This window comes from Lolium perenne, chromosome 5, assembly GCF_019359855.2.
Source record: "Lolium perenne isolate Kyuss_39 chromosome 5, Kyuss_2.0, whole genome shotgun sequence".
Classification (NCBI taxonomy): domain Eukaryota; kingdom Viridiplantae; phylum Streptophyta; class Magnoliopsida; order Poales; family Poaceae; genus Lolium; species Lolium perenne.
In genome coordinates this window covers 89,294,563-89,366,651 of record NC_067248.2, presented here as the reverse complement: position 1 = coordinate 89,366,651, position 72,089 = coordinate 89,294,563, and the positions used below count along the sequence as shown (strand labels likewise).

At 43.2% G+C, this 72,089-nt stretch overlaps 1 protein-coding gene across 3 annotated transcripts; it reads right to left on the bottom strand.

Moving 5' to 3' along the window:
• Nucleotides 1-22,764: 22,764 nt before the first annotated feature.
• On the bottom strand, nucleotides 22,765-38,985 carry LOC127319566 (uncharacterized). 3 transcript variants are annotated; one of them, XM_051349533.1, is made up of 9 exons: nucleotides 38,652-38,985; nucleotides 37,910-37,967; nucleotides 37,696-37,775; nucleotides 37,134-37,420; nucleotides 36,871-36,979; nucleotides 32,524-32,644; nucleotides 31,695-32,426; nucleotides 29,115-31,083; nucleotides 22,765-23,528 (listed from the first exon to the last, which is right to left on the bottom strand). In XM_051349533.1, the coding sequence occupies exons 4-9, from the start codon at nucleotides 37,318-37,320 to the stop codon at nucleotides 23,101-23,103; spliced, it is 3,546 nt and encodes a 1,181-aa protein (XP_051205493.1). In that variant the 5' UTR covers nucleotides 37,321-37,420; nucleotides 37,696-37,775; nucleotides 37,910-37,967; nucleotides 38,652-38,985; the 3' UTR covers nucleotides 22,765-23,100. The 3 variants fall into 3 exon arrangements, with proteins under 3 accessions (XP_051205493.1, XP_071676027.1, XP_051205491.1); XM_071819926.1 differs by lacking the exon at nucleotides 37,910-37,967; XM_051349531.1 differs by lacking the exons at nucleotides 37,696-37,775; nucleotides 37,910-37,967.
• Nucleotides 38,986-72,089: the final 33,104 nt, after the last annotated feature.

Below are 72,089 nucleotides of genomic sequence, written 5' to 3'. Positions count from 1 at the left end.
CAGATCGAATTTTGCCTCTACCAAATTTTGTATCATATTTTTTTAACACATTCGGAGCCAATCGGATATTGACTCATGACGCATTCAAATAAAGATATACGGGTCCATGGATCCAAGACGAAAATTGAACGGATTCGGGGCGAAAACAAAATTGATTGGGTATGTTTAGGCCAGAAAACCATATAATCAGAAAATAATTATTAAAACAAGTGTAGTAAATCGTACATAAAATAAATAATGTAGTACCATACTATGGATAAATATAACATAACCACATAAATAAAATAGGTTCATCTGGATTAAATAACGCAAACACAAGAGTAAGGATAACACCGAAAAACACATGCTTTAATAGCAGAGTATCAAAGGGACACAGATCAGGTGACATGCACCTTTTGCATGTCACCGTGTGACATGCGGCCTAAATTCAAATTTAAACATTACGAAAAAATCTGAAAAAAATCATGCATGTTCACAGAACATATTAAGATAACCTCTAAAAATTTCAGATCAAAATTCGTAACATACATCAAGAAACAAAAAAGAGAAACTCAGATGTAAATAGTCTACAGAGAAACTCAAATTTGAATTCGGGAACTATTCATGACAGATTTCACTTACTTATGTAACCACTCATTACATCATAAGTAAGTGAGTTACACGTAGCTCGTCAATGAGTGGGGCAATACAGAGGCCGAGCTACACATAGCTCGGAATCTTGACCATCCGTTCGAACGGACTAGATTCGCGATCTGACAATTCAGCTGGCATTTCTGATTAATTGTACGAGTCAAAAGGCCCAGCAGGATAGTTCGAAGGCCCAGATGTCCAGATACAGCCCAATTGAAATCTTTCTTTTCTTGGATTTTTTTCACACCCTGATTTCTGGCTACTTCATTTTTCTTTCGGTCCTGTGCTGCCTTGGAAGCGTTGAGACCGCTGCTACAAAATGGGACCCGCATGTCATCCTCTATGTACAATAAAGTTTCTTTTCTTGGATTATTTTTGGCTCATGATATTATGTCACTTGCCTTTTTCTTTCAATCTCATGCCGACTTTGAAACGTTGAGGAAGCTGCTGGCTCATGGGTCCCGCATGTCATCCTCTATGAACAATAAAAGTTTCCTTTGTTGGATTTATTTTTTTCCCCTAATTTCTGGCTATTTGCCTTTTTCTTTTGATCCCCTGCCCCCTTTGAAACGATGACGACGCAGCTGGCAAGTCGGTCCCACATGTCATCCTCTATGAACAATAAAAGTTTCCTTTGATGGATTTATTTTTGACCCTAATTAATTTCTGGCTATTTCCTTTTTCATTTTGATCCCCTGCCGCCTTGAAATAGTTGAGGATGCTGCTGCCTCATGGGTCCCGCATGTCATCCTCTCAGAAAGGTAAATGTTTCTTTTCTTGAATTTGTTTACCAACTGATTTTTGGCTTATTTTTTCTTTCGATCTCCTGCCACCTTTAAAACTTTGACGACGTTGCTGGCTCATGGGTCCCCAATGTCAGCCTCCCCATACTGCAAATCCTCTTTCTACAAAGGTTGTATTTCTAGATAGATAAGGTGGATTCGAATCTGCCATGGTTCAGGCAGCTCAGGTAAGCCTTCTTGCACCGATTAATGGAAGTAGTGTATAGCAAGGTCAAGACATGTGGCTCGGTGTAATGAATCTATATGAATCATGTTGTGGGTTCAATCGATAGTTCTCTAACAGTCAGCCAAAATAGAAATTAAGTTTTTTTCTAAAACAGAAATGCAAATTAAGATGAACACAAACATTAGTTATCATAATAGCCGATCATACATACATACTTGCTAAGAGCAAAAGCTTGCCGAGTTTTACCACCCATACAATTAATTAGCAGCTCAGATAAGATAACCTTATATAAGTATAACTACAAATGCATTTGCTAAGGGCTCATGGGACAACAGAACTAGACAACCGCGAACTTTATGACCAAAGCATGTCACAAATGCATCGAAAGATCTTGACCTTCAACTTTGATCCAATGCGAAGTTTGGCACCGTCAATGAACTTTTTCCACCTGGAAGTAACAGCCAAGCGGCCATCTCGTGGGACCGACGGAGTACCGTCCCTCCACGGTGAGACCTTCACTCTCCATGACGAGGGATATCTTGCCCCTTCGGCCAGCATTGAGATCCTTGGAGATACTTTTAGGCAATTTCTGATTCAAAGCAAGAGATACCACCAAAAATTAGTCAATGGCACCAATGCACTGAACCATGTGAGACTTTGAGCAGAGAAGACATCAAGATAAGAGCAGTTATGCTGTCATATACTCACGAACATAGCCTTCAGATGCGTCCCCGGTCACCACACGGTGGCCACAAAGAATGAGCCGAGACCTCGGTGATCCGCTGGGGCAGGTGCATGAGCCTGGCTGGTACACGAGCCGGTGCCGATGCAGAGATCGCCGGGCAGTGCAATAAACGGTGCCTCTAGAGGAACCGGTGTCAAGCATGAGATTGGGCAGGTGCGAAACGGTGCAGCTAGAGGAACCAAAGGCTGGCGATGTGAGCCCGCCGGGCATGTGTAGTATATGGGGCCTCTACAGAACCAATGCCGATGTAGGGGACTGCCGGGTAGATGCAGAACGGAGCTGGCACAGAACCGGTGCCGATGCAGGAGAGTGGGAAGCCGGTGCCGGTGCCGGTGTGGTTGCCCTTTGTGACATCCGCTCCTGTTCCATCGTGGGATCTGCAGCTTTGATCATGTTAAACCCAAGAAGCTAGAACAGAGGGAATGGTTTAGAACAACTGCTCGTAATGCGCTTATCAAAAGATATGAGTAGAAAAAGTTACATATTATATATTTGGAAGTGTCTCCAACTCGTAAAGCGCTACGTATATCTGCCCGTTTGAGTTTCGATCCTCACTCGTCGCCCTTCTTCAGACCGTAGTCAAAAGCAAACTTTCTCCAATCATGTCCATACAAATATGTGATGGCCAGCGTCTTGTAGACATACACCTCATAGACCGTGTAGGTGTTCATCAATTTGCCATTGCCATGCATAGTGAAAGACCCTTCATGCGGACACATCTGGTTAATCATTGGACGAAGTTCACAAGGTACAGTCTGCATGTGAAAATTGATACAAATGTAAGGAGCAGGAAGACTAAAAACAAGACTTTACTATATGCCAATTCATGCTAAACCACTGAGAATACATACCTGTAACTCTGTGAAGGAGCTACTAGAAAGGTAGATAGAGCCATAGGAGGTGTTATATGCGGGGTATGTACATGGGTCCGCCATATTCCCGCAAGCTCCGCATCGGGATGGTGAAGGAAACATGGGAGGTACTACTGGTGCGTAGCGCTGAATGTAAGTGGAAGAATTAGGTTGTGTAAAGTGCATAGTTCAGAGCAATGCAAATGTTGACAAGCGAGTGCATAACACTATGTTACAAACTGAACAGTGAAAAATTAGTGTATGATGAATATAAGCATGCTAATTTGGTGTTTCCGAATTCTAAAAAGCATTAGATAGAGTCGGTGATAATATCAGACATAAATCATGGCATGTATATGTGGCTTAAGAAAATATACCCGAACCCTTGGATGGTTACGGCCCGGCTGGTCCTTGGACTTGAGCTTATATAAGCATCCAGAAGGTGGGCCGATAAGAACTTGGTGGCAGCCTCTGCAGATGCCTCATCAAGCAGTTGCAATCCTTTTGACCAATGAAGGCTTAGCAGTTTCAGTCTGCATATGAAAATTGAAGAGCAACAGACATCAGCAGTGATATATAAAATGAATCTATGAGACACTGATGCATATAGTGCTGGATGTAAGTGGAAGAATAGGTGTGTGTGTTTCTGAACTATTGGTAAGCATTAGACAAAGCCGGCAATAAACAGACAAAAATCACATCATGTATGAGGATTAAGAAAATATACCTGCTTACTGAAAAGGGTACCACCCAGCTGGCCCATGGCCTTGTGCTTGAGGAGGTTTTCAGAAGATGGTGGCGGCACCATCATCTTCACAGCAGCCTCATCAGGATCATTTTTTATCCATTTGAGTAGAGACACAGAAGTTTCATCCTGCATATGAATAGCAACAGAACTCATCATTGATATTTAATAAATCTATGAGATAGACTGATGCAAATAGTGCGGGGTGTAAGTGGAAGAATAGGGTTGTGCATAGAGAACAGTTGACAACAATGCAAATGATTACAAAAGAAGCCAATGGAAATCAACAGTTTATATACTGGATGAGACAGACTGAAAAGTGAAAAATTAGTGTATGATGATTGTAAGCAAACGCAGTGTTTCTAAACTTTTGGTAAGCATTAGACAAAGCCAACAGTAATTAAACATATAATAATGAAATCATGTATGTGGATTAAGAAAATATACCAGATTCATTAAAAGGTCACCACCCAGCTGGCCCATGGCCTCGTGCTTGTAGAGGTTTTCGGAAGATGGTGCCGGCACCATCGTCCTCACAGCAGCCTCATTAGCCTCATTTTGCATCCACTTGAGTAAAGGCGCAGTTTCAGCCTGCATAAGAATGGGAACAGATCTCAAAGTGATATTGAATGACTCGAGACAGCATCGATGCATATAGTGCTGGATGTAAGTGGAAGGGTATGGCCGTGTATGGACAATAGTTCACAACAATGCAAGGGTGTGTTCGGTTCTGAAACAGCGTGGAATGGAATGGAATGGTTCCATTTCAGAGGAATGGAATGGTTACATTTTTGTTCGGTTGGGAAAAATGGAGAGCAGAAGAGATCGAGGTTAAACTAACCATTTGTCTCAAAATTGTAATTAACAATTGCAAATGACATTTTAATCTCAAAGTTGTAATTAACAGCGCCTAATGGTGCTCTTTTAATCTAAAAATCGTAATTAACATCATTTTTTGTTGGGTTAGGGGAACTGGAGTAGATGAACATTACTGTATGATGATTGTAAGCAAACGAATTTGGTGTTTCTAAACTTTTGGCTTCGAGATCTTATGGGTTTCAACTCTAGCCTACCCCAACTTGTTTGGGACTGAAAGGCTTGGTTGTTGTTGTTGTTGTTGTAAACTTTTGGCAAGCATAGAAAAAACCGACAATAAACAGAGAAAAATCAAGGCATGTTTTGTGGATTAAGAAAATATACCATATTCATTCAAAGATCACCACCCAGATGGCGCGTGGCCTTGTGCTTGTAGAGGCATTTAGAAGATGGGGGCGGCATCAACATACTGGCAGCCTGATCAGCCGCAGTTTTGATCTTCCTTTTGAGTAAAGGCCCTAAAGTTTCAATCTGCATATGAATAGCAAAACAAAAGGCAGACCTCAGCAGTGATATTGAATTACTGTATGAGATAGACTGATGCATATAGTGGATGCTCTTAGCCTTTTGCAGCGTGAACACTAGCTATGGACATACAAAAAAACTAGTTAACTCAGCTTTGTCTAGATATGAATGTACTACCACCATCCAAAAGCTTAAGCCTTATTTATTTTTGAGAAATCAAAACAAGCAAAGTTTGACCAAAATTTTAGAACATTCTATCAACAAATATAATACTGTGTACATACCGTAGGAAAATATATTTTATTATCTATTTAATGATATTAATTTTGTATTTTGCATGTTACTGATTTTTGGTAAAAGCTTAGTCAAACATGGTATAGTTTGACTTTCTAAAAATAGTATAAGCCCAAAGCTTTGGGATGGAGGCAGTAGTATCTAGAGCTAAAACACATCTAGATACATCCGTATCTATAGATAGTTGAGTCAATTAATTTGGATCTGAGGGAGTATCAGACTCAGACTACATCATGGTAAGTTGGTTTAAAAAAATTACCCCTGGGCGGTCCCTGCCCAGCTCGGCAGTGGCATTTCGCTTCTTGTGTCGCAGATCGGGCCATGCTCCCGCAGCAGTGGGCGCTATTCTCGTTCCCCATAGCCTCAAAGACGGAACCCGGAGGTACCAACCTCGATACAGAGAATATAGAGCATGGTGTCACAGAGGCTTTACGCACAAACAGCTGAAGACATGTGCTACTTTAAGCATATTCCAGAACAGGAACAGATTGAGGATGCAGAGAGACACTTAAAAGGTAAAGAGTGGATAAGCAAACGGAGTACCTGCTTCACGGGGCTGGGGACGCAGCTCAGGCTCAGCCAACTGCCCACATGTGTGGTGGCCTTACGCTCCATTGCCCCCACCGCCGAGGTCTTTCCTTTCCTGTACAAGCTGACAAAAGATACAGTGAGGATCAGCAGAAACTACAAAGGTTGCAAATGTCGACAAATAAAGGAAGAACACCCCAATCCAAACAAAGGTAGCCCTCGCCCCCCACCCCCATCAATCACTCCCAGCTCGAGGGTGACCAGAAAGACACCCCTTCGCCCAGAATAGGAAAGAGATGCGCAAGATATCGAGGAGAGGAAAAAAGAACCGATCTCGAGAAAGGAAAGAACATTACTAGTCCTACCTAATCCGCTTGGTCTAGATGCAGCTTGCCCCTCCAAGCTGGATGCCTGGACGGTGGAGGCGAAAGGAGGGGATCAAGCTAGCGGCTTGCATCCGTCGGCAATCGGCACTCGATCGGGAGAGAAGGGGTGCTACATAAAGGGGAGGGGTAACATATTTTATTACACAGTGAACTTACTGATGTGACTAGTCATTACATGTCTCACTGAAACTAGGGCCCATAGTGTGGCACCCCAAATTCACTTGAAGCTGCCCGGCGAGACGCATTGGCGCGTCAAGAAACCCCCGAATTGTAGCGGGGAAATGAAACATTTCACAAAAATTCGAAATTCAAGCACACTGCCACGCGCCAAGCACGCGGCTGTTCCTTCCTCTTCCTCGGTTCCTCCTCCCCTATCCGAAAAAACCCCAAATCCCAAGCTCAAACCAAAAAAAAAAATCCCCTGGCCGCCATGCATGTCCTCGTTAACGCGCTGGAGATCGTTCCCGGACGATGCGGACCACCCGCCCTGAGATCTAGAATTCCGTCCACCTCGAGGCACTGCGTGCTGTCTCGCAGCAGCGGCTTGAGGGCGCTGAAGAGGAAGTTCTACCGGAAAGTGCTCATGGCAACCGTGCAAGCTCACCGGCGTGTTGTATCCCGAGAGGAACTGGTCAAAGCTTTGCTATTCGCCACAGAAAAAAATTGCGGGCCAAGATCTGGTCAAAGCTTCGTCGATGGCTTGCCGCGAGAGGCTTGGAGTCCAGAGTCAATAAACTAGCTGCTCGAGGACTTGGGCGGTTTACACGGATTCATATTAACTGACTCAAGTTTGTTAGTCTAGTTAACAAATGCATCTAGATACATCCATATCTAGACAGAATTGAGTCAATTAATATGAATCAGAGGGGAGTACCTGAAAGTGTTTCATGCTACCAACTAATGCGCTGGCAGGAATCGCTGTAGAAGTAATTATGCTACAACTCATACGATGAACTGATTGTGTGGGTGTCGAATTTTGCAACGCGATCATCCACTGAATGCTTAATCTAGCGCCAAAGGCGTACAAATCATAACATACTACAGCACCAGAACATAAGAGTACGAATCATAAAGTAGCTCAACATTTTGCATCAGGGCTGGGTGGTCCTGAGACTACCGGGACGCCCCTGATGATCTCCGGGTGTGCATCCTCTTCAACGCAAAGCTGTGTACTCGGTCCACGGCCTCCTTCGTAGGCTGGATAATCTCAGGTGCAGGACCTTCGTCTATGAGAGGCTCGTCATCAGTACCATCCACAGGTGCATCAGGGCTGGGTGGTCTTGAGACTACCCGGACGACCGTGATGATCTCCGGGCGTGCATCCACTTCAACGCAAAGCTGTGTACTCGGTCCACGGCCTCCTTCTGTAGGCTGGATAATCTAAGGTGCAGGACCTTCGTCTATGAAAGGCTCGTCATCAGTACCATCCACATGTGTATCAAACTGAGATTCATCTTCAAATCTCCCATCAAACTGAGAGACCTCTTCAACTCTATGCTTCTGCAATTAGTACATCAACCGATTAGACAAACATCTAAGGGATGCAACCTGAACAAATGCCGTTTTACATATTTACCTTCTCATCTGGCACAAAGACATGTCCCGCAGCTGAAACCCGTTTCTGAAGCAAGCGCTTTTTCTCTCCTTCCCGTCCATCCATCTCGCAACAAGTTAAATTTGAGTACGTAACCTTGCACAAAGAATGCAAACTATTGATTGAAACAGCGGCAGCATCAATATAAATAATTAACTACATATGCCAGCACACATACAGTGTGAGCAAGATCTGCTTCTCCTGCTAAAGGATCATTATATGGTTCACCATGCTAAACCCGCCTAACATATGTGCGGCCCATCCCAAAAATGTGTAATTGATCTGCCACTACAGGGTGAGGCCTCTTCTCACCATTCATACATGTGCAGCGCGGGCAATACACGTCCAGGTTGTGACCATCATGAGCTCTAATAAACCCCATAAAGGGTTGAACACCATTTATATATGAAGGGGAACATAAGTGTCCATGCAAGATATCAAGTTCTGTCCATCTGTTTAATTATGAGATACAGTGGTTGGTGATTAATTTAAGGCGAAGTAGGAAATGTATATCCATCGAGTACAAAACTATACTACATGATTATGCATTTCAGCAATCATGTCGAGTACAAAACAAAAAATGCCCATCGACATTTTAGCAAACAGATCGTGTACAAAACTCTGCCATGGCATTTTAGCAAATTAACGGATCGAGTGCAGAACTGACTCTATATGCCCACGCAAATGAACAAATTGATCGATGACAAATCGAGCGGAAAACTATAAAGTGCCAATTAGTTCGAGCATACTGACGAATTTTTTTAGCAGCATCAAGAAAATATAAATCGTTAGGCTGTCTTGCCCGATACATGATTGAGCTAGAGATAGCAGCCCTACCGTGGATCAACTTGACCGCCGGTGCGTCTCGAGAAGAACGACGGGGAGGGGAAGCTTCTTCTTCGCACGGACGGGACGGGGAGGGGAAGCTCTTCGCACGGACGGGGATAAGTTGTGTAGGGGTGGGTGGGGGGTCATGCGGCCGGGCCACCGGGGTGATAATTAAGGTCCGTTTAATGGAGTTGCGTGTGTAATTTGTCGTGCACAAGGTTGAGGAATAGGCGGTTCCCTTTGCCGCGCGCACAATTCAAACTATCCCGCCCATGTAGTTTAAATTCACCATATTTTCGTTAAATCGACATAAAGTCATGTGAGTGGGGGAAAATTAGCAAAGTTGCTTGAAAAATAGTAAAACTCTGGAATTATCCTTTAAATATGCTCTACTTCGTGTGAAAATCGGGGTGTGGAAGCATGTTGAGCTGTTTTATTTGTACTTTCTTCATTAAAACTCCCATTTTATGCACTTTGGATGGAAAGAAATCATTTGTACATAAATTTTGACAACGCCATTTGCAAACACTAATTGTGTTACATGCCAAGATGCACCCATCCACCAAATATATATGGGGCAAAAGTTTATCACAATCTAGCAGATATGCATAATTAGTGAGGGACCCCTTTTGATTTTGTGCAATTTCCACTAATTAGGTAGAGATCGAGAAGGGGTTAGTTAATTAGGCCATGTTAGGGGTTATGAGTTTTAGATTAGGTTGTGTGGATTCAAATACAACTTCTTTATTTGTGTGCTATGATTAATCAAAACTAGATCGATCAACTGCGCACACATTATTAGAGGCGCATGCCTTTGCGCACAAAGTGCATGTGTGTGTTGTTGGCCACCAACGAGAGAGAGAGAGACAGTGAAAGAGAGAGGTAGAGAGAGAGCTACATACGAGAGAGCGATTGAAATCCCCAAATTAAACACATATATATGCATGGCACATTTAATTTAATTAGAGGACCACGAGGCACCCCTGGCCTGCTTGATGCACAATTAAGTGTCATTGGCCTATATATGGGGTTTAATTAGGGTTTAGGGTTTAGGGTTAGGAGGTTAGGGTTTAGGGTTTAATGTTTATGGTGTTTAGGGTTTAGGGATTAGGGATTAGGGTTTATTTAGGGTTTAAGGTTTGGGGATCATCGATCGAGTGCGCACACACACATTATTAGAGGCACACGCGCCTTTGCGCATAAAGTGCATGCGTATATGTGTGTGTTTTTTTGGCCACCAACGACATATAGATGATCGAGAGAGAGAGAGATTGAAATCCCCAAGAATATGTTCAAATATATATTAAAATATATGCACGAATGCATGCATGGTAGGCCATGCATGCACACTAATTATATATATTATGAGGAAACTTAATCAAATGTGTTTTCATTCGAGAGAACTTGTCAAAATTCAAGTTAATTAATTTATCATCGATAATTATATAATTAATTAATGAATCTCAGGGAGATGTTATACAACATATGATCGATATAGGCCATGTATATATTAATTGGTGTTAATCTACCGTTTAATTTGCTAGCTAGCTGCTATATATAGAGCATGTTTTTATTAGATCGGGTTATAGCTAGTATAGTTTAGGGTTATGTGTTTTAATTAACTTGGGTTTGATTAGCTAGGGGTTAGTTATATATATATGGTTTAGGGTTAATGCATGGCACATTTAATTTAACTAGAGGACCGCGAGGCACCCCTGGCCTGCTTGATGCACAATTATGTGTCGTTGGCCTATATATAGGGTTTAATTAGGGTTTAGGGTTAGCTAGGGTTTAGGGTTTAGGGTTTAGTGTTTAGGGTGTTTAGCCAGGGTCTAGGGTTTAGGGTTTAGTGTTTACGGTGTTTACGGTCTAGGGTTTAGTGTTTAGGGTGTTTAGGGTCTAGGGTTTAGGGTCTAGTGTTTAGGATGTTTAGGGTCTAGGGTTTAGGGTTTAATTAGTGTTTAGGGTGTTTAGGGTTTAGGGTTTAGTGTTTACGGTGTTTAGGGTCTAGGGTTTAGGGTTTAGTGTTTAGGGTGTTTAGGGTCTAGGGTTTAGTGTTTGGGGTGTTTAGGGTTTAGGGGATTAGGGATTAGGGTTTTAGGGTTGTTTAAGGTTTAGGGATCATCGATCGAGTGCGCACACACATTATTAGAGGCTCCCCGCGCCTTTGCGCATAAAGTGCATGCGTATATATGTGTGTTTTTTTTGCCACCAACAACGATATATAGATGATCGAGAGAGAGAGATTGAAATCCCCAAGAATATGTTCAAATATATATTAAAATATATGCACGAATGCATGGTAGGCCATGCATGCACACTAATTATATATATATTATGAGGCAACTTGATCAAATGTGTTTTCATACGAGAGAACTTGTCAAAATTCAAGTTAATTAATTTATCATCGATAATTATATATATAATTAATTAATGAATCACAGGGAGATCGATAATTAATTTAGGGTTTTAGGGTTGTTTAAGGTTTAGGGATCATCGATCGAGTGCGCACACACATTATTAGAGGCACCCGCGTCTTTACGCATAAAGTGCATGCGTATATATGTGTGTTTTTTTGGCCACCAACGATATATATAGATGATCGAGAGAGAGAGAGATTGAAATCCCCAAGAATATGTTCAAATATACATTAAAATATATGCACGAATGCATGGTAGGCCATGCATGCACACTAAAATTATATATATATTATGAGGCAACTTAATCAAATGTGTTTTCATTCGAGAGAACTTGTCAAAATTAAAGTTAATTAATTTATCAAGATAATTATATAATTAATTAATGAATCTGAGGGATATGTTATACAACATGATCGATATAGGCCATGTATATTTTAATTGGTGTTAATCTACGGTTTGCTAGCTAGCTGTTATATAGAGAGGATGCTTTTATTAGATCGGGTTATATCTAGTATAGTTTAGGGTTATGTGTTTTAATTAAGTAGGGTTGATTAGCTAGAGTTAGTTACATATATATGGTTTAGGGTTAATGCATGGCACATTTAATTTAATTAGAGGACCGCGAGGCACCCCTGGCCTGCTCGATGCACAATTAAGTGTCGTTGGCCTATACATAGGGTTTAATTAGGGTTTAGGGTTAGCTAGGGTTTAGGGTTAGGGTTAGGGTTAGGGTTAGGGTTAGGGTTTAGGGTCTAGGGTTTAGGGTTTAGTGTTTAGGGTGTTTAGGGTTTAGGGATTAGGGATTAGGGATTAGGGATTTAAGGTTTTAGGGGTTGTTTAAGTTTTAGGGATCATCGATCGAGTGCGCACACACATTATTAGAGGCACCCGCGCCTTTACGCATAAATTGCATGCGTATATATATATATATATATGTGTGTGTGTGGTTTTTGGCCACCAACGATATATAGATGATCGTGAGAGAGAAATTGAAATCCCCAAGAATATGTTCAAATATACATTAAAATATATGCACGAATGCATGGTAAGCCATGCATGCACACTAATTAATTATATATATATTATGAGGCAACTTAATCAAATGTGTTTTCATTCGAGAGAACTTGTCAAAATTCAAGTTAATTAATTTATCACGATAATTATATAATTAATTAATGAATCTGAGGGATATGTTATACAACATGATCGATATAGGCCATGTATATTTTAATTGGTGTTAATCTACGGTTTGCTAGCTAGCTGTTATATATAGAGCATGCTTTTATTAGATCGGGTTATATCTAGTATAGTTTAGGGTTATGTGTTTTAATTAAGTAGGGTTGATTAGCTAGGGTTAGTTACATATATATGGTTTAGGGTTAATGCATGTCACATTTAATTTAATTAGAGGACCGCGAGGCACCACTGGCCTGCTCGATGCACAATTAAGTGTCGTTGGCCTATACATAGGGTTTAATTAGGGTTTAGGGTTAGCTAGGGTTTAGGGTTAGGGTTAGGGTTATAGGGTTAGGGTTAGGGTTAGGGCTTAGGGTCTAGGGTTTAGGGTTTAGTGTTTAGGGTGTTTAGGGTTTAGGGATTAGGGATTTAAGGTTTTAGGGGTTGTTTAAGGTTTAGGGATCATCGATCGAGTGCGCACACACATTATTAGAGGCACCCGCGCCTTTACGCATAAATTGCATGCGTATATATATATATGTGTGTTTTTTGGCCGCCAACGATATATTGATGATCGAGAGAGAGAGATTGAAATCCCCAAGAATATGTTCAAATATACATTAAAATATATGCACGAATGCATGGTAGGCCATGCATGCACACTAATTAATTATATATATATTATGAGGCAACTTAATCAAATGTGTTTTCATTCGAGAGAACTTGTCAAAATTCAAGTTAATTAATTTATCACGATAATTATATAATTAATTAATGAATCTGAGGGATATGTTATACAACATGATCGATATAGGCCATGTATATTTTAATTGGTGTTAATCTACGGTTTGCTAGCTAGCTGCTATATATAGAGCATGTTTTTATTAGATCGGGTTATATCTAGTATAGTTTAGGGTTATGTGTTTTAATTAAGTAGGGTTAATTAGCTAGGGTTAGTTACATATATATGGTTTAGGGTTAATGCATGGCACAATTAATTTAATTAGAGGACCGCGAGGCACCCCTGGGCTGCTCGATGCACAATTAAGTGTCGTTGGCCTATACATAGGGTTTAATTAGGGTTTAGGGTTAGCTAGGGTAGAGGGTTAGGGTTAGGGTTAGGGTTTAGGGTTTAGGGTTTAGGGTTTAGTGTTTAGGGTGTTTAGGGTTTAGGGATTAGGGATTTAGGGGTTTTAGGGTTGTTTAAGGTTTAGGGATCATCGATCGAGTGCGCACACACATTATTAGAGGCACCCGCGCCTTTACGCATAAAGTGCATGCGTATATATGTGTGTTTTTTGGGCCAGCAACGATATATAGATGATCGAGAGAGAGAGATATTGAAATCCCCAAGAATATGTTCAAATATACATTAAAATATATGCACAAATGCATTGTAGGCCATGCATGCACACTAATTATATATATATTATGAGGCAACTTAATCAAATGTGTTTTCATTCGAGAGAAATTGTCAAAATTCAAGTTAATTAATTTATCACGATAATTATATAATTAATTAATGAATCTCAGGGATATGTTATACAACATGATCGATATAGGCCATGTATATTTTAATTGGTGTTAATCTACGGTTTGCTAGCTAGCTGCTATATATAGAGCATGTTTTATTAGATCGGGTTATAGCTAGCTAGTATAGTTTATGGTTATGTGTTTTAATTAAGTAGGGTTTATTAGCTAGGGTTAGTTACATATATATGGTTTAGGGTTAATGCATGGCACATTTAATTTAATTAGAGGACCGCGAGGCACCCCTGACCTGCTCGATCGATGCACAATTAAGTGTCGTTGGCCTATACATAGGGTTTAATTGGGGTTTAGGGTTAGCTAGGGTTTAGGGTTAGGGTTAGGGTTAGGGTTAGGGTACGTTTAGGGTCTAGGGTTTAGGGTTTAGTGTTTAGGGTGTTTAGGGTTTAGGGATTAGGGATTTAAGGTTTTAGGGTTGTTTAAGGTTTAGGGATCATCGATCGAGTGCGCACACACATTATTAGAGGCACCCGCGCCTTTACGCATAAATTGCATGCATATATATGTGTGTTTTTTGGCCACCAACGATATATAGATGATCGAGAGAGAGATTGAAATCCCCAAGAATATGTTCAAATATACATTAAAATATATGCACGAATGCATGGTAGGCCATGCATGCACACTAATTATATATATATATTATGAGGCAACTTAATCAAATGTGTTTTCATTCGAGAGAACTTGTCAAAATTAAAGTTAATTAATTTATCACGATAATTATATAATTAATTAATGAATCTCAGGGATATGTTATACAACATGATCGATATAGGCCATGTATATATTAATTGGTGTTAATCTACGGTTTGCTAGCTAGCTGCTATATATAGAGCATGTTTTTATTAGATCGGGTTATAGCTAGTATAGTTTAGGGTTATGTGTTTTCACTAAGTAGGGTTGATTAGCTATGGTTAGTTACATATATATGGTTTAGGGTTAACGCATGGCACATTTAATTTAATTAGAGGACCGCGAGGCACCCCTGGCCTGCTTGATGCACAATTAAGTGTCGTTGGCCTATATATAGGGTTTAATTAGGGTTTAGGGTTAGGGTTAGGGTTTAGGGTCTAGGGTTTAGTGTTTAGGGTGTTTAGGGTTTAGGGATTAGGGATTAGGGTTTCAGGGTTGTATAAGGTTTAGGGATCATCGATCGAGTGCGCACACACATTATTAGAGGCACTGCGCCTTTGCGCATAAAGTGCATGCGTATAGTTTAGGGTTATTTGTTTTAATTAAGTAGGGTTTGATCAGCTAGGGTTAGTTACATATATATGGTTTAGGGTTAATGCATGGCACATTACATATAGTTTAAATCTCAAGAATGTTTATACATGATAGGCCATATGTGCAAAGGAATTTTTTTCCCCGTGAACTTGTCAAAATTCAAGTTTATCAGTGCCAATGGAAACTAGTCCAAAAAATTACATAGAGGACCAAAAGTACTAGACAATAACTAATAGAACCTGCAACTTTACAAAAAGGACCCCAAAACATATAGAAGAAAATCAATCGAGTCCTTCTCGACCGCACATCAGATCTTTGCTCCGCATCCTTTCCAGCAACTCCGTCGCCGGGGACGCACCACTGGGGACGGTGTCGCCGGTAGTCGCCAGGACGAAGGAGAAGAAGGGCCTCAGCAACGGCATATTGGCTCTGAGAAGGGCCGCTGAAAGGCCAAGATGTGCACGGGCAAGACGGATGACGCCATCGTATGCCCCGAGCTTGTGAACTTTAGCAGCTTGACTTCCCCATTGGCCAGATCTGAAGCACTGACCAAAGCAAGCCTCACCGTTAGCGCCATCACATTGATGGCACCAGATCGGGGTTTGGCCGGCAAGATCCGCCAGATTCACCATAGGCCAGATCTGAAGCCGATGACGAGATCCCCGACTCCATTGCGCCATTCTGCTCATGGGAAACACTGGATCTAAGCTTACAACAACACTAACTCCCTTGGATCCAAATTAGCTGACTCAACTTTGCTTACCTAAATATGGATGTATCCACACATGTTTTTACTCTAGATACATACACGTCTAAGGAAAGTTGAATCAATTAATTTAGTTCAGAGGGTGTACAATATACAGAAAGAAGTCGGCCTCGTCTCCGGCCGGCGAGGCCACCGGAGAGAAGGGGGAGAGGAGCCGGGGGAGTGGGAGAGACTCGAGAGAGAAAGAGAAGAGGAAGAAATGAGAGCTCCCTGGGGAAGAACATTATTTTTGTCGTTCTGCTCGTAGCTTGAAACTGAAAATTTCGGCCGCGCGCCAAATCATCCCGCCGCATCCATTCGAAAATCCCGTGACCAGTTTTACCCTTTTAACCCTGGTCCGGAAGCTACAACCCACCGACCATGGAGGGCTCATTCGGTAACAATGAAATATCTTGCCTAGATCCCGAACCCTCCCCACAGGCCCACACCCACCCACCAACCATTCGCCCCATTAGCTCAAAAATACTCTCACACGCCAAAGCTCTGACTCTCTACAGTACTAGATCTGCTTCGCCGCCGGCATACTCCTCCACAGCGTAGCCTTGATCGTGTTGGCTGTCCACCCACCTGATCCGCTCCCCCGCCGCCCTCGTCACCGACGGATCTGCTTCACCACCGACCTCGCCACCGACGGATCTGCTTCACCGCCGACCTCGCCACCGACTACCTCGCCGCAGCGGCTGTATCAACTTCACCGAATACCTTGCCAGCCAACCAGATATGCTTCACTAACGCTCGCTTCTACTGAAACAGGGTCGATTCATCGTCTCCCGCGTTCGCCGCCGCTGGAATGCAAGTTGCCGCCCCCGTCCACCCCGCCGCAGCTTGGTTAGTACGCTGCCCCGTTAGATCGCGGTGTTTCTTTAGCCATGTTTTGTGTAGTTATTTGCAGATCTCATATGCCGTTAACTTTCTTGATGTGTTGCTTCGCATGAAGTTTGTTTAAATATTGTACAGTACAAAAGCATTATCCGGTCGCTACCATCCTGTTCATTCTACTGACACATGTGTGCATCCACATATTTATAGCCTTGTACCCATTCATTTGCTGCCAACTGTTTTTGTACTGCATGCTATTGTCGCACTGCTTTTATAGTCATGCTATGGGCATTTCCAATCTGCTTGTTCTTATACCACGTCATTAGCTCACCGCTAGCCGCTAGCTGTTTTCTCGTGTCTGCTATTCTCACACTGCTTTTATAATCATGCTATGTGCATTTCCAATCTGCTTGCTCTTATACCTCGTCTTTAGCTTATATAGTTATTGCTGCGTGCATGTCTGGTCTTTGTATTATCGTAGACTGACTTGTCAATGTTATTTTTCCTAGGGATTGATCATGCGAACCACTTATTAGAACATCCAACATTAACAGCGGGGACGCTAGGGAAGGTTGGAATCTGAGTTCTTGGTTGGTAATTTTGGCAGTTTACTTCCGTTATTATCTATAACCTATATGCATTGTTCCTTATGCAAGAGATTAACACTTGGAACCCTGCCATAGCAATGCCATTCATGCTTTACTATGTTTCTGCCTATTTGATATGCTTGTCTTGGAGAAACTGCGAAGGTGATTTGAACCTGACATTTGGTCATTCTTAATGCCAGTTTACTTTATGTGGAAAACCTTGGCATTACCCTACTCTAAATCTGAATGTCTGAAATTCGTATCTCATGCAAAGCAACATCTAGTTGGTTTTAATCTGATATCTGGTAAATATTGGCTTATTCATTTGGCAGCTCAAGTTTTTTGTTATTTGAAACCAGCTGACTTGGTCTTAAATGTGATATCTAAACACAGATTAAGGACAATGGAGCAGGAGGATTAGCATTTCACTTGATGGCTGAACCTAAAATGATAGGCATGTTGACCACGACTAGTGCACGCAAGAGAAGGACCTCAGGTGAGCCAAAGATGTGCTTAGTACATGGATCTTTATCTTATCTTGTGCTTATTTCTCGCTACATGTCAGTTATCTGATCTCTACATTGCGTAATACATGTTTGAATAGTTAATTGTTGTAACTATGTTTACAATGTTACTGAATGCAGTTTTAATGAAGCAGTCATCATTAGAAGATAGTCGCCAAAAAAGGATCTGTAGCGACCATGTGCAACATTATGATGTAAGTTTGTGCTTAGTACAAGTTCCATACATGTCTTATTTATGCAACTTGTTATTATCTTATATCTACATTGCATAATAAATGTTTGCATAGTTCATTGTTTAACTCTTTTTGCATTATTATCAGAATGCAGTTGTGATGAAGAAATCTTCATTAGAAGTGAGGCCCACAAAAAGTTCTGATCTTTCTTCTGATGCATCTTCTCATAGCCGTCAACCTAGACCATTTCTTTCATCAAACAGTAAATATCTCAAGGCTGTACTTTATAAAAGACATGGTATTGCTGCTTTAAGATCTGTAGCTGATATGTTGACAAAGAGTACACAAGATTCAATCAAGGCGATTGCCAAATGTCAACGTGTTATTGATGATGCTAATAGAAGTCCTCAATGAATCTATGTAATTTTTTTATTTGGGCACATTAATTGCCTTGTAATTTTCCTATTTGTTTTATTTGTGTATGTAATTGTGTGTATCATTGATATCAGATTTTAGGCTCATGAAATTTAATGCAAGTTGACTAGTCAAACAAGTAGGGCCCTACAACAGATTGGGCCGGCCCACTTACAGTAGTGTGGGACCCACTTTCATTTTGGGCCGGCCCACTTACAGTAGTGTGGGACCCACTTTCATTTTGGGCCGGCCCACTTCTTTAGTAGGCCGGCCCGGTTACACGATAGTGGGCTCCACATGCTTATTGGGCTGGCCCACTATCTTGTTGGGCCAGCCCACTTGCTATATGGTGGTCCCACATGGTAAATGGGCCGGCCCTTTAATAGGAAGGTGGGACCCACCTGTGTTTTTGGCCCGGCCCACTATCTTGTTGGGCCGGCCCACTTGCTATATGGTGGACCCCACATACCAAATGGGCCGGCCCACTAACAGGAATGTGGGACCCACCTGTGTTTTTGGCCCAGCCCACTATCTTGGTGGGCCAGCCCACTTGCTATATGGTGGACCCCACATACTAAATGGGCCGGCCCTTTAACAGGAAAGTGGGATCCACCTGTGTTTTTGGCCCAGCCCACTATCTTGTCGGGCCGGCCCACTTGCTATATGGTGGACCCCACATACTAAATTGGCCGACCCTTTAACTGGAAAGTGGGACCCACCTGTGTTTTTGGCCCGGCCCACTAGCTTGTTGGGCCGGCCCACTTGCTATATGGTGGACCCCACACACTAAATGGGCCGGCCCTTTAACAGGAAAGTGGGACCCACCTATGTTTTTGGCCCGGCCCACTTGCTTCTTGGGCCGGCCCAGTTGCTGTAAGGTGGACCCCACATGTTAAATGGGCCGGCCCATTTAAGTTTTGACCAGTCAACCTTAGAGGTTAGGCCCGGCCCACGTAACTAATGGACCAGCCCAGCTATATAGTTGACCGGTCAAACTATGTCATCTGGCCCGGCCCGCTTAAGACGTGGCAGGCCTCGTGTGGGCCTACCATCTACCACGGGGTTTCAGCCGGTTAACGCCGTTAACTGCTAGTTAACGGCGTCTGCTACGTGTCAGTTTGCATGACGTCAGCAGTCAACGGGCTCCCGAAAACACTTGCGCAACGGTCCGATTTTCCGTGGCGGAAGGGCGCCCAAACGCGACGGACCGAAAAAAATGTCGTAGGACTTTGCCTGACGCAGTTTCGACAACAGAACCCATATCGTCGGGTTAGGCCCATAGGCGACGAAAAATACCCCTTAGTGGACGATTTTGGGACGTTGTCTATCAGAACTTTTCTTGTAGTGTGCAAATGAAGTTATCATTTCATGTCTTCATTTTGAGTAAAACTTATATGATCAATTAATGATAAACTCTAACTTGATAGCATGTCATCAACCCTAATTACCAATATTGAGTATCACATCACTGTGATCAATCCTAGTAGCAACCATGTGTAGCAATCTACCTTACATTCTCATACCCCACCTTAATCATGCAAATACCAGGTGCATACGAAAAACCTTGTTTAGGAACCAACTATTACTCGCTTAGTAAATCAAATGAAAAGGCATAGCAAACCCTAGAAGTCAACATCCCTAGTTGAAATGCTTATTGTTCCTTAAGTAACATGTTCTTAAAAAGTTATTCTTTTAAAGTAAACAACAAGTAATCATTAACCATGTCCTATCATACTAAGAACTCACAAGAGTTCTATACATGTTATGCCAACTACTATTTTCTATGTGCTAATGTGATTGCTATGCTTTATCACACCACTGGTATATGATATCAAGTTAACCACTTCCTAATAAGAACCTTGTTTGCAAAACCACTCTAAAAGTGCAACACACTCTAAAGAAATCATTACAACTCACCAATCCTAAATCATCGGGGTTAGTTTACGCTTAGAGCGATTGCACCTCATACTTATGCATTATAGCATATTTGTCAGTTCTTTAAACATTGTCCTTACTAGAGAATGATGGTATTCAGAATTTGGAGTTATATCATCTCGAAACTCTTGTATGCATAATCTTGCTATCAAGAAAGGCAAGTTCACTCTTGCTCATGCCATTTGATTATTTTTATCAATTATTTGCAAAATACTATACTTATCACTCCTGCATCGAAAAGCAAAAGATTATTTTTACAATTATGAATATAACTATGTGGTGGGCAATGGAAATTGTTTGAGTTGATGGTGGAGGTTCCATTGCAACTGGGAAAGCTATTCACCTAGGATTAACAACAAATGTTGTCCAGTGATTCTAGCGCCGTATATTAAGTGTTAACCATAAGATCTTTAATGGAACGAATAAGTCAGTTGTACCTATTTCGTCTCGCATATCAACGGATGCCTATTTTCCATAGCTGTAGGGTATTGTTGGTCCCATAGTAAGGTTGAGAGGCCATTAAGCTCTCCGGTCCAAGTTGGACGTCTCGTGCAATAGGGTCTACGGTGGATTGTATCATGGTCAAGGGTTGCCGTTGAGTGATCGAAGACCATCTGAATACAAAAGGGTGGGTATGCGGGATCGCGGAGAAGGACAGTGATTGGATTGGATCTTATACTAGGCCTCACACCAAGTGTGGACGGGAAAGATCGCCCGGTTGGCAACACAGATAAGGTTTCTTATTGGTAAAGTAACACATTTGTGCAGAGTGTATTGAATTGTGACCTATCACTCCTTGTTTAGGAAAGGAACTACGAACACGGCAGGAAAGGAACTTCATGAAGTTCTGGTCAACCTATGAAGACTAACGGACATAGTTTTTCAGAGTAAAATGAACCTTTTGAAGAAATGATTACGAAAACTTGCATTTGCCTACGACTTTATGGTATGTGGCTGTAGCTAGTGCATGATACACCTATTTATATTATTGAACTTGCTGAGTACACTAATGTGGAACTCGAAGACAAAGGAGTCCACTGCAACAAGATGGAGAACCCAATCAATGAAGTCAATGAGTCAACTTCTACATCAACTAGGGTGGAAACCTAGACTAGCAATAGAAGCAAACCATTTCCCTAATCCTAGCACCTAAGTAGCTAGAGTTCTACCAGATTTCTTTAGCAAACCAAGTACCTCTAGAGCTAGAGTTAACCAAAAGTTAGTCTACGAGTTGTTCTTTTGGAGGTTTATTTGCAGTTTACCTCACTGTAAAGTAGGAGACTGTGTTGATCTTCTGTAAACAGTTCGTGTGTACTTCTATAGACATGCCTTGGACTCGCATATGTTTCTGTTGTACCACTCTAAGGGGTGTAATACTAGTGAAACGGTATTTCATTGGTGTTATGTTAACGCCTTGCGTACTACAACATGCAGTGGTATGTTGGGTCACCGCAACCCCCTCCCCCCCCCATACACACACACAATTAAACCTCCCTTCATGTCCATCTCCGACCGCACCACCACCCGGAACCCTAAGTCGCCTCACCTGCACACGAAACCCTAAGTCGCCTCACCTGCACATGAAACCCTAAGTTAAACCTCCCTTCATGTCCATCTCCGACCGCACCACCACCCGGAACCCTAAGTCGCCTCACCTGCACACGAGACCCTGAGGTTTTCTTCCTCACCTTCACCGGCAACGCCGTAGCTAGCCGCGTCGTCCCTATCTCCAGTGAGGTCCCGACCTTGCCTCCGCCAGGGACGCCATGCAGGGACGGAGACAAGGGGGGATGAGGGGGGGGGGGGGGGGGGCTTAGCCACCGCCATGGTTGGATTTTATGAAGAACACTACTCACTAGAACTGTAATTTCATGCTGGCTTAGCTTACTCTGTCCCCCTCATGAAGTTTACAGCACCATTTTGCCCCCCTCAAGGTCAAAAGCTGGCTCCGTCCCTAACGCCATGGCCAGCCGCGTCTTCCCAATCTCCGGCGAGTCCTCCGGTCGTCAATCTTCTTCCTCTCCGGTCACGAGGCGAGCATGGTGTACCAGCCGGTTGTGTTGGACGGGGTCTTTGTGCTCCTTCGTCTTCAGCTCGAGCCAGGAGATGGGTCTTGGCCTGGTTCGCTAATACAGTAGTCAAACTGGACGATCGGCAATAGACTCGTCTTCCTTTTACTTGTTAGCAGGCATCAATTTTGACCTTGTGGAATGATTCGGAAGTAACGCCAGGACGCACAGCAGGCAGTCGTGCTCCAGGTAGTGTGACTAAATCATAATGCATAACAAACCACGTGAATTGCATGAAAATATACTTTAAATACAGATATTTGATCTGGAATTTCACACTTCGGACAAACCGCAATGGACCTCATAACAAGCAGAAAATTTCACACAGAGGGCAAAAGGATATACAAAAGAATACGTAGCTCATAGTGCAATTCTGTTGCCTAAAAAACAGAAATGCACTATCCACGGAAAATAATCTAGAGAGACGTGTCTATCCGTCGCTAAGCAGGGCAGCCGTTCTTCAGTGGCAAGTCTCGCAGCTTGCGTGTGTATTCCCCATGTCCCTTTGGCACACAGGATGCCAGGAGTAACTCACATAATCACACAGTTGCACTTGGATTCCAACTTTGGAGGCTTCATATTATTGGATGACCTTACTAATTCGGAAGCAGAACTTACAGGTGAAGGATCTTTAGCAATTGCTTCATCTTCAACGGTTACCGCGATGGTCATTTCACCTTCCAACCTTTTCCTTTTAACCTTACGATTTGGCGTTCGTCTATAGGGCAGCTTAAGGAAACAATCGTCATTTGGAATCGACTTCCCTACGATGGTAACCATTGGCTGAGTAGAGTCAACGTGTTGTGATTCCTGCTCATGCTCCAGTGCAATCGTTGCTGCCTTGTAGGCAAGGTCATGGACGATTGAACTACAGAAGAGAATTGTATCAGTAGCTTCTTCGAGCGTGAAGCACCTCCGAATTTGTTTCATCGACCCTTGTACTGTCTCAGGTGATTTTTCTACAAGGTAGTGAGAGAATGATTAGGTTAGATACATATACTCACTCATGTAAAACAAATACTTTCTGAATAACACAATCAGAGTCATAGGTTATGTCTAGCAGGAAACATGGTTGTGTGCAGGTAACTGCATCTAAACATTGGTATCATAAATGCAAGAGCATGTGCAAAATGTATCAAGCTTGTTTCGCTAATACTTCTAGTCGCTCATTACATCTTTTATGTACGGTAAAGAATACTGATTTTTTTTCTCAACAATTTATGTTATTCTGGTAAAGCAAAGAGTAATTTCCTAAATTATTTCCTGGAGCGTGAGCTGGGTTCAGGGGCGGGGGCACACGATGGCCGGCTGAGGGAGCTGGCACCTTCCCCGTGTGAGCTGGGCCAGGGCCCGAAGAAACTTAAGGCCACGTACTCCAAGGCGAAGAAGCCCAAAGCTGGGGTGATGCCGAGTTTTCCATGGAGAAAGCCAAGCGCCTAACGGCAGAAACGAATCTGGATTCAGGTGCGCAAAAGTTCACTGCACTTGATTCCTTCTCTGATGGTCAACCTCACTGATGTCTTAGAGGATAGCTGCTTAGTTTTTAGTCCGAGATGTGGGACTAAAAGCGAGATCCTAGACATTTTGAGGGCGAAAGAGTTGGCCTAGGCGGCCATTGCGGAGGCGGCCTTCCACAAGGAGGTTGAGGTGAGCCAATTGGCGTCAAGGGATGACCAACTGGACCTGGGTGGTACGGATGCAGGAGCGTCCTTACTCCTTACCGTCGCAGAATGCCTCCACTCCTACAAATCGAAGCAAGCCGACACGGGGATGCTCGAAACGGCCACTGCTATCGGCCCGTAAGGGCATACCAATGCACCGGGGTTAAATGAAGGGCCTTATTTGTAACATCTGGGGTTTCGGTGTCAGCGGCCGAAGATCCCAACTTAAGGATTACGCTAAGCAAGAGCGAGTTGACATGATTGGCCTACAGGAGACGATCAAACATGATTTCTCTATGGCAGAACTCCGCAACCTGGAATTTGGGGCCAATTCGTTTGGAATTGGTTACCGGCGGTCGGGTGCTCGGGAGGCCTACTGCTGGGTCCCGGGACGATTGTTTTGAGGTCAGGGAATAGAGGAACGGCTCCTTCCTCAGTGCTCTCATTCTACAACATAATTGCAACTTGAAATGGTGGTTCATCCTGGTCTATGGACCTGCCGACCACACTAGGACCAATGAGTCTTGGGAGAGCTCGAAGGGGAGGTCCTTGCGTGTCAATATCCGATCATCGTGGGAGGCGACTTCAATCTTCTTCGGACGGCAAATGACAAGAATAACACAAACCTGAATTGGCCGTGCATCCACAAATTTAACGATGTGATAGCAACAGCAATGTCTCTTCGGGAGGTCAGGGTAGGCCACTGGTTAGGGTAGGCCACTGAATTTTTTCTAAAAAAATGAGATTAATCTAACTTAATTAGGTTAGGTCTCTATTAGTTTTTTTTACCGGAGTCTAGAAAAAGTCAAGATGCAAAAGGTGTATCTTGAGACAACGAATTTGAAGGTTTCAATGTAACTTTATGTTTCTAAAAAACTCTCTAATTATGTGTTTTTATTTTATGTAATTTGTTTTACCGATGGTAGCTAATCAATAAAGCCATCCTATTTTTCTAAAAAAAATAACAAGGTAAAATGAAATAGAAGTAAGGAATTCGACATTTGACCGTGGTTTTAGGGTCATGTATTAGTTTCATTGTATATTTAGTATTACAATGGATTACGATCTTGTTTATCGCCCATTTTTCTTTTGCTAAAAAGTCATGTTTATGTGGTTAGTTTGTAAGGCAAGCTCGGTGCCTTGTGCTCGGGCATGTAAGTAGACCCATATGTTCTTGTGGGTTTCTATACATGGCTCACTTACACATACTAGACATGGTCCCTAAGCTCCATACACTAAACATCTTGGAACCTAAACTTTAAAACTAAACAAAACTTTTATCTCAGCATAGTCAAAGCACTATGACACATGACGTGACGTGGACCAACACCTCGCAATGCGAATATGGATAGAAAAATATGAGAAAAAACTACAAATGAAAACTAGAAAGTGGAAGATAAAATAGCTTGAAATGGAAATATTAGTAATATAAGGTGAAAGAAGAAAAGGATTCCGAAATTGTATGAGAAGGAATTCATGAAAACTCTAATATAACTTGCAAAAACATTTCTAAAATAATAACACATATCTTTTGTTGTTCTACCTTTTTTTGTGTTTTCTCGAGTTCACATTTACTGAAATACTGGTACTTGTAATTTCACGTTTATAAGTTGCAGCTTTCTTAAATTATATTGGTTTGATGTTTTATTTATTATTTTTAAAATAAATCTTATGTTTCCAAATAAATATATTTCACTATTCTTCTCGAGTATATTTTGTATTTATTGATATTTATTTTTATAATCATTTGTGTTGACTGAGCTAGCGCATGTGAGAAACTACCGGCGTGTCATTGATCATATTGTTTGACAACGATAATTTTTTTTGTTCAAGATGACCTATATTCTCATGGGACATGAAAATTTTCTGTTTGCTAAGTTCATTCTTTATGTTTTTGTAACATAAATCTATCTATTTTCTCGGGGTCTGTCTTATTTCTTCAGCTAGTGATCACTACTGGGTCGTTCTCACGGTAGTTTTAAGGATTCTGGTAGTACATTATATTCGACCACCAAAGAATGTATGTGCTACTAGGTATTCCATATTTGATGTATTCTCCATCATAAAAAAGATGTTGCAAATTTGTGTAAATTTAGATATATCTATACACAAATCGAGTCTAGATACATATAAATTTAGAAAATTCTGCGATATCATATTTGTGATGGAGGTATTATAATATTGGTGCTACATACTTCCTCTATTCCATACTACCCCCACTCCATAAAATAAGGTATATATTTTTAGTCAAAAGTGAAAGCATAATAAATTTGACCAAATATATATACAAAAAAATAAATATGTGATAGATCCAGTAGTGTAGATGTTCATATTTTTGTCTTTAAACTTATTCAAACTTAAATCATGTTGACTTTTGAGCAAATTCATATGGCTTGTTTTATGAAATGGAGGCACTCCCTCCATACCGGTTTATTAAGCTCCTAATGAGTTGCATGGCAGCCAAGGCAAGCTCTATAGGTGGAGGAAAATAGCATCTCAAGCTCTAAATCCTCATTCTCTATTGTTAAATGTGACAATTAATAAACGAAGACTAATAGTACATGCAAGTGCATGTATAGGCCAATTTGAGTTTTAAATGGAGAAGATGCATCAATGTGAGCAATTGCAAATGAGAGGGCCACAATGGGTATTAACTTGCCCTAATTAATGTTGATTTGAGTCTAACTCTGAGGTATTTTCCTAATTTCACTAGGAGCCCAGTAGACCAGTATGAAGTAGTATTAATTATTGCAGATTTGTAATATATCTAAAGCATTTCAGTGTGTAAATGTATACAAATCTAGACATTTAATATGAAACGGAGGTAGTAATTCACTAACACTAGTCACAATGGGAAGTATCATAGACTAGTATCATGCATATTACTAGTTTATGATACAACACCCTACAATGCATTGTATCATGGCTTAGTATCATAGCTCCATCATATTTAATGTTTTGGAGAATCTCAATGCAAATATGTGTACATAATGTGTTTGCCACTAAAATTTCTAGTTTTACGTGCTATGATATGGTATCTACCTATGATACTAGTTTCACCTCTCTCCTCATTAATTGATGTGCCACATAAGATTTTTGCCTACATGGCATGCATGATACTACCTATGATACTCCCATTGTGGCTAGTCTAAGGCTGGTCATAGTGCATAGTATCATATAGTAGTATCATGCATATCGGCATATGATACTTGTCTATCACTATAGCGGGTGGTATTATAGAGTAGTATCATAATCTTCTAAATTTATTGATAGCGGGTGGTATTATAGAGTAGTATCATAATCTTCTAAATTTATTGTTTTGTAGAATCCCAATACAGTATCCACCTATGTTACTCTAAGGTTATCTCTCCTCCTTAATTAGATGCCACATCAGCATTTTTGTAGGCCCAAGAGCATCTCTAGTCGCGTCCCTCAAAGAGATTTGGGGCGCGCCGGACAAAAAAACGTTCCCAGCCGCGTCCCCCAAAGCCTCTTTTTGTCTGGCACGGCCCGATACGGTGTCCGGCGCCCCGAGCCCGTCCCTGCTACACAGGGGACGCTCCGGGGACGCCGGACACAATGAAAAGTGCAACACACCCGCTCAGTTCCCTCACATCGCTCACTAGGATCGGCTCCGACCATACTCCCCTGCTCCTTAATATCACCAAACCCTAATAAGTCTTGTAGGCGCAATCTCAACCTTCATCGCTCCGCTGAGATTGAGGGAGGGTGATAAACTGTATATAGCTTAACTACCGTATATACCGTGTATATGTATTTGTACCCCTTGTACCCTATTGTACACCATATGTAAAGAGCTACAGCCGCCCTACCAAACTACTCCCCCTCGGATGGCAAGTGTGCGCTGTGTGGGGATCTTGAGGATTGTAACCATATCTTCTTTAGTTGCCCACTTGCTAGATTCATGTGGGTTAGGGTTAGAAAACCCCTACACTGTATGTAGAACCCAGCAGGGGCTGGGGAGTTCTTGGCGATTTCACAGTGGCTAACTGGCAAAATTCAGTAGACTCGTTTGGTTTACCTTTGCGGTGCTTTGTTGGTCCCTCTGGAACATTAGGAACAAACTAACAACTGAAGGTACTTTGATTGCCAGACCAGCTTGACGCGCTTTACAAAATTCTTATTTACATGCAGCAATGGTGGATGTTGGTCAGAGTGAGGGATAGAGACCTTCTGGAGGCGGCGATGAGGGAGATCAGGCGTCTTCACTCCACCTTATCAACTTGAGTTCATCGCCATTGCCTAGCTCAGTTTTGCTGCTCCATGTTGAGCCATTTGTATCGATGTACTGTGCTATGAGCCTAGTCGATTTCTGGAGTGCGTGTGTGGGTCTGGGGTGACCGACCTATGCTGAACAAGAACCTTATTTGTGTTGTGTTGTACTCTGCCGTGTTGTGGCTTTATTAAGTTAAAGCTAGGCCGCTGGCCTTAAGTTTAAAATAGTAATCAAATCCAACAAAAAACATTCTTGAATAGTACCTCTGTTCAGAAATAAGATGTTTTAGGAAAGGCAGCAGCCAAAAATTTCGTTGATTAGGTTGCAATGGTGCCAATTAGATATTCCATGAAATAATTTCATAATACAATATTTATATCTTTTCGTAGCATAAGTAACCGTCAACCTTGCACACCAGAGACCATGCTCATGTCTAAAGTGTAGCACATGTACAGGCAGAGGTAGTATAGCACCAGCTACTTCAGGACAACTAGAAGTGATTCTCTGAAGGACTGGCTAAAATGATTCTCAGAAAGATGAGAGGTGACACACAAACGATGCATAAAGGATAAACATGAGTTCTGAGAAAAGTTTGTTTTTGGAACTTGATTAAGTTAAATAAAAATTAGAACAGTGCAAATACATACCATCAGTGGGAAGTTCCATTATGCTAGTTCCTGTTCTAGAAACCAACACATCTTCCTCCGAGATGGCAGACACACAACAATCATCCAAGATGTGTTCCTCAACTGAAGCCTGCACTGCTGCTTCAGACTGCATTAGAAGATTGTCAAAGTTTTCAACTGGATCTGGAGTGCCAACTAAACAGCACTGAGTGGCATCAGAAGTATCTTCTTCTGGTTTTAGCAAGGAACTTTCCTCGGCAGCTGAAGACTCTTGGACATCACTTGGCATTTCCGTATCGGAGTAACACATACTAGTGCTGGAATGATCATTGCCAGCCATCCTGCCCATACGATTATGACTTATTGCCTCTGCTGTCTCACTCAATCTACCAAAGCTCGAGGAGTTCACGTCAACAAGGATGTCATCATTGACAATAGGCCGTGCAGCAGAGGAACACTCCATAGCACTTGACAAAGCATCCTTACTATAACCATCTTCTTCAGTAGAAACCACGGTTCTTGAAGCACTGCTTTCCAAAGTGTCAATTCGGGAACAAGTGTCCTCAATTGCATAACTCTGATGGCAAAGTGAAGCTGAAGAACCACTAATTGACATATCTGACACTGAAGCAATGCTTTGACGACTCATGGTACTGCTTAGTTGAACCTTCTCAAAGTCACCCTTCTTACCACTCCTAAGGCGCTCAAAGCGTCCATCTGATTGCCTTGAAGACCCTAGATCAATGGAAGAAGAAGCTGAAGAGCTGTCCCGTCCAAAGCTACGCTTCATCATATTTATACTATCTCTAGTATAATATGGTTCAGAACAAACAATATTTGTAGAAGCCATGGCCCTCCCCCCTTCCATGACCGGCCATTTGTTGCTGCTTGACTTCTGGTGTAGGAGTACTGATATCCCAGTGCCTTCAGTACTTTCAACCTCAGGGCTCGGATGTTCAGTTATCCCCAGTTGATGGGAATTATCAGATACAGCTTCATTACGTTGGCAGTCTAACTCATTAAGGCATCGGGGTAATCCATGATTGCAGTTGTCCATTTGGTCTCCGTAATGGTCATGCTCCACTGATGTTGGTTCTGTTTGTTGATGGTCCCTTACACTAGATCGACTAGATGAAATATCATCACCATTTTCCAGTAAGGAGTCAGATACAAGATATGGCATCATATTTGCCTCATGATTCAGTACCTCCTGCCCCAGCAGCATGTCCTCATCCGTATCCACCATCAACTGACTTGAAGGACATTTTTCCTTACAATCAGCTAGAGGTTCATTGTTCACTGTTTGATGATCAAGAGATGCTTGTTTGTTGTAGTCTACACTATCTGGGGCTATAGGAGGTTCAGATTCAACGCAAAGCCTGGACTTTGCAATTTTATCATCATGTTGGCATACTTCTTCTGAAGTCCATAACATAAGGTCTGTGGAAAATCCTCCAAGCTTTGAAGCACATTCTTCACAACAGTCACCCTTTTCATCCAAATCCGTCGCATTGAAAAACTTCCCACACCTACTGCAAGTAGCCATTTCACCACGTAAAACCTGAGAACTATTTATTCCATTATATGCCATTTGATTAGCTGACCTATTTCTTTCCATGTCAAAGCCCTTTTTGTCACTTTTGAAGTGTTCCACTGGGAGAGGCGAATCATTTACATATTTTGCACTCATGTCGTAACTGGTTTCTTCATTCAACTCATCCAATTTATCGAACATAAATATGTCCTCGTGAACTCGAAAGCCATCATCTGCTTCCCATTCACCAATCAGATCTTGTTGCTCTTGGTCACTGTCAATGTGATGGCTAAAAGTGGCACCATGCTCAGAGCTTGCATTACTGCTAGTCGTCACAGAGGAATTGTGTGAGAACAGAGGCTTGTGGACATTATTTATTTTGCTAGCACCAAATGTGGTGGCAGGGACACTTGATAGAAGTGGCCGGAACCTATCTCGAGGAGCTTTCCGATGATCCTAGAAAATTAAGAAGACATGTATCATCTTAGTTGCAATTTAAGGAAAATTTAGAACACTAACGAGTAATAAGGTCTCAACTTGCAGTACAAGCACATGGGCCGGATCATGCAAATAAACTATGCAACAGCCAAGGAGTAAATATGTTTAGCACAAGAAGCTATGCTTATTTGGTGAACAAGGGATAGGAGATTTCAGGAATTAAGCAGTTTAGCCATAAAAACAGGTATGAGAACCCAAGTAACTGGAACATTTGCCAACCAAACATTTAGAATGAAAAAAAATGTTTTCCTTTTAAGCTACTCTCTGACTGTTAAATCACAACTGCATCCATCCAAAGCATTTCACCACCAAATGATGCAACAGTTGCTTTCTTGCCAAAGTATAACAAATTGTTTCTATGGAAGTCCCTTTCTTGCAATAAGAAGCTGCAGCGGTTAAGAAGCAAAAGGGACTAGAACCAGGATACTGAGTAACTCATTGAATAAATTGTTAAATATGCAAATCATTCAAATTTATAAACTGGTTTTTGTGATTGAATACAAAGGGCAGTTGTATAAGTCGAGTGGAAATAATCCATCATCCTAACGAAAAAACAGGGCAACACTTACCATCAACCAAACTGCAGAATCAAATGACCGCTTTGGGGCTGAACTAGGGGAGAAATTCTTGGACGTCTTTTTTGATGATGCTATAGTTCTTGTCTTCATCACTGCCAAGCTCTTTTTTACAGCTGGGCAGCTGGAATAGCCAACTGATGTAGACTGAATAGAGTCCAGATCATCTTCACCAGAAGATGTTGCAGAAGCTTTGCTGTGCATGCTCAATCGATCTCTTTCAACGCTATGTGATGAACTAGCTCTTCTAGTTGGAGTAGGAGACATTGATTGCCTTCTACCTCTTGAACCCGTATCAAGTCCACTGAAATATGTAGGGGATCCACCCCTTGAGCGGGATACTGGACGATCTGGTAGAGATGTACGAAGGTTCGGAGGCACATCAGACGAGAAACAAGGATCATTGGACTGCCATCCTTGAGGTTTAGGAGAAGATCTGTGATTAGTTTTAACTGGAGAAGCTCCCCTTGCTCCATTTAATGCTAGGCCGCTTGAACCAGTACTCATCCTCCTAGAGACTGGACTTGGAGACCTTCGGGCAGATGCTAATATCTTAGCAGCTGGAGGAGTTGAAGGTCTTTGCGATGGAGTTGGTAGTTGAAGCGAAAGTGGTTGGCTAGCGCGAGAAGTTGAATTAGGTGACATTGTCCTTGGGATGGAGCGTGGAGACAGGCTAAGCCTACTTGGGCTTGCACTGCTTCTACTGGACCTTTGTGCATTATCCATCTGTGTATGACCAATAAACAATAAAACTGGTAGGTAATTATTGCAAGCTCACACTTATAATTACTGGGCAAAAACAATGCTAGATAGAACAACTCACCGTGGATGACCTCGAAATGTGCATGGACTTACTCTGAGCTCTGCCCCTGGAAGCATGGCCGGCAGACTGTCCTTCGTCATCCAGTGAGCGGAAAAGTGGAGTCTCTGGAGGAGTCAACAGCCTGTTGATTGAAAAGATAGAAGGTGATCAAGTCATTTAGACACACAAGATTTATATGTTCCATTACAGTGAGTGTGCAAGAAGTATGATCTGAGCCAAGGATGTATAAAGTAATCAAAACTGGTGTACAAAGCGTGACAGCAACATATCACGCTCAGTCATTATATGCTCTTAACACGAAAGCAGGAGTAACTCACAAAAGTAATATAAGTTGGGACAGGACATTCTTAACATGCTTTAAACACAAAAGTAATATTATGAGCTTAGCTTGTCATTTTGCAATGCTCCATCTTACTACTGCAGTAAACAATGACGATCATTCACGCCTTCAGTAAATAACTCACAACTAAATGGGAATCAGTGAATGGACTATTTAGTTATTTACGGACATGGGTGCTCCAGTAACTATTACGAAGACATGCAAACCAAGAAAGAACTGTATTAAACTATTAATTATACAAATTTCTCATTCAAACATTCATCAAAAACGTTAATCATTAATTATAACTTCTATATTCAGTCTCCACGTGTAACATTTGACTTGCATACATTTACAGGATGATCAAGTGGGCATTTTTCTTCAGAAGTTTGTCGTTGACAACCTTGTGAGCCGTCATAAGAACTGGGCGATAACCCAGTGGTGGAGGCGCAATGCCGCCTCGGTGTTGACCGGGGTTTGAACCTTGTGGGGCGGATTATATCTCACCGATTTATTTCACGGGGCAAATAAACCAGCGTATCTTGTTGTCTTCTCGAGCAACAATAAAGAAAACAGATGTATCTAGACGCATTTTAGTTGTAGATACATCCGTATCTAAAAAAGTTGGGTCGCTTATTTTGGGAGGGAGGGAGTGGAATAGACTGACATTTGACCCACACCACCCAAAAGCCTTAGATTATGAGATTATGTTGATGTGAAACCACTAAAGTTACACCATTCATATTTTTATTTGAAGTTACGGCAAGTCTAAATATCTTAGAATAAGGGAAAATTTTAAATTGACTTTAGTTGTTGTGACAACACATTATTTTAAGTGGTCAAACTGATATATGAAAGAGATGAGGAACAATACAGCAGTGCATGAAATTTACATGACTAATTAGAGTCCAAAACAACTTTACAAAAGAATAAATCACATACGCCCATGACAATAGTAAAATATTTCTTCATTGAGAACTTTTAGACACTTATAATTGAAAATGCCCCTCATGTTGATCAAGTATAAGATGCTAAGACAACTGAATAAGAGGTTTTAAAAATGTTCTCACCATTTTCTTCAATTGACTAATGAATAAGAATACCATGTTATCTTGAAGCAACATAATAATTACATGACACAAACTCACAATAAAACAAAAATGAAAAAAACTGATTTATTATTACAAAGCTTGTAGCTCATTGAAGCCATTATACGTTGCGTACTGATACCAACCTTAAATTATACCAAGACATGGCACCAAGGACAAATTTACGCTCAACAGAACAGAGGCTAAGGAGTTCATCATGACGATACTAATCTCATATACTAGACCACCTAATTCACACAAGTATTCCACATCTACAGACTGCAACTGCATAACTAACAAGGCTGAAAATATGGGTAGCTAATTAATCTTGTCACGGTTAGTAGTCTAGTTTACTGGAGAGAATCCAGGAACAAAGCAAGTGAAGAGATAGCTAGTTAGTTGCATGCGTCAGTTGTTAGCTGTGCATGGGCAAGTGTTGGCCAGGTCATGTGTTAGTGGCCAAGGTTAGTGGGTGAGTTTGCTTTTTTTCCAAACGGGGAAGCCCCGGCCTCTGCATCAATCGATGCATACGCCTTTTATTTAGATTTTATTCAACAAAGGTCTGCCAAAAGCATACATCACAGCTGCCAAAAGCATACATCACAAAACCCGAAACCACCACTCGACGCCTACAAACCCAGCAATGGGTGAAGAAACATGCCATTAGGGTCTCATGCCCTAAAGAACACCAACAAACACCCCACCAGCTAATTACCGGGGTATCACTGAGTTACCCTATAGCGAAACAGGAGCACCCACCAGCAGACCCTCGGTGAGCGCCTCATGGCCTCGCTTCAGAAGCCGTCACCGCCATCAAATCACTAGTCCATCTTCAGGGCATAGATCCGCATAGCCCTTGCCAGAACTGTTGTCGACGTTGCCACGGCGCCCGACAGCGCCTCCACCCTGTGTGCATTCATCGACGCGCGGCCGTCGCCGAGACCTCGCTGCGCCATGCCGCCAAGACTCGTTGCTGTTGATGCGGGAGATGCAACACCGCTCAGCCGCCACCGGATACACCCACTGGTCCCCCTGACCAATGCACAACTCCAAGAATGATGCCGCCAAGAGGGAAATGACGTAGGAGCGCCGCCATCATCTGATCCACGGATCTAGGGTTTCCCCCGGAGTTAGCAGAAATGCAGAATGAAGTGTTGAACTTCACCTCGACGGTGCCTTCATGAAGGGATGGCGCACAGGCGTCACCATCGCCGGCTCTGGCATAGCCAAGAGCAGGGATTTCTGACGGATCAGCCCCACGAACCTCCATCCATGCATCGGGCCAATCACCTAGAGAGCGTTGGATGGTGGGGATCCAGCCATTCGGCGCCTGGCCAACCGTCGACACCTCCACGATGCCCAGCAACCGGCATGAGTTTGTTAGTGATTACTTACTACGTGGCGTTAGTGGCCGAGCATGGCAGTTGGGTTGTACATATGTGAGTCATATTTAAGGATGCAAGAGCATCTCTAACAGAGCCCGTAAAAGTGCAAACCGAAAAATTCGAGTTGAGTCTTCTAAAAACGTGTTTACGGTCGCAAAACGGCTGGCGCAGACCTGTAAACTAAAACTGAAAAACGGAATATTCGGAAAGTCATCATCTTCTTCACAAGAACTGTCTCCCTGCGGGGCCGCCGCCCGCGCCCCAGCACCCACCGCCACCTAGCTAGCAAGCTTAATCGGAATAGTAGCACCACCCAGCTAGCTAGCTATGGAATCGATTGGATATTTGTGAATCCATCAGGAGATGATTAGCACCAAATAGTTAGAGCTAGGCTCCCATGTAAAACTAGCTCGCGTGCGTCGCGCCGCTCGCTAGAATCTGCATGTGTACGCATTCCCTGTGCTACTCCCTAACCCTAACCCTAACCCTAACCAAATAGTTAGAGCTAGCTAGTTCCCATGTAAGACTAGCTTGCGTGCACTGCACCGCTCGCCGGAATTAGTCTATATCGAGAAGATTCGCCGGGATCTCTGTTCTGCGCCACTTTCAACCTGAACCCGTAAATCGGCCGGAAAAATACGGTTCCGGCGTAATTTATGGGCTCTGTTAGAGTTGCTCTAAGGATGTTTTGGCAATGAGGAGAGGAAAATGAGAGCATGTGCCCTCACCAGGAGCAAAAGGCAAAGCTAGTTCCTTGGTGAAGTGTATGTATGTGTGAGTTTCTTACATGGCTTGTGAGACAAGTGTGTGGGTTGTATGAAACAAACAGTGTGTAGTTAGAGGTAGAGAAGAGAGAAGAGGGGCTGCATGTGGCAGCTCCAACAAATACCCACTGCTCATCGAATTTGAGCACAAGACCGATGATTATTCTTCATTTAAGTTACAACAGCTAGTTATTAAGACACTGAACACAAAGTGTGAATAGTGTGAACCCGTAATTGCAACTTAATTTATATTAGTTCCCTTGTAATGTGCACATCCAGCTATGGGCCGAATCATGTGACGCAAGGGGTAGCAGCTTTACCCTATCTCTCTTACTATCAATATTCGTTTTAGCTTTTAGCCAATCTTCTTGAATTAAGATTAAGATGGTTAAACAGCACAAGTACGGCCATGTTCAAGAACGTATTCGTCCATGCAGATGGCAAACCAAGCAATGAAGCAGCCAATCTTCCAAATATATCTCTTCCTTTGTTGCACACATTCCATTTGCTCCTGCTGAAACCAACAGCCTTCTCTACCCAGCTGATATGTGTATACCATCATAGATGACTGTGTGCACCTTCCCCCATGAGTTGTATCTCTTCTACTACCCCGAGGAACTAAGGTTCCTTACTAAACAAAACTCCACAATGGATATTAAGTATAGTATACTGTAAATAAGACAAACATCGCAAAAGATGTATGCCAGATAGCAGAACATATAAAGCAGAAGATGTTCATAACCAACACATGAAACAAAAACATAGCAACATGTGATATTAAGTGTCCATACCACTCATAATCATTTTTATCACCATCCACCTTAAGCAAATCATGGCTACTTTCTCCTCGTACTGGGACGTTGATACCAAGCTTAACATCTGGGAAGAAGCTCAATTTTGCTGATATACATGAACAAAAAAAAAGTAAGTACTAGTAGCGCCTCAACGTTAACACAAGGGAATTCACAAAAGTAAAAAAAATGTAAACAAAAGGATATCACAGAAATACAACATAGATGACTGTATAAAGGAGGAGGGCATCTATGAGCATTACAGATGGATTCATCAAAATCCTCAGATGGCTCCAGTAAGAAGTTTTCAATCTCAGTTTTCTGCATATCAGTGAATAATGTAAGATCATCATCTTTCGCTTTAGCAGGCAGTGCATTCCCGAAACTATTGACCCTCTTGTGAGAGGTCTCATTTGAAGGAGATCTCCTCCGCGAGGGTGAAGGTGGCATTGTTTATGGCCACTTAATTTCTCCAAGTGCTTATGTGCTTCTGAGACATCGGGCTGAAATCATAGCCGTCCAAATTACTTCAGCAAGCAACTATCACGAGCTGCAATATAAAACAATGTTATTCAATAACTGGACAAACCAAAAATGCACCAGAACAGAAGGGGGAATAGTAGCCATGAAAGAAGTTATACTGGCATAGGACAAGAAATCGGCAAAAAGAAAAACGACTTGTCGATTTCATCATGAATGTCAAAAAATAAACAATCCATCACACAGCCAAATGAAACTATCCAACCAATTGAACCAACAAAGCCATCATGCTACAAAGAGAACGGGCGAACTAAAAAGGTAATGAAAGCACCCAAAAAGTTGAACCTGCATTTTCTCCCACTCAAGTATCAAAATTGCCCAATCGTCACATCTATGGATGAATCACTTTGGTATCTAAAGCACACCTGTTGCATGTAACAAATGAACAAACAATAAACGTACCAAACCAGGCAATGTAGTTACTTCTTACTCAAAGCATCATATGAATAAAGTATCCAATTGAACTATACAAAACATACATATTCAAAATTTTACATACCCTACATTCCATAGCTTGAACATGTGGTATACCGAACTAAGCCAGATAACAGAACAAGCTGACGAAACATGGCAACAACACAATCAGTTTTTAGTCAAATTCAGACAACAGTGAATCGAGAAGGAAAATTTTAACCGCAATTCAACCGCTTGGCAGCGCTCATCACCTAAACATGAAACTGAATCAAGCCATGAAACATAAAGATTCTTAGATAACAACACGTGAAAACAAAAAAAAACCCAGATAACAAATTATCCCGGACGACCAGCACTTAAATCAACAAGGAGTAGAAGCTAGAGATCGATGCCAAAGAGAGTAAACATCAACAGAATCCAAAACCATATAAAACGAAAGTTCAACTCAAAGACTAGAGTCGTTTCCATAACCACAAATTCCGTCGACCTGAGCACGGGAACCACAGCAGCAAGAAATCATCGACAATAATTATCTAAAATCTCGCCACATTTCACAGCTAAAACCACCGAATTGGATAAGATCAACGAAAAAAAAAACAATAATCATCAAAAGGCCACCAATTATTGATAAATCTTACCCTCATCCCCCGCATTCCACCCTGACCCAACCAACCACGCACACCAAAAACCAAATTCAAGAACCAAATCAACGAAACCAACGCACCAGGGAGAAGAACAAACAGCAGCAGCTCGAATCACCACTCCACTCCACCCAGCCACATTCCAGCACCTGCGGCCTGAATCGGCGGTCCCTGAACCCAGCTCACCAGTCTCGTCGTCCCCTGATCTCCCAGTCGCAAGCGCGAGCTCCGAGGCAGATCCGAGCGCAGCCCCGGCGGACCCCACCGCGGGGGAATGGATGAGAATTCTAGGGTTTGCCCTGTTCTTCCTCCTCCTTACCACCTCGAGCTCTTCTCGCTGCTCCTCTTGCTCTCCCTCGGCTATTCCTTTCCCTTTTGGGTTCGTTGTGCTGCGCTGTATTGCTGCGGGGAGAAGCAAGCTTTGCTTCGGTTGCTGCTGCTGTCTGCGTCGTGCGCTCGCGGGAGGAGTTGGGCTGGAGAAGAATTGGGTTTTTCCCCCTTTTTTTGTTCTTCCTTTTCCTTTTTTTTTGGTTTTGTATGTAGGGGCACTGATGATTTCTTTAGAAGAGAAATAAACAAGGAAAGCAGGATTAGTTGAGGATTAGGATGGTGAGATGAGATGGGCGCAGGTTACATGTTTGCCCCTTGAAAGGACTCCAAACTTCAGTGCTAGGACTTCTATTGTGGATATGTATTTGCTTTCCAGATTATATATAGTAGTCGACCTTGTTTTGGGTTTCTAGCGAGGTCGCGTCCCTTGCCGGTCGATCCTCATCGCACGGCCCGCATGCGACTCGCGGCAACTGCAGCAATGTCTGGCTGAAAGAGAACACATGTCGCTGCTCGTTCTCCATTTTCCTTGGATCGATTCCTCTCCCACACAACTCCTTCGGAGATCCCGTACCGTCGAGGAAAAATCAGGGAGCTCTTCCACGCGACGTGGCTCCGCTTGTCGCTCCTCCTTCCCTTAGCTACATGTTGTACCACGCGGTGGTCTCGCTCGCCGCCATGGTTGGCTGATGCGAGCTCACATTGTCTTCCTCGACTTTCCTCGCGCAGCCGCCGCTGCTTTCTGAAGGGGATGGCGAAGGCGAATCGTGGGGGTGTAGATGGAGAGCTCCCAGTCGACGTAGTGTCCCCTTGCAAGTCTTCATCACTGACATCTACATCCTCCCATCAGCATCATCATCGTTGGGAGAGATCCAGGTGGCGCTGGCGGCAACGACGGCATTCCCGTGGCGGAAGCGGCAGCTCTCCCGCGGCGAAGGCTACTTCCCCCCACGGCGACGGCTGCACCCCGACGTCTCTATTACCCAAGATTCCATCTACATCTCCGAATTCCAGCTACATCCCTCGTGGTTCCTGCTATATCCCCTCCAAGGTGATCATTGTCTGTACACGAATCTCTTGATCTAGCTGTTTTGCTTAAATTTTGTATGCATTCTAGAGTTCAATCTATCATGAACATGTGTTGTTTTTGTGTGTTTGGTTTATTTTTATTTGTCTGACTTTTCGATGTAACCCCTCCGTGGTGTATTCAGACGTGGAGCTTTATAAATGTCATGGGATTGGACTTTCTCAGTAGATGTATCTTGTATCTATGTAGACAGTGGTCGAGCTTTAATCGGGAGCGAGCTTCAGAGATTTCCTCCGTAGGTCCGCGCTGTCGCAAGGAGGCGCTCTCGCAGGCGGAGGATGCATACTTGGCAGGGCCGCCAACATCCTCTGCATGGTCGGCTACATCCTTGGCGGGGCCAAAAACATCCTCCGCGTGGTCGGCTACATCCTTGACGGGGCCGAAAACATCCTTCGCGTGGTCGGCTACATCCTCACACACACCGTCCCCGCATCTCTCTCTTCGTCTCTATCTCTCGTGTAGTCGGATATTTTGTCGAATCGCTAGTCGTATTGTCGAGTCCCTGGCTACATCGGTGCTACCAGTAACATCCTCATGTCGCCAACTACATCGTTTTGTCTCGCGACCACATCGTCATGTCGCTGATTACTTCGTCATGCCACCGGCTAGATCCTTCTGATGACCCACAAGTATAGGGGATCGCAACAGTCTTCGAGGGAAGTAAAACCCAAATTTATTGATTGGACACAAGGGGAGGTAAAGAATACTTATAAGCCTTAACAGCGGAGTTGTCAATTCAGTTGCACCTGGAAAAGCACTAGTAACAAGGGTGATGTGGAAGCAGCAGTAATATGAGAGCAATGGCAATAGTAACACAGCAGCAATAGCACAGAGGAGATGGCAGTGGAAAATATTCCAGTGCGTAGTTGGTTGTAGAGCAATGATGATGACAGAAGGACCGGGGTTCCTAGCTATCTACACTAGTGGTAACTCTCCAAATAACATGTGTTGGGTGAACAAATTACAGTTAGGCAATTGATAATTGTGAGGGCATGACAATGCATGCTATGATAAGATGAAGGTTATTGTAGTATTTAATTGGGCATTACAACATAATACATAGATTGTAATCCAACTGCGTCTATGTCTAATAATCCACCTTCAGGTTATCATCCGAACCTCTTTCAGTATTAAGTTGCAAGCAACAGACTACCGCATTAAGCAATGTGTGTAAAGTAAACAATAGAATCATCCTTAGACAAAACATTGTTGTTTTCTCCCTAGTAGCAACAGCACATCTACAATCTTAGATGTTAAATGTCACTCTTCCAGAAAACTAGAGGCATGAACCCACTATCGAGCATAAATACTCCCTCTTGGAGATACATGCAACTACTTGATGAAGGTAACTACAAGTACTGAAGAGCATGCAAGATCTTAAATAACAGTAGTATGATAATATGATGAACAATCAGATCACAATTCCACAATTTATCGGATCCCAACAAACACAACACCGATTACATCATATGGATCTCAATCATGTAAGACAGCTCATGAGATCATTGTATTGAAGTACATAGGAGAAACATTACCAACTAGCTACAGCCGAGAACCCGTAGCCTACGGGGAACTACTCACGAGCCATCATGGAGTCGGAGTGGAGGTGGTGGAGTCGATGGAGATGGCTCTGGGGGTCTGATGCGCGTAGATGTACACGTCCGTTGGGAACCCCAAGAGGAAGGTATGATGCGCACAGCGGCAAGTTTTCCCTCAGAAAGAAACCAAGGTTATCGAACCAGTAGGAGCCAAGAAGCACGTGAAGGTTGTTGGTGGAGGAGTGTAGTGCGGTGATATGTCTCAAACGTATCTATAATTTCTTATGTTCCATGCTACTTTTATGACAATACTTGAATGTTTTATACATACTTTACAGCATTATTATACATTTTCCGGCACTAACCTATTAACAAGATGCCAAAGTGCCAGTTGCTGTTTTCTGCTGTTTTTGGTTTCAGAAATCCTAGTAAGGAAATATTCTCAGAATTGGACGAAATCAACGCCCAGGGGCCTATTTTTACACGAAGCTTCGAGAAGACCGAAAGGGAAAGGAAGTGGGGCCACGAGGGGGCCACACACCAGGGCGGCGCGGCCCAAGCCCTGGCCGCGCCGGCCTGTTGTGTGGGGCCCTCGCGTCGCCCCTTGACCTACCCTTCCGCCTACAAATAGCCTTCGTCGCGAAACCCCCTATACCGAGAGCCACGATACGGAAAACATTACTGAGAGGCCGCCGCCGCCAATCCCATCTCGGGGAATTCAGGAGATCGCCTCCGGCACCCTGCCGGAGAGGGGAATCATCACCGGAGGGGCTCTACATCATCATGCCCGTCTCCGGAGATGCGTGAGTAGTTCATCCTTGGACTATGGGTCCATAGCAGTAGCTAGATGGTTGTCTTCTCCGCTTGTGCTATCATTGTTTAGATCTTGTGAGCTGCCTAACATGATCAAGATCATCTATTTGTAATGATACATGTTGTGTTTGGCAGGATCCGATGAATATAGAATATTATGTTAAGTTGATTATCAATCTATCATATATGTGTTGTTTATGTTCTTGCATGCTCTCCGTTGCTAGTAGAGGCTCTGGCCAAGTTGATACTTGTAACTCCAAGAGGGAGTAATTATGCTCGATAGTGGGTTCATGCCTCCATTGAATGCAGGACGATGTGAGAAAGTTCTAAGGTTGTGGATGTGTTGTTGCTACTAGGGATAAAACATCGATGCTTTGTCTAAGGATATTTGTGTTGATTACATTACGCGCCATACTTAATGCAATTATCTGTTGTTTACAACTTAATACTGGAAGGGGTTCGGATGATAACATGAAGGTGGATTATTTAGGCATAGATGCATGCTGGATAGCGGTCTATGTAATTTGTCGTAATGCCCTGATTAAATCACATAGTAATCATCGTTGATATGTATTGAATCTTTATTTGTCAATTTACAGACTGTAATTTGTTCACCCAGCATGTTAGTTATCTTATTGGAGAGACACCACTAGTGAACTGTGGACCCCGGTCCATTCTTTTACATCTGAATACATTCTACTGTTTTTACTGTTCTTTGCAAACAAACACCATCTTCCACTCGATATGCTTAATCCTTTGTTTTCAGCAAGCCGGTGAGATTGACAACCTCACTGTTACGTTGGGACAAAGTACTTTGATTCTGTTGTGCAGGTTCCACGTTGGCGCCGGTTTCACTGGTGTTGCGCCGCACTACATTCCTCCACCAACAACCCTCACGTGCTTCTTGGCTCCTACTGGTTCGATAACCTTGGTTTCTTTCTGAGGGAAAACTTGTTGCTGTGCGCATCACACCTTCCTCTTGGGGTTCCCAACGGACGTGTACATCTACGCGCATCAAGACTGTTTTCTGGCGCCGTTGCCGGGGAGATCAAGACACGCTGCAAGGGGAGTCTCCACTTCCAATCTCTTTACTTTGTTTTTGTCTTGCTTTAATTTATTTTATTTACTGTCTTGTTTGCTTCATATTAAAAACACAAAAAAATTAGTTACTTTACTTATTGTCTTGTTTACTAGCTCTATATTAAAACACAAAAAAATTAGTTACTTTTCTTTATTCTATTTGCCTAGTTTACTTTATTACTGCTATAATGGGTACTCCTGAAAATACTAAGTTGTGTGATTTCACTAGCACAAATAATAATGATTTTATATGTACTCCTATTGCTCCACCTGCTACCACAGCAGAATTCTATGAAATTAAACCTGCTTTACTGAATCTTGTTATGAGAGAGCAATTTTCTGGTGTTAGTACTGATGATGCTGCTGCCCATCTTAATAATTTTGTTGAACTTTGTGAAATGCAAAAGTATAAGGATATACATGGTGATATTATAAAGCTGAAATTGTTTCCTTTCTCCTTAAGAGGAAGAGCTAAAGATTGGTTGCTATCTTTACCTAAGAATAGTATTGATTCATGGACTAAATGCAAAGATGCTTTTATTAGTAAATATTATCCTCCTGCTAAGATTATATCTTTGAGAAGTAGCATAATGAATTTTAAACAATTTGATAATGAACATGTTGCTCAAGCATGGGAGAGAATGAAATCTTTGGTAAAGAATTGCCCAAATCTCCGACGTATCGATAATTTCTTATGTTCCATGCTACTTTATTAATGATACCTACATGTTTTATGCACACTTTATGTCATATTCGTGCATTTTCTGGAACTAACCTATTAACCCAAGATGCCGAAGTGCCAGTTCCTGTTTTCTGCTGTTTTTGGTTTCAGAAATCCTAGTAACGAAATATTCTCGGAATTGGACGAAATCAACGCCCAGGTTCCTATTTTGCCCGGAAGCATCCAGAACACCCGAGAGTCGCCAGAGGGGGGCCACACAGGCCCCAGATGATAGGCCGGCGCGGCCCAGGCCCTGGCCGCGCCGCCCTATGGTGTCGTCGCCCCTTCGACCTTCTGACGCTGCCCTTTCGCCTATATAAGGTCCCTGACCTAAAAACCCCGACGAATAAGCCACGGTACGCGAAACCTTCCAGAGCCGCCGCCATCGCGAAGCCAAGATCTGGGGGACAGGAGTCTCTGTTCCGGCACGCCGCCGGGACGGGGAAGTGCCCCCGGAAGGCTTCTCCATCGACACCGCTACCATCTCCACCGCCATCTTCATCACCGCTGCTGCTCCCATGAGGAGGGAGTAGTTCTCCATTGAGGCTCGGGGCTGTACCGGTAGCTATGTGGTTCATCTCTCTCCTATGTACTTCAATACAATAATCTCATGAGCTGCCTTACATGATTGAGATTCATATGATGATGCTTGTAATCTAGATGTCATTATGCTAGTCAAGTGGGTTTTACTTATGTGATCTCCGGAGACTCCTTGTCCCACGTGTGTAAAGGTGACAGTGTGTGCACCGTGTGGGTCTCTTAGGCTATATTTCACAGAATACTTATTCACTGTTATGAATGGCATAGTGAAGTGCTTATTTATATCTCTTTATGATTGCAATGTGTTTTGTATCACAATTTATCTATGTGCTACTCTAGTGATGTTATTAAAGTAGTTTTATTCCTCCTACACGGTGTAATGGTGACAGTGTGTGCACTCGTGTTAGTACTTGGCGTAGGCTATGATTATGATCTCTTGTAGATTATGAAGTTAACTATTGCTATGATGGTATTGATGTGATCTATTCCTCCTACCTGGCGTGAAGGTGACAGTGTGCATGCTATGTTAGTACTTGGTTTAGTCGTGTCGATCTTTCATGCACTCTAAGGTTATTTAAATATGAACATTGAATTGTGGAGCTTGTTAACTCCGGCATTGAGGGTTCGTGTAATCCTACGCAATGTGTTCATCATCCAACAAGAGAGTGTAGAGTATGCATTTATCTATTACATTATGTGATCAATGTTGAGAGTGTCCACTAGTGAAAGTCTAATCCCTAGGCCTTGTTCCTAAATATCGCTATCGCTGCTTGTTTCTTGTTTCTTTGCGTTACTACTGCTGCGTTACTACTGCTTGTTTACTTCCTACAATATTACTACCATCAACCGCACGCTTGATAAGCTATTTTCTGCGCCGTACTACTGCTCATATTCATTCATACCACTTGTATTTCACTATCTCTTCGCGAACTAGTGCACCTATTAGGTGTGTTGGGGACACAAGAGACTTCTTGCTTTGTGGTTGCAGTGGTTGCATGAGAGGGATATCTTTGACCTCTTCCTCCCCGAGTTCGATAAACCTTGGGTAATCCACTTAAGGGAAACTTGCCGCTGTTCTACAAACCTCTGCTCTTGGAGGCCCAACACTGTCTACAAGAATAGAAGCACCCGTAGACATCAAGCACTTTTAAGGCGCCGTTGCGGGGAGGAAAGGTAAAGGTACTCACACTCCGGATCTCGGCTACTAAGCTATTTTCCGGCGCCGTTGTAAGTACTCGAAGCTATTTCCTTTAGACTCTGCAATTGCGACATTTGGTTTCTTGTTTACACTAGTTAGGCATAATGGACAACAATGACCTTCTTATTCTATTTCCTGATTTAAGACATGGATGGTTTGATGCGAAAATTAAAAAACCCATGGAACATATTAATATGAATGCTTTGAACACTATTGTTGCTAATGCTATGGAAAATTCTAAGCTTGGGGAAGCTGGCTTTGATGAGCATGATATTTTTAGTCCCCCAAGCATTGAGGAGAAAATTTACTTTGATGATACTTTGCCTCCTATATTTGATGATGAGAATAATAATGATAGCTACTTTGTTGAATTTGCTCCCACTACAACTAATAAAATTGATTATGCCTATGTGGAGAGTAATAATTTTATGCATGAGACTCATGATAAGAATGCTTTATGTGATAGTTATATTGTTGAGTTTGCTCATGTTGCTACTGAAAGTTATTATGAGAGAGGAAAATATGGTTATAGAAATTTTCATGTTACTAAAATGCCTCTCTATGTGCTGAAATTTTTTAAGCTACACTTGTTTTATCTTTCTATGCTTGTTGCATTATGCTTCTTGAACTTGTTTATTTACAAGATTCCTTTTCATAGGAAGCATGTTAGGCCTAAATTTGTTTTTAATTTGCCTCTTGATGCTCTCTTTTGCTTCAAATACTATTTCTTGCGAGAGCATCATCATTAAAACTGCTGAGCCCATCTTAATGGCTATAAAGAAAGAACTTCTTGGGAGATAACCCATGTGTTTATTTTACTACAGCAATTTTTGTTTTGTTGAGTCTTGGAAGTTGCTTACTACTGTAGCAACCTCTCCTTATCATGTTTTTGTGCCAAGTAAAGTTTCTATGCTAAAGTTGATGTTATATTTGGGATCGCTGCGCAGAAACAGCATTGCTGTCTGTCACGAATTCTGGCACAAGTTTCTGTAAAAAATTCGAAAAAATCTGCAAATTTACGAGCGTGATCCTCAGATATGTACGCAACTTTCATTAGTTTTGAGTTTTTCCATTTGAGCAAGTTAAGTGCCCCTTTCAGGTTCGTCTTTACGGACTGTTCTGTTTTTGACAGATTCTGCCTTTTATTTCGCATTGCCGCTTTTGTTAAGTTGAATGAGTTTCTTTGTTCCATTAACTTTCAGAAGTTTTGTGCAATGTCCAGAAGTGTTAAGAATGATTGTGTCACCTCTGAACATGTGAATTTTTATTGTGCACTAACCCTCTAATGAGTTTGCTCGAAGTATGGTGTGGCAGGAGTTTTCAAGGGTCAATAGAAGAGGGTGATATAATGTGATCGAGAAGAGTGAAAGGTCTAAGCTTGGGGATGCCCCGGTGGTTCATCCCTGCATATTTTAAGAAGACTCAAGCATCTAAGCTTGGGGATGCCCAAGGCATCCCCTTCTTCATCGACAACTTATCAGGTTTCTTCTAGTGAAACTATATTTTTATTCAGTCACATCTTATGTACTTTACTTGGAGCGTCTGTGTGCTTTTATTTTCGTTTTGTTATTTTCATCCTCTGAATAAGTTCATCCTTGTGTGGGAGGGAGACACGCTCCGCTGGTTCGTATGAACACATGTGTTCTTAGCTCATAATATTCATGGCGAAGTTTCCTCTTCGTTAAATTGTTATATGGTTGGAATTGAAAAATGCTACATGTAGTAATTGGTAAAATGTCTTGGATAATGTGATACTTGGCAATTGTTGTGCTCATGTTTAAGCTCTTGCATCATATACTTCGCACCTATTAATGAAGAAATACATAGAGCTTGCTAAAATTTGGTTTGCATAATTGGTCTCTCTAAAGTCTAGATAATTTCTAGTATTGAGTTTTGAACAACAAGGAAGACGGTGTAAAGTCTTATAATGTTTACAATATGTCTTTTATGTGAGTCTTGCTGCACCGGTTCATCCTTGAGTTTGCTTCAAATAACCTTGCTAGCCTAAACCTTGTATCGAGAGGGAATACTTCTCATGCATCCAAATCCTTGAGCCAACCACTATGCCATTTGTGTCCACCATACCTACCTACTACATGGTATTTCTCCGCCATTCCAAAGTAAATTGCTTGAGTGCTACCTTTAAACAATTCAAAAGTTATTACCTCTTATTTGTGTCAATGTTTTATAGCTCATGAGGAAGTATGTGGTGTTTATCTTTCAATCTTGTTGGGCAACTTTCACCAATGGACTAGTGGCTTCATCCGCTTATCCAATAATTTTGCAAAAAGAGCTGGCAATGGGATTCCCAGTCCCAAATTAATTAACAAAAATAGACACTCCTCCATGGTATGTGATTGTTGGACGGCACCCGAAGGATTCGGTTATCCATGGCTTGAGAAAGCAAAGGCGGGGAGGAGTGTCATCATAATAAAACTAAAATAAAAAGGCACTCCTTCATGGTATGAGATTGTTGGCAGGCACCCGAGGATTCGGTTAGCCATGGTTTGTGAAAGAAAGGTTGGAAGGAGTGCCACCCAAAAATAAAATAAAATGGGAGCCGCTCTTTGAAGGTTTGTCTGGCAAGGGGGTTAGAGCACCCACTACCATTCGTTGACAACAACAAACACCTCTCAAAACTTTACTTTTATACTCTCTTGATGTTTTCAAAATCAAAGCTCTAGCACAAATATAGCAATCAATGCTTTCCTCTTTGAAGGACCTTTCTTTTACTTTTATTGTTGAGTCAGTTTACCTATCTCTCTCCACCTTAAGAAGCAAACACTTGTGTGAACTATGCATTGATTCCTACATACTTGCATATTGCATTTGTTATATTGCTCTATGTTGACATTATCCATGAGATATACATGTTATAAGTTGAAAGCAACCGCTGAAACTTCATCTTCCTTTATGTTGCTTCAATGCCTCTACTTTGAATTATTGCTTTATGAGTTAACTCTTATGCAAGACTTATTGATGCTTGTCTTGAAGTACTATTCATGAAAAGTCTTTGCTTTATGATTCACTTGTTTACTCATGTCATTACCATTGTTTTGATCGCTGCATTCATTACATATGTTTACAAATAGTATGATCAAGGTTATGATGGCATGTCACTTCAGAAATTATCTTTGTCATCGTTTTACCTGCTCGGGACGAGCAGAACTAAGCTTGGGGATGCTGATACGTCTCTGACGTATCGATAATTTCTTATGTTCCATGCTACTTTATTGATGATACCTACATGTTTTATGCACACTTTATGTCATATTCGTGCATTTTCTGGAACTAACCTATTAACAAGATGCCGAAGTGCCAGTTCCTGTTTTCTGTTTTTGGATTCAGAAATCCTAGTAACGAAATATTCTCGGAATTGGACGAAATCAACGCCCAGGTTCCTATTTTGCCCGGAAGCATCCAGAACACCCGAGAGTCGCCAGAGGGGGGCCACACAGGCCCCAGATGATAGGCCGGCGCGGCCCAGGCCCTGGCCGCGCCGCCCTATGGTGTCGTCGCCCCTTCGACCTTCTGACGCTGCCCTTTCGCCTATATAAGGTCCCTGACCTAAAAACCCCGACGAATAAGCCACGGTACGCGAAACCTTCCAGAGTCGCCGCCATCGCGAAGCCAAGATCTGGGGGACAGGAGTCTCTGTTCCGGCACGCCGCCGGGACGGGGAAGTGCCCCCGGAAGGCTTCTCCATCGACACCGCTGCCATCTCCACCGCCATCTTCATCACCGCTGCTGCTCCCATGAGGAGGGAGTAGTTCTCCATTGAGGCTCGGGGCTGTACCGGTAGCTATGTGGTTCATCTCTCTCCTATGTACTTCAATACAATAATCTCATGAGCTGCCTTACATGATTGAGATTCATATGATGATGCTTGTAATCTAGATGTCATTATGCTAGTCAAGTGGGTTTTACTTATGTGATCTCCGGAGACTCCTTGTCCCACGTGTGTAAAGGTGACAGTGTGTGCACCGTGTGGGTCTCTTAGGCTATATTTCACAGAATACTTATTCACTGTTATGAATGGCATAGTGAAGTGCTTATTTATATCTCTTTATGATTGCAATGTGTTTTGTATCACAATTTATCTATGTGCTACTCTAGTGATGTTATTAAAGTAGTTTTATTCCTCCTACACGGTGTAATGGTGACAGTGTGTGCACTCGTGTTAGTACTTGGCGTAGGCTATGATTATGATCTCTTGTAGATTATGAAGTTAACTATTGCTATGATGGTATTGATGTGATCTATTCCTCCTACCTAGCGTGAAGGTGACAGTGTGCATGCTATGTTAGTACTTGGTTTAGTCGTGTCGATCTTTCATGCACTCTAAGGTTATTTAAATATGAACATTGAATTGTGGAGCTTGTTAACTCCGGCATTGAGGGTTCGTGTAATCCTACGCAATGTGTTCATCATCCAACAAGAGAGTGTAGAGTATGCATTTATCTATTCTGTTATGTGATCAATGTTGAGAGTGTCCACTAGTGAAAGTCTAATCCCTAGGCCTTGTTCCTAAATATCGCTATCGTCGCTTATTTCTTGTTTTATCTTTGCGTTACTGCTGCGTTACTACTGCTTGTTTACTTCCTACAATATTACTACCATCAACTGCACGCCAGTAAGCTATTTTCTGGCGCCGTACTACTGCTCATATTCATTCATACCACTTGTATTTCACTATCTCTTCGCCGAACTAGTGCACCTATTAGGTGTGTTGGGGACACAAGAGACTTCTTGCTTTGTGGTTGCAGGGTTGCATGAGAGGGATATCTTTGACCTCTTCCTCCCTGAGTTCGATAAACCTTGGGTAATCCACTTAAGGGAAACTTGCTGCTGTTCTACAAACCTCTGCTCTTGGAGGCCCAACACTGTCTACAAGAATAGAAGCACCCGTAGACATCAATCATCCAAACCTTTTATGCAGGATTGAATTTTTCCTCAAGGAACCTATTGGATTCAGCTGCTGGAGGTACTTTTATGTCCATCACCCTGGGCGCCGCGACTAAATTACTTGATGATATGATGATCAATTACTCTGAATGGCACACTGAAAGAACTCCTCAAGGTAAGAAGGTAAATTCTGTTGAAGAAACCTCTTCTTTGGGTGATAAGATTGATGCTATTATGTCTATGCTTGCAAATGGTAGATCTGATATTGATCCTAATAATGTTCCTTTAGCTTCATTGGTTGCTCAAGAAGAAAATGTTGATGTGAATTTCATTAAGAGTAATAATTTCAACAACAATGCTTATAGGAATAATTATGGTAACAACAACTATAGGCCATATCCTTCTAATAATGGTAACGGTTATGGTAATTCTTATGGTAATTCTTACAACAATAATAAGAGTGTACCCTCTGGTCTTGAAGTGATGCTTAAAGAATTTATTAGTACACAAATTGCTTTCAATAAAACTGTTGAAGAAAAGCTTGGTAAAATTGATGTTCTTGCTTCTAAGGTTGATAGTCTTGCTCTTGATGTTGATCTTTTAAAATTGAAAGTTATGCCTGAGGAAGTTAAAGATGCTAGGTTTGCTAAAACAAATGCCATCCAAGTTTGAATTAATGATAATATTAGATTGTTGGCTGAATTGCATGCTAGGTGGGATAGAGAAGAAAAAGAAAAACTTGCTAAAGAGAATAATGTAGCTAAAGTATGGACTATTACCACCACTAGTAATGTTGATTCTTCACATGTTGCTGCACCTCCTACTATCAATGGTAAAATAATTGGTGTTGGCAATGTTTCTACTCCTAGTGCAAAGCGCACAAAATTGCCTGAAACTGCTGAAACTGCTGTTTGTGATAAAACTGCTAAAATTTTCCAAAATATTGGTTACAATGATTCCATTGCTGTAGAACATAATGGTTTAGATTTTGATGATTGTCATATTACTGAAGTTATAAAGTTCTTACAAAAACTTGCTAGAAGTCCCAATGCTAGTGCTATAAATTTAGCCTTTACAAAACATATTACAAATGCTCTCATTAAAGCTAGGGAAGAGAAATTAAAACTTGAAGCTTCTATTCCTAGGAAGTTAGAAGATGGTTGGGAGCCCATTAAAATGAAATTCAATGATTTTGAGTGTAATGCTTTATGTGATCTTGGTGCAAGTATTTCTGTTATGCCTAAAAAGATTTATGATATGCTTGACTTGCCACCATTGAAGAATTGTTATTTGGATGTTAATCTTGCTGATAATGTTAAAAAGAAACCTTTGGGGAGGATTGATAATGTGCGCATTACGGTTAACAATAACCTTGTCCCCGTTGATTTTGTTGTCTTGGATATCGAATACAATGCATCTTGTCCTATTGTGTTGGGAAGACCTTTTCTTCGAACCGTTGGTGCTGTTATTGATATGAGAGAAGGTAATATTAAATATCAATTTCCTCTCAAGAAAGGTATGGAACACTTCCCTAGAAAGATAATGAAGTTGTATTTTGATTCTATTATTAGAACAAGCTATGATGTTGATGTTTCATCTCTTGATGTTACTTGATTTGCACTTTCTGCGCCTAGCTGAAAGGCGTTAAAGAAAAGCACTTCTTGGGAGATAACCCATGTTTCATTTTATTTACTGTATTGTTGAGTCTTGGAAGTTGTTTACTACTGTAGCAACCTCTCCTTATCATGTTTTTGTGCCAAGTAAAGTTTCTATGTTAAAGTTGATGATAGATTTGGATCGCTGCGCAGAAACAGCATTGCTGCCTGTGACGAATTCTCGCAGAAGTCTCTGTAAAAAAATCGAAAAAATCTGAAAATTTACGAGCGTGATCCACATATATGTACGCAACTTTCATTAGTTTTGAGTTTTTCCATTTGAGCAAGTTAAGTGCTCCTTCCAGATTCATCTTTACGGACTGTTCTGTTTTTGACAGATTCTGTCTTTTATTTCGCATTGCCGCTTTTGCTATGTTGAATGAGTTTCTTTGTTCCATTAACTTTCAGAAGCTTTGTGCAATGTCCAGAAGTGTTAATAATGATTATGTCACCTCTGAATATGTGAATTTTTGGTTATGCACTAACCCTCTAATGAGTTTGCTTGAAGTTTGTGTGAAGGAAGTTTTCAAGGGTCAAGAGAAGAGGATGATATACTATACTTAAGAAGAGTGAAAGGTCTAAGCTTGGGGATGCCCCGGTGGTTCATCCCTGCATATTTTAAGAAGACTCAAGCATCTAAGCTTGGGGATGCCCAAGGCATCCCCTTATTCATCGACAATATTATCAGGTCATTTCTAGTGAAACTATATTTTTATTCCATCACATCCTTTGTTCTTTACTTGGAGCGTCGGTTTGCTTTTTTTTGTTTTTTTTTTGAATAAAGTTGGATCCCACCATTCTTATATTGGAGATATTACGCTCCGCTTTTTCATATGGAACACTTGTGTTCTTAATTGTGCTTTAATGTTCATGGCGAAGGCTGATTGCTTCGTTAAATTGCTATTTGGTTGGAATCAGAAAATGCTACATATGGTTTGGAATAACTTGGCAATTATTTGAGCTCTCATAGATCATGTTTAAGCTCTTGCATCATGTAGTTTAATCTATTAATGAAGAACTACTGTAGTGCTTGTTTAATTTGGTTTGCATGATTGGTCTCTCTAAGTCTAGATATTTTCGGGTAAAGTGTTTGAACAACAAGGAAGACAGTGTAGAGTCTTATAATGCTTGCAATATGTTCTTGTGTAAGTTTTGTTGTACCTGTTCATACTTGTGTTTGCTTCAAACAACCTTGCTAGCCCAAACCTTGTACTGAGAGGAAATGCTTCTCGTGCATCCAAACACCTTGAGCCAAAACCCATGCCATTTGTGTCCACCATATCTACCTACTATGTGGTATTTTTCTGCCATTCCAAAGTAAATTACTTGAGTGCTACCTTTAAAATTTCATTCCTTTACCTTTACAATATATAGCTCATGGGACAAATATCTTAAAAACTATTGTGGTGATGAATATGTAGTTATGTGTCTTAGTTCTTATAAGTTGCTTGTTGAGCGGTAACCATGTTTCTGGGGACGCCATCAACTTTTTACCTTTGTTGGATATCATGTGAGATGCTATGCATGTTCGTCTTGTCTGAAGTAAGTGCGATTTCATGATCAAATGGTTTGAGTATGCATATATTAGAGAAGAATATTGGGCAGCTAACTAAAGCCATGTATCATGGTGGAAGTTTCAGTTTGGACATACAACCTCAATCTATTATGAGAATATTAACTGTTGTTGAATGCTTAAGCATTAAAAGAGGAGTCCATTATCTGTTGTCTATGTTGTCCCGGTATGGATGTCTAAGTTGAGAATAATCAAAAGTGAGAAATCCAATGCGTGCTTTCTCCTTAGACACTTGTACAGGCGGCATAGTGGTACCCCTTTGTGACACTTGGTTGAAACATATGTTATGCGATGATAATCCGTGTCTTCCGAGCTAAGTAGGACAAGGTGCGAGCACTATTAGTACTCTATGCATGAGACATGCAACTTGTAGGAAGTATTATGCATAGCACATATGAATTATTACTACCGTTGACAAAATTGTTTCTATGTTTTCAAAACAAAAGCTCTAGCACAAAAATAGTAATCCGTGCTTCCCTCTGCGAAGGGTCATTCTTTTACTTTATGTTGAGTCAGTTTACCCACTTCTTTCTATCTTAGAAGCAAACACTTGTGTTAACTGTGTGCATTGATTCTTACATGTTTACTTATTGCACTTGTTATATTACTCTATGTTGACAAATATCCATGAGATATACATGTTACAAGTTGAAAGCATTCGCTGAAACTTAATCATCCTTTGTGTTGCTTCAATGCATTCTACTTTGAATTTATTGCTTATGAGTTAGCTCTTATGCAAGTCTTATTGATACTTGTTTGAAAGTACTATTCATGAAAAGTTTTGCTATATGATTCATTTGCTTAGTCATTATCTTTGTTGGCAATCTTTTGTTCAGATCACTCCATTCATCTCATATGCTTTACAATAATGTTGATCAAGATTATGTTGGTAGCATGTCACTTCAGAAATTATTTGTGTTATCGTTTACCTACTCAAGGGCGAGTAGGAACTAAGCTTGGGGATGCTTGATACGTCTCAAACGTATCTATAATTTCTTATGTTCCATGCTACTTTTATGACAATACTTGAATGTTTTATACATAATTTACAGCATTATTATACATTTTCCGGCACTAACCTATTAACAAGATGCCAAAGTGCCAGTTTCTGTTTTTCTGCTGTTTTTGGTTTCAGAAATCCTAGTAAGGAAATATTCTCGGAATTGGACGAAATCAACGCCCAGGGGCCTATTTTTACACGAAGCTTCTAGAAGACCGAAAGGGAAAGGAAGTGGGGCCACGAGGGGGCCACACACCAGGGCGGCGCGGCCCAAGCCCTGGCCGCGCCGGCATGTTGTGTGGGGCCCTCACGTCGCCCCTTGACCTACCCTTCCGCCTACAAATAGCCTTCGTCGCGAAACCCCCTGTACCGAGAGCCACGATACGGAAAACATTACTGAGAGGCCGTCGCCGCCAATCCCATCTCGGGGGATTCAGGAGATCGCCTCCGGCACCCTGCCGGAGAGGGGAATCATCACCGGAGGGGCTCTACATCATCATGCCCGTCTCCGGATTGATGCGTGAGTAGTTCATCCTTGGACTATGGGTCCATAGCAGTAGCTAGATGGTTGTCTTTTCCGCTTGTGCTATCATTGTTTAGATCTTGTGAGCTGCCTAACATGATCAAGATCATCTATTTGTAATGCTACATGTTGTGTTTGGCGGGATCCGATGAATATAGAATATTATGTTAAGTTGATTATCAATCTATCATATATGTGTTGTTTATGTTCTTGCATGCTCTCCGTTGCTAGTAGAGGCTCTGGCCAAGTTGATACTTGTAACTCCAAGAGGGAGTAATTATGCTCGATAGTGGGTTCATGCCTCCATTGAATGCGGGACGATGTGAGAAAGTTCTAAGGTTGTGGATGTCTTTGTTGCTACTAGGGATAAAACATCGATGCTTTGTCTAAGGATATTTGTGTTGATTACATTACGCGCCATACTTAATGCAATTATCTGTTGTTTACAACTTAATACTGGAAGGGGTTCGGATGATAACCTGAAGGTGGATTATTTAGGCATAGATGCATGCTGGATAGCGGTCTATGTACTTTGTCGTAATGCCCTGATTAAATCACATAGTAATCATCGTTGATATGTATTGAATATTTATTTGTCAATTGCCCGCCTGTAATTTGTTCACCCAACATGTTAGTTATCTTATTGGAGAGACACCACTAGTGAACTGTGGACCCCGGTCCATTCTTTTACATCTGAATACATTCTACAGTTTTTACTGTTATTTGCAAACAAACACCATCTTCCACTCGATACGCTTAATCTTTTGTTTTCAGCAAGCCGGTGAGATTGACAACCTCACTGTTACGTTGGGACAAAGTACTTTGATTGTGTTGTGCAGGTTCCACGTTGGCGCCGGTTTCACTGGTGTTGCGCCGCACTACATTCCTCCACCAACAACCTTCACGTGCTTCTTGGCTCCTACTGGTTATATAAGCTTGGTTTCTTTCTGAGGGAAAACTTGCTGTTGTACGCATCACACCTTCCTCTTGGGGTTCCCAACGGACGTGTACATCTACGCGCATCATGCGGCGCAACACCAGTGAAACCGGCGCCAACGTGGAACCTGCACAACACAATCAAGATACTTTGCCCCAACGTAACAGTGAGGTTGTCAATCTCACCGGCTTGCTGAAAACAAAGGATTAAGCGTATCGAGTGGAAGATGGTGTTTGTTTGCAAAGAACAGTAAGAACAATTATTGCAGTAGATTGTATTCAGATGTAAAAGAATGGACCGGGGTCCACAGTTCACTAGTGGTGTCTCTCCAATAAGATAACTAGCATGCTGGGTGAACAAATTACAGGTGGGCAATTGACAAATAAAGATTCAATACATATCAACGATGATTACTATGTGATTTAATCAGGGCATTACGACAAAGTACATAGACCGCTATCCAGCATGCATCTATGCCTAAATAATCCACCTTCGGGTTAACATCCGCACCCTCCAAAGATTAAGTTGTAAACAATGATAATTGCATTAAGTATGGTGCGTACTGTAATCAACGCAAATATCCCTAGACCAAGCCGCACTGTTGTATCCCTAGTAGCAACAAGACATCCACAACCTTAGAACTTTCGTCACATCCTGCATTCAATGGAGGCATGAACCCACTATCGAGCATAATTACCCCCCCCCCTTGGAGTTACAAGTATCAACTTGGCCAGAGCCTCTACTAGCAACGGAGAGCATGCAAGAACATAAACAACACATATATGATAGATTGATAATCAACTTGACATAATATTCTAGATTCATCGGATCCCACCAAACACAACATGTAGCATTACAAATAGATGATCTTGATCATGTTAGGCAGCTCACAAGATCTAAACAATGATAGCCCAAGCGGAGAAGACAACCATCTAGCTACTGCTATGGACCCATAGTCCAAGGATGAACTACTAACGCATCAATCCGGAGGCGGGCATGATGGTATAGAGCCCCTCCGGTGATGATTCCCCTCTCCGGCAGGGTGTCGGAGGCGATCTCCTGAATCCCCCGAGATGGGATTGGCGGCGGCGGCGTCTCTGGAAGGTTTTCCGTATCGTGGCTCTCGGTACAGGTGGTTTCGCAACGAAGGCTTTAAGTAGGCGGAAGGGCAAGTCAGGGGGCCACACGAGGGCCCCACACAACAGGGCGGCGCGGCCAGGGCTTGGGCCGCGCCGCCCTATTGTGTCGGCGCCTCGTGGCCCCACTTCCTTTCCCCCTCTGTCTTCTGGAAGCTTCGTGTAAAAATAGGACCCCGGGCGTTGATTTCGTCCAATTCCGAGAATATTTCCTTACTAGGATTTCTGAAACCAAAAACAGCAGAAAACAGCAACTGGCGCTTCGGCATATTGTTAATAGGTTAGTGCCGGAAAATGTATAATAATGCTGTAAAGTATGTATAAAACATTCAAGTATTGCCATAAAAGTAGCATGGAACATAAGAAATTATAGATACGTTTGAGACGTATCAAGCATCCCCAAGCTTAGTTCCTACTCGCCCTCGAGTAGGTAAACGATAACACAAATAATTTCTGAGGTGACATGCTACCAACATAATCTTGATCAACATTATTGTAAAGCATATGAGATAAATGGAGTGATCTGAACAAAAGATTGCTAACAAAGATAATGACTAAACAAATGAATCATATACCAAAACTTTTCATGAATAGTACTTTCAAGCAAGTATCAACAAGATTTGCATAAGAGCTAACTCATAAGCAATAAATTCAAAGTAGAATGAATTGAAGCAACACAAAGGATGATTAAGTTTCAGCAATTGCTTTCAACTTGTAACATGTATATCTCATGGATATTTGTCAACATAGAGTAATATAACAAGTGCAATAAGTAAACATGTAAGAATCAATGCACACAGTTAACACAAGTGTTTGCTTCTAAGATAGAAAGAAGTGGGTAAACTGACTCGACATAAAGTAAAAGAATGGCCCTTCGCAGAGGGAAGCATGGATTACTATTTTTGTGCTAGAGCTTTTGTTTTGAAAACATAGAAACAATTTTGTCAACTGTAGTAATAATTCATATGTGCTATGCATAATACTTCCTACAAGTTGCAAGTCTCATGCATAGAGTACTGATAGTGCTCGCACCTTGTCCTAATCAGCTCGGAAAACACGGATTATCATTGCATAGCATATGTTTCAACCAAGTGTCACAAAGGGGTACCTCTATGCCGCCTGTACAAAGGTCTAAGGAGAAAGCACGCATTGGATTTATCGCTTTTGATTATTCTCAACTTAGACATCCATACCGGGACAACATAGACAACAGATAATGGACTCCTCTTTTAATGCTTAAGCATTCAACAACAAATAATATTCTCATAAGAGATTGAGGTTGTATGTCCAAACTGAAACTTCCACCATGATACATGGCTTTAGTTAGCTGCCCAATGTTCTTCTCTAACATATGCATACTCAAACCATTTGATCATGAAATCGCACTTACTTCAGACAAGACGAACATGCATAGCATCTCACATGATATCCAACAAAGGTAAAGTTGATGGCGTCCCCAGAAACATGGTTACCGCTCAACAAGCAACTTATAAGAATTAAAACACATAACTACATATTCATCACCACAATAGTTTTTAAGCTATTTGTCCCATGAGCTATATATTGCAAAGATAAAGGAATGAAAATTTAAAGGTAGCACTCAAGTAATTTACTTTGGAATGGCAGAAAAATACCACATAGTAGGTAGATATGGTGGACACAAATGGCATGGGTTTTGGCTCAAGGTGTTTGGATGCATGAGAAGCATTTCCTCTCAGTACAAGGTTTGGGCTAGCAAGGTTGTTTGAAGCAAACACAAGTATGAACAGGTACAGCAAAACTTACACAAGAACATATTGCAAGCATTATAAGGCTCTACACTATCTTCCTTGTTGTTCAAACCACTAGTAGGAAAACCATTATAGGTGGAAATCACCTCTGTGGCGCACCAAACAGGTCATGCGCCACAAAAATATTTCTGTGGCGCACCATCAAACTGCGCCATAAAAATATTTATGTTTCTGTGGCGCATATGCTTACACGTGCGCCACAGAAGATGGAGATTCTGTGGCGCACGGTGAGCAGTGCGCCACAGAAAGTTCGTGGGACCCACCCTGGGTCCACCACTGCACATGGCCGAAGGAAATTCTGTGGCGCATGGTCCAGCGTGCGCCACAGAAAGTTAAGTTTCTGTGGCGCACGTTGGTCCGTGCGCCACAGAATTTCCTGCGGGGACCACCCCCCGGCTCACGCCACCATGATTCTGTGGCGCATTAGCTGATATGCGCCACAGAAGTTGATGTTTCTGTGGCGCATATCAGCTAATGCGCCACAGAAAGTGAATAGTAGATCTCACTTTTGGAGGCAGCTTTCCCCCTCTTTTCTTCCACCCACCACCCTTTCCCTTCTTGTCTTCTCCAACCAGCTCGTGTTCCTCCTCTCTCCCACTCCATTTTGGTCATACTTTTCTCCATTATTGATAGCTCTAAGCCTATTTTGTGGGCATATTTGTGAGGGGAAGCCACACCAACTTGTAGAGGGGTACTAAAAACCACAATTCTCTTTCCCTCCTCCTCCACTTTCCCTCTTGCATGGTCCATTGTTTTGTCTCCACCACCCCATCCTCTTGCTCCACCATGATGTTGGTAGATTTGTGAGAGGTTGAGTACTATTGGATGCATGTTTTGTGTGTATGGATGTTTTGTAGGTGAAGATTATTATCGCGCTCCCGGACGGTTTGCGGTGGCGAGAAGATGATGTTTATATGTGTTGAGCTTTGTGTTGTGGTTGAATGTTTGCTTGCGAAGAAGCTTATTTGTGTTGTTGGTTTGTCTTGCCGGCGTGTGGTGCATGGATGTTTGCCGAAATGTTGATTCATTTCCATTTCGGCAAATTCTTGCACTAGCCATATGTCCCACTTTTAGGATAGGTCATGTCGAAATTTTCCGGCGATCATGCATGCATGTGTGTTTATGCATGGTGTGTGTGGTTCTAATTAACTCTCTTTTGCTCTATATATGTATGATGCAGTCAACCATGGTCGTCCATATGAGGGAAGGACAAGTGGTTAGATACAAGGTGAACGCGAAGGCCGACATGGTTAGGAACAACATGACCCTGATAAGATGTCCGTGTCGAAAATGCGGACTCCGGCAGTGGATCGACCACGATTCTCGGACAACCGGAGGAACACCTGCTCAGGCGCGGTTTCATGCTCGGCTTCAACGAGGAGCCGGCGGCAAATGTTGGTCATGAAGAAGAGGCCGACATCGGGCGAGAAGACGAAGAGTCTCCCGAACATGGTGTTCATCATGAGGAAGGAGAGGCCGATGAAGGAGATGATGATGCCGGAGGAGATGGTGGTGGAGATGCCGAGAGGAAGCTGCACGCCGCTAACGTCGGCCCTGCGGGACCCTCATGTTCAAGAGCTTCTCCCGAAGGACACGGGCAACGCCAAACCTGAAGCAAGCCGGCGCAAATGGAGGTAGACGGGATGACTCCATTGTATCCAGAGTGCCGGCCCGAGGATACACGCTTGAGTGTAACGCTCGAGTGTCTGGAGATGAAGGCGGAACACAAATGGACCGACAGCAGCTTCAACGATAACATGAAATCCTGGCATGCTCGTCTTCCCAAGGACAACACATTGCCGACAAGTATCGACGAGGCCAAGAAAGTAGTTTGCCCACTCGACCTACCGCACGTAAAGTACCACGCATGCATCAATGATTGTGCACTTTTTCGGAATGAGTACAAGGATAGAACCACATGTCCGGTGTGCGGCCAAGGACGGTACAAGAGAGGGAACAAGAAAGTTCCTCACAAAGTTGTCTCGGTACTTTCCTATCACTCCCCGTCTGCAGGCGGTATTTCGTAGATCCTAAGGAAGCAAAGCTCATGCAATGGCACGCGGAAAGGAGAAGCCCGCAGATGATCCGGAGAAGGGCAAGATCCTCGACACACCCTGCAGACGCTAGCCGGTGGAATGCGTTGGACATTGAGTTCGCGAGATGAGTTCGGGAGCGAACCGAGGAACATTCGTCCGGGCATGAGCACCGACGGACTCAATCCCTTTGGAAACCAGAGTAGCACGCATAGCACCTGGCCCGTGTTTGTATGGCCATACAACCTCCCCCCCTGGCTGTGCACAAAGCAGCGGTACGTACACATGAGTATTCTTATTCAGGGGCCAAAACAACCGGGCGTGGACATGCATCGGTATCTCGGTCTGTTGAAAGAGGAGTTAGCCACGCCGTGGCGTACGCCGGCCCTACTTGGGACGCGTACAAAAGAGAATATTTCCCTCTCAGAGCCGCATTGCTAACGACAGTGCAGGACTATCCTGGTTACGCATATGTATCGTGCCAGGTGAACCACGGATTCAAGGGATGTGTCAAGTGCATGGATAAGACCCCGCATCTGCAGCTGCCGAAGCCTCCCGGGTCTTGTAAAACTGTGTTCCAAGGGACTCGAATGTGGCTTCGCTTCGATCACCCGTGGAGAAAACGCAAGGATCTGTTCAACGGCGAAGAGGAGCTCGGAAGAGCCCCACGACCGAGGAGCGGCGAAGAAATATCCGAGCTTTTGGAAAATTGTGAAGAGTGCCCAGCTCCTTGAAAGAAGCGACCGCGGGAATCGCCGCTGTCGGGAGTATGGAAAGCGAGGTCTGTTTTCTCGGGACCTGCCGTCTTGGAAGGTCCTCCACACGCCCCATAGCCTCGATGTCATGCACATCACGAAAACGTTACCGAGAGCCTACTTGGCACTACGATGAACATGCGGAGAGGACCAAGGATGGCCCGAAAGCAAGAACCGACCTGAAATTGCTTGGCCTCAAGAAAGAACTTCGCACTCCCACCGATAGTGATGATGATGATGAACAGACGGAAACGACTCAGGGTCACCACAAAAGGGCTAAGAAGAATGAGGTGGTGGTGCTTAAACCTGCCTGCTTCACTCTGAGCGAGGAGGAGCTCGAGAGGTTTTTCGAGTGCCTCCTAGGTGTAAAAGTTCCACACGGTTACTCGGGGAAGATAAGCAGATATCTGGACGTAGCGAAGAAGAGGTTTAGCGGGATGAAGTCTCACGACTGTCACGTGCTGATGACACAGATACTTCCCGTTGCGATGCGAGGGATAATGGACGACCACGTCCGCGAGACGCTGTTTGGCCTCTGCAACTTCTTCGACGTCATCTCTAGGAAGTCCATCGGCGTTAAGCAGCTCAACAGGCTACAAGAAGAGATCGTCGAGATACTATGCGAGCTCGAGATTTACTTCCCGCGTTCTTCGACATCATGGTGCATCTGCTTGTCCATGTAGTGGATGACATCATCCACCTCGGGCCGACATTCTGCACAACATGATGCCATTCGAAAGGTTGAACGGTGTCATCAAAGGATTCGTTCGCAACAGGCCCGTCCGGATGGAAGCATAGCCAAGGGCTTTCTTACCTACGAGTGCATCTCCTTCGCGTAACTACCTAAGCACCGAGAACGAGGATGTCGGTCTGCCCACCAGGAAGCACGTCGGCAGGCTAGCAGGGTTTGGTCACCGCGAGGGCTACCGCGCAATGCATGTCGGCATCGCTGGTCGACACGCCGACTTTGACAGGGCACACCGAGTCGCGCTACAACACATAGAATTGGTCAGCCCTTGGGTGGATAAGCACAAAAGCTTAATCGAGCAGAAGTTCATCGACCTAGGACGGCCGAGGAAAACAGGGGACGTTACGAAAGAGCACAACTCCAACTTCACGGGGTGGTTCAAGAAAAGGCTACTGGAAAGTCCCGCACCGATGCCTTCTACTGAAGAGCAGAAACTCATATTCTCCCTGTCGCAGGGACCCGGGCACAACGTAAGGACCTATCAGTCGTACGACATCAACGGCTATAGATTCTACACCGAGGAAAAGGACAAGAATAGCGAATATCAAAACTCAGGAGTAACTATGCTATCCTACACCGATGACAAGACTGATGTCAAGGAAAGATTCTACGGAAGGATCGAGGAGATTTGGGAACTCGACTACGTTGGAGTGACGATACCGATGTTCCGTGTGAGATGGGCCAAGAGCGTCGAAAAAGATGGACTATATTTCACCACCATGGTTATACCCGATGCCAAATCGAAGACCCCCTCCGCGAAAAATGAGCCGTGGGTGCTCGCTACCCAAGTTGACCAATGCTTCTTCATTACCGACCCGTCAAAGCCCAGCCGTGTGGTCGTGAGGAGGGGCAAGAGGAGCATCATCGGAATGGAAGGAGAAGCCGACAAGCAAGACATCGACAAGAACGGCGATCCGAAGATCGAAGAGGAATTTGACAAGTACTTCGACAAGCCTACTACTTATTCAAAAGTAAGAAGGAAGACCACCCTACCGGCTAAAGGTTGCCCGTACACAAGAAGAAATCTCAAGGTGGCCGGGCTAAAGTATTCAACAACCGCGATGAAGAAGGGCAAGAACATTGTCAAGAAACGCTAGCTAGCCACCGATCGGAACCGAGAAGTGTATATGTGTGTGTGTATGACACACAAACATCCATATATGTGTGTATATGTGTGTGTATGACACAAACATCCATATATGTACTTTTTTGAATTATCTATATTAATTAACTTGCATAATTGAACCTTCATTTCTTGGAATGTATTAAAGGAAATACTTTTAATTGAACCTTCATTTCTTGGAATGTATTAATAAAACACACACTAGCTAATATGATGCAGGGATTTAGAAATATGCCTAAGTGTAAAATTTCTGTGGCGCACCAAAGCCAAGGTGCGCCACAAAATTCAAGATTCTGTGGCGCATGTCGGTTTTGGTGCGCCACAGAAATCTTACACTTAGGCATATTCCAAAATGAGACCACACGAACTATACGGCTAAGTGCCAGAATTCTGTGGCGCACCTAATACAACATGCGCCACAGAATCTTCAAATTTCGTGGCGCATGTTGTATTAGGTGCGCCACGTAATTCTCGGCACTTAGCCATATCTCGCCCGCGCGCCCCTCGTCTTCCCCACACACTTTCTTCCCCAAACCCGTGCCCTAGCCTCCGCCGCCCAACCACCGCCGCGCTCGCTCGCCCGCTGCTGCTCCGCCGCGCTCACCTCGCTCGCCGCTCCGCCGCGCTCACCTCGCTCGCTAGCCTAGCCGCCTCGCCTCGCCGCGCTCGCAGGAGGAGGCCCGCCGCCCGCAGGACTAGGAGGAGGAGGCCGCGCCCGCCGCCAACCTCGTCGCCCGCCGCCAACCTCGTCAACGAGCACCGTGGTAAGCTCCCCTTCCCCTTCCTTCCTCTGCTAGCCTCCCCTTTCGGCCCCTTCCTTCCTCTCTGCTAGCCTCCCCTTCCGGCCCCTTCCTTCCTCTCTGCTAGCCTCCCCTTCCCCTTCCTTCAGAATTCAAGTTTGGAGGGATTTGTTTGTTCTGATTGTTACATGATGCCCTTTAACTTACCACATGTTCAGAAGTGTTCACTGATTGTAGATGATTCCCTTTAAAAAATGATCAATTACTTAGTTGCTTCTTACTGTCATTTAATTGAAGTGATGCTTAAATAATCTGGCAATGTTTGAATCTCCTATATAAGAATTTCAGTCAGAGAATTTCAATTGATGTAGTAAACTATATTGGCCAGAGAAGAATTTCAATCAAATTCATCCATAGAATTTCAGTCAGAGAAGAAATAAAATGAGCTTGCTTGCAAGCAAGCAGTAGTGGCTTAGTGTTTATCATTTCAATCAAATTCATCCATAGAATTTCAGTCAGAGAACAAATGATCATTTTTGGTATATTATTGCAAGCAGTAAATGTGTATAGCAGTAGTAGTCTTATGCTTGTATTTTGGATGCTTACTGGTTAATTATATTGGCAGCAAACCATCCAGAGAGATTTATTTGTCAATTGATGTAGATAAATATCAGGGTGAAATTTCTGAATAAACTTTGCATTTTTTGAGAAACAATGATACATGATATGCTACAGTAGGTTTTTCTCTTACTTGGCTGCAACTTTGCAATTTTTTCTCATATGATACATGATATGCTACAGTTCTGAAGCTGTTCATTATGCTATGTGAATTGAGCAACTTAAGGATGTGTGCTGAGATGATATTTAAAAATAATTCTTTCAAGCATGATCCAAAGAACTGTTGGTTTATCTGATATGCTACAGTACACACACTAACCAGTGCCTTTGCTTATTTTGGATACTGTTGGTTTAGTATCACTCCTATCTAGTTCTTGAAGCAAGCAGGCAGTAGTGGCAGTAGTGGCATGCAGTAGCAGGCAGTAGTGGCATTAGTGGCAATATTGGTTTATCAATGCTATTCATTTATCTGTTATATATATATATTGATTCTCTACAGAAGTGGCAGTAGCTAGCTTGTTTTATTTTTGTTTGAGTGTTAATTAGTGAATAGGCACTGCATCATAAAAAATGATAACAGCTGCTAGCAAAAGATGTTCTGTTTGGTGTTAATTTTTTATACTGCCTTGGTTCTTCATTCAAGAAGGCAGTAGTGGCAGTAGTGCTAAATTCTGTCAATTGGTATACTGGTTATATACTGGCTAGCAAAAGTTTGTTGCTTCATTTGGTATATTATTGTCAGGTTGAAATTTAGCAACCAAGCAAGTCAAGCAAGTTGCTTGGCTGTCCATGCTTGGCTGTCCATGCTTGGCTGTATAGCTGTCCATGCTTGGCTGTTGCTGTTGCTTGGCTGCAGCCAAGCAAGTCATTTTATATCTATTGTATTGTTGCTGGTTGTGTATTGCTGCTGGTGCACATTGTGTATTGGCTATTGTTGCTGTCAAATGAATTAATGCATACTGTTGGTGCTCTATATATGTGGTGGTGTTGTATGCTGTTGGTAAGTACTTCTGTTGCTTGCTGGTATGTGGTGCTGCTGATGATATGGACTTGCAGGTGGTATGCATGGTGGTATCCATGTTGTGTTGCTGGCTATTTTTATATCTATTGTATCCAGGGGAGTAGGAGGCTGTGTATATGCATGGTAATAAAAATATTGTGTTGTGTACTGCTGATGGACCTGATGGGTATTGTGATGTGTATATGTTGTGGGTACTGTGCTGTGTATTTGTGGTGTTTATATGTTGCAGGGACTTCAGATGAGCTGCCCATTTCTCCCGAAACGTTGATTCACTTCCGTTTCGGTTGAGAAATGGGGCTCCTATGTCCAAAAATTAGCAAAGGTCATGCCGAATTTTCCGGCCGACAATTGTACTAATAGATTTCATCCTCTTCTTTATAGAAATTGCAAATATGTCGGCCGACGACAACGTGGCCGGCACTTCTAAGCCCGCCATGACTCTCGAAGAGGAAGCCAGAGCGGCGAACGTCGAGTTCTGGGAATTCGGCCCCTCCCAGCGACAAGAGGAGGAGGAGGTGGACTTGGCGGCGGAGGAAGTCGGAGCTGACCGTCAGATGACTGAAGCCGGGGAGGAGGAGGAGTATAAACCCACCACCGACGGCGGCGACCACACGGGGGCTGACGGCGTCGGGGAGGCTGACGGCGTCGAGGAGGCTGACGGCAGCGGCAACCCGGCTGCTAAGAAGAAGAAGAAGCCGCGGAAGGATCGGAAGCCGACGGTGCTCGCCAACACCACCAGCGAGATCACATTGGTCTCCGAAAGTGGGCAACCACAGGAGCCGGAGGCTGTTGCCGCTGGGTACGGCATGCAACTCGGGTGCATTGTCCGGGAAAGCATGTCGATCAACACGGTGAAAATCCGAGGTGAAGGCAATGAGCATTTGGTCGAGCTCTGCCTTCAGAAGCTTCACCGACGGTACAAGTTCCCGGCGCCATACAATAACTTGGAAAGATCCAACCCGGTGAATAAATTGGCCATCACGAAGATGAGCAACGCTCTGAGCAGCTGGAAAAGCCGGGTGAAGGCCAAGATCGACAAAGGTGAAAGCTTTGAGAGTATTAAGAAGGGTGAGCCGATGCTCGATGAAGCAGAGTTCCAGATATTCAAGGAGCGGCTGGATAGCGACGATGCGAAAGCATGGACGGAGTGGGGTAGACAAATGCATGAGCTCAACTTAGGAGCACATCACCTTGGAAGCGGCGGTTATAGAGGAAAGATTCCCATTTGGGAAAAGGAGGACGAAGAACTTGCACGTGCTGGGAAACCGAACCCATGGTTGAAAATTACGGACCTGCAGGTGAGGTACTTTGTCCGGGCCCGCTACACTCTGGACAGGAAGACAATGGAATTCGTTACCGAGCATGACGACGTGAGGAAGTTCGAGGAAAAGCTGGTAAGGGAATTTACCTTTGCTGCACATATTACATATATGACGTGAATGCAATGCCCTAAATGTGTTCACCCTATCCTTGTCTGCAGAACGAGCAGTTGGCGAAGGCCGATCTCCCCGAGGCCGAATCGTCGTCCCAGGGCTCGACGGAGCCGTGGGACACGCCTTTCAACAGGGCGTTGAATATCCTCAAGGAGAGGCCAGTATCCAAGCCGCCGACGTCGGCTGGACGTGTCTGCGGCTTTGGTACAAGCATGAAGTTTCGCGAGTACTACAAAGAGGAAAACAGCAAGAAGAGAAGGAGGAGCGCGATGTCAGAAGAGGATAAAGCCGAGGTGGAAGAGCTGAGGAAGAAGGTCTCCATGCTCGAGGAAAAACAGGCAAACTCGATGGACAAAGATGAGGTGGACAAGCTTTTCGAGAAGAAGCTCCGCGATTTCCTGCCCCCTCAGGTCATCGAGGGGATAGCTGCGTGGAATGCGGCCGGTCAGGTGGGGTCGATAAAAGTGCCTAGCGCCGGGGCCAGCAACTCGATCTTCAACGCGTCGCCATCTCCGGATCTGGTTACCCCGCCGCCCACCATCGCCGCGGGGCAGCCGATGGAGTTGGATGAACCGGTGCCCCCCGCTGATCCTGCCGAGGCTACCAAGGCGCAGCCGGCGGCGGCGGTGCTTCATAATGCACCCGAGCCCCCGAAGATTGATAGGCCGGCCGCCACTGTCTCCACATTAGCACAGCTCAACGCCATCACCAAGGTACTTAACTAATTAGTTATTCCATGCCATCTCCTTCATGCGTTTTGATACCCGGCTATCTAATTAATGATGCCCAACATTACTCAGGACACTCCTTGCGTGCTCCTTCACTGCGCGCCCGGCGGCGAGTTGAAGGATGTTGCCACGGGAATGATCATACAACCGAAGAGCACCACGTTGCACACCGTGGCTATGGACGCCAACGTCCTGAAGGTCACTTTGGGTCGGGTGTTGCCGGGTGCGAAGACATGGACCCCCCAATACAGCCCGAGGGAGCCGACGAGCACCTGACGCTTGAGAACTGCCATGGCTATACCATGGTATGGCCAAAGACCCAGATCCGTCTTGGGGGTCGCTCCACCGGCGCCTCCTCGATCATCCGGCAGCCGATCGTCCGGCCGCCTCCTCGGAGGGCAGCTCCTCCCGTCGTCACCGCCACAACAAGCCGCCACAAGAAACTGCTGGGAGTCTCGCTCAACCGCCACCGGCGGAGCCTAAAGGCAAGGCCGCTGCACCGCTATCGCCCATCCCATCACCCAATGAAGATGACATCGATGATGATGGGCCGGTAGACGTCGATGCCTACCTCAACACCGGCGCCGACATAGATGATTTGTACATGGCGGGCGCGGATGAAGAAGCATACCGCGTTCGCGACGAACCAGCTGGCCCACCCAAGGCAACCAAACAGCGCCTGGTGTTCCGCGGCTTCTCTCAAGAGACGCCTCCGGCAGCCGATACACAAGAGCCAACCGCCGCAAACATCTTCAGCCCCAATACGCTGATCAACAAGGTCAACGAGCAGTTTGAAGCGTCGGGGCCCGTTGCTCCGAAGAAGCCCCGTAAAAGACCTAGTAAGAACAAGGAGAAGTCTGCGAGCCAGCCACCTCCGACGATCCGTCATCGGGACTCCATGGTACCTCCCAGCAAGGATGGCTTGACCAGAATGCATGAAGCTGGCAAACCAATACTGGGTCCGGAGCTGCTACACCTTGCTTCCGGAGCTATGCTGCCTCTGCAGGACAGTATCCTGGTCCTAGAGAGTATCCTTCTTAAGGACAAAGATCCAAATTACCCGGTCTTCACGGTCAGGGTGCCAAGAGATGTGGGCTTCGTCACTGATGTCCCCGCGGATATATTCTTTATAGCGTACGAGGACATCTTCAAGCTATTCCACGCGAGAAGGCTGGACTATAACTTGGTCCGCCTATTCGCGCTCAATCTGGCGATGAAGATCAAGAGAGAGAGTATCCCGGACGTCGCGATAGCGGATCCTTACTACATGCGTGAAAGCCAGTTGAACTTATCAGCGGTGCGGGTACGGGCTTCGTTGTACCTACAGAAGTGCTTCTTGGACAACAAGAGGAAGGACAACATCCTCTTGGCTTACTTTCCCGAGTAAGTACACATCCGCTAGCCCTGTAATAAATTTCTTTTCCATTGCTCATTTCCAACCTCGATCCAAATTTGTGTTGCGCAGAGACACGCACTGCGTACTCATCTCCATTGCCCCGAAGTTTTCTCTTGCCACCTATTTCGACTCGGGGAGTGCGAAAAAGAAGAACTACGCCAGAATAAGGGGTGTGCTAGATGATGCTCTCGAGGGCTACTTCAAAAAGGGAGGCGCCTTCAAAGAAAAGGCGGAATGTTTCAGGGATGATGGTAAACACAAGTTCAAGCACTTGTTCGAGTTCCCCTGTGTCAAGCAGCCGGAAAACAGCACTCTGGACGCCTTCTATGTCATGCATCACCTAAAAGGGTTTGTCCGGGATAGCCAGAACTTGCGTTTACCATCTGCTCTCCGAGGATGGGCCGAAAAGTTGGCGCGGATCAACGATGATGACCTCAGAGAAGACTTCCAGGATACCAGGGTCAAGATATCACATATCATCACTCAAGACGTCACCACAGGGGGAGGGCCCTTGCACCAGGGTAGAGCGTTATGCAAGAGGGACATCGAGCAACGCCTCAAAGCGCAGGGTGACACGAGGACGTGGATTACAAAAGATCTGTACAAGCCGTTCCCGGAGCCCTGCGAGCCTTGACTTAGTGTGTGATAAACTAGCTATCTTCATCGGTTAGTTTGTATATATATCGATGGACGTGGTCTTTTGTGTGGGTCGTAATTAAACTCTAAGTACTATGTTCATCGGTTTATGTGTATCGGTGGACGTCGTCTTGTGTGTGCGTGTCGCAAACTTATTGTTGCCGTGCTCAACTTTACTATATACTTTGGTCTAATATTTATCAACATATATATATATGCATGATGTACTAATATGATATACTAATATGCCCTTGTCAATAGAGATGCCGACGTACGTTGTGTACAAGGTTCGGGTTCCAGGTGTCTACGAGGAGTGGCAGGACTGTCTCGAACAGGTGCACAAGTTCAGCGGGAACAGCTACAAGGGATACGCGACTAGAGAGGAGGCGGTAGCACAGTGGAGGGCACACGTGGGCAAGAAGAAGAACCGGCTGAAGTTCTTGGTCCCCCTCTTACTCACCGCCACCGCGGTTGTACTCTACTTTACTTTAGTCTAGGTGGCCGGTGACGATGCATGTGCATATGAGACGAGATGAACACACATGTATGTGTATGCGACGATCAAACACATTTCTACTTGTGTAATTTGGATCTAAATGATGTAATGATGAAGACTTGTGTGTATCATGTCATTTGTGTGTCATTTGTGAGTAATTCTGTTATTTCTGGAATGTGCTATGTATTTCTTATATATATCTCTATATTTCCTGTGCAATACCACTATATACTGCAGAAATGGAAAAAATTCGAAAATCCAAAAATTAACATTCTGTGGCGCATGAACTGGCAGTGCGCCACAAAAACTTATAAATATTCTGTGGCGCATGGAAATGTAGTGCGCCACAAAATCGGGCGCCAAATTCTGTGGCGCACTATCAATGGTGCGCCACAGAAGTCTAAGATTCTGTGGCGCACTGAACAGCGTGCGCCACAGAATTCCAAACTTCTGTGGCGCACCCTCTCGTGCGCCACAGAATTATAATACTAGTCGCGTGGCAACTGTGGCGACGGCCATATGCGCCACAGAAAGCCAAAACGGTGCGCCACAGTTAGGGCTTTTTCCACTAGTGAACACTATACCAGAAAATATCTAGACTTAGAGAGACCAATCATGCAAACCAAATTAAACAAGCTCTATGGTAGTTCTTCATTAATAGATTAAACTACATGATGCAAGAGCTTAAACATGATCTATGAGAGCTCAAACAATTGCCAAGTTATTCCAAACCATATGCAGCATTTTCTGATTCCAACCAAATAGCAATTTAACGAAGCAATTTCAGCCTTCGCCATGAACATTAAAGCACAATTAAGAACACAAGTGTTCCATATGAAAAAGCGGAGCGTAATATCTCCAATATAAGAATGAGGGGATCCAACTTTATTCAAACCAAAACGAAAATAAAAGCAAATCGACGCTCCAAGTAAAGAACATAAGATGTGATGGAATAAAAATATAGTTTCACTAGAAGTGACCTGATAAGTTGTCGATGAAGAAGGGGATGCCTTGGGCATCCCCAAGCTTAGATGCTTGAGTCTTCTTAAAATATGCAGGGATGAACCACCG

Coding starts and splice junctions, on each gene's coding strand:
- LOC127319566 (XM_051349533.1), bottom strand. CDS start 37,320: ATGCCACCTTCACCCTCGCGGAGGAGATCTCCTTCAAATGAGACCTCT. Junction 32,645..36,870: donor GATAAAAATGATTATGAGTG/GTATGGACACTT, acceptor TTCAATCAACAG/GCTGTTGACTCCTCCAGAGA. Junction 31,084..31,694: donor ATTCTGCAGTTTGGTTGATG/GTAAGTGTTGCC, acceptor TTAATTTTCTAG/GATCATCGGAAAGCTCCTCG.